Source organism: Ostrinia nubilalis, chromosome 19 (genome assembly GCF_963855985.1).
Source record: "Ostrinia nubilalis chromosome 19, ilOstNubi1.1, whole genome shotgun sequence".
NCBI classification, from domain to species: Eukaryota; Metazoa; Arthropoda; class Insecta; order Lepidoptera; family Crambidae; genus Ostrinia; species Ostrinia nubilalis.
In genome coordinates, this window is record NC_087106.1 from 11,115,338 (window position 1) to 11,187,426 (window position 72,089).

At 36.5% G+C, this 72,089-nt stretch overlaps 2 protein-coding genes and 2 long non-coding RNA genes across 5 annotated transcripts; 1 reads left to right on the plus strand and 3 right to left on the minus strand.

The window, feature by feature from the left end:
• Window positions 1-3,030: 3,030 nt before the first annotated feature.
• LOC135081190 (protein king tubby) lies at window positions 3,031-11,606 on the minus strand. The gene is made up of 7 exons (XM_063975932.1): window positions 11,416-11,606; window positions 11,188-11,311; window positions 10,984-11,073; window positions 8,384-8,568; window positions 6,151-6,334; window positions 4,419-4,618; window positions 3,031-4,050 (listed from the first exon to the last, which is right to left on the minus strand). The coding sequence occupies exons 1-7, from the start codon at window positions 11,455-11,457 to the stop codon at window positions 3,646-3,648; spliced, it is 1,230 nt and encodes a 409-aa protein (XP_063832002.1). The 5' UTR covers window positions 11,458-11,606; the 3' UTR covers window positions 3,031-3,645.
• Window positions 11,607-11,797: 191 nt separating this feature from the next.
• On the plus strand, window positions 11,798-24,355 carry LOC135081191 (protein tumorous imaginal discs, mitochondrial-like). Of its 2 annotated transcripts, none has more exons than XM_063975935.1 (10): window positions 11,798-12,006; window positions 12,178-12,389; window positions 12,569-12,802; window positions 14,257-14,425; window positions 14,596-14,690; window positions 15,166-15,324; window positions 15,917-15,988; window positions 16,098-16,205; window positions 19,951-20,056; window positions 22,854-24,355. In XM_063975935.1, exons 1-10 carry the CDS (start codon window positions 11,811-11,813, stop codon window positions 23,000-23,002), a joined length of 1,500 nt encoding a protein of 499 aa, XP_063832005.1. In that variant the 5' UTR covers window positions 11,798-11,810; the 3' UTR covers window positions 23,003-24,355. The 2 variants fall into 2 exon arrangements, with proteins under 2 accessions (XP_063832005.1, XP_063832003.1); XM_063975933.1 differs by lacking the exon at window positions 22,854-24,355 and adding an exon at window positions 20,792-21,864.
• Window positions 24,356-25,515: 1,160 nt separating this feature from the next.
• On the minus strand, window positions 25,516-33,813 carry LOC135081237 (uncharacterized). Its single transcript, XR_010259153.1, has 3 exons — window positions 33,700-33,813; window positions 26,535-26,614; window positions 25,516-25,553 (listed from the first exon to the last, which is right to left on the minus strand). It is a non-coding gene; the product is annotated as an uncharacterized LOC135081237 (long non-coding RNA).
• Window positions 33,814-34,656: 843 nt separating this feature from the next.
• LOC135080997 (uncharacterized) lies at window positions 34,657-58,070 on the minus strand. Its single transcript, XR_010259092.1, has 3 exons — window positions 57,920-58,070; window positions 57,537-57,619; window positions 34,657-34,743 (listed from the first exon to the last, which is right to left on the minus strand). It is a non-coding gene; the product is annotated as an uncharacterized LOC135080997 (long non-coding RNA).
• Window positions 58,071-72,089: the final 14,019 nt, after the last annotated feature.

A 72,089-nucleotide genomic window follows, 5' to 3' on the forward strand; every position in this document is an offset into this window, starting at 1 on the left:
TTCATTTCATTAAGGGACTCTGATTATCAAATCGCTTAGGTATCTAAAGTCAAACGATTCTGAAATGTCAAGTGGCATAAAGTTGGGACTAATAAATAACCCATTAAGATAGTAGCGCCCTCCTGTCAATGACATACCTGGAACGATAGAGTATTGGACAACTAATAAAAATGCTTAGTCCTAAATGACTGACGGATATCGTAGAGACCTGAAAGTTGGAAGGTGTGTTCTTTGTATGACGTAGGCATCCGATTTTCCGAAATGGGGTCAAGAAATGAAGGGGGTGAAATAAGGGGGCAAAGTTTGTATGGGACAGTGATTCTTTGGTTCAATCTACTTGAAATTTTGCTTAACAATTCCTTAATATTATAATTTATGACAAACGTGTAAAAGGGGTAGAAAGTTATTTTGGGAGTCTTACTGCTTTTGATTTAATTACTTTTTATTTTTACAAGTGTTTGAAAACTCCATGTCAAATTGCAATCAATGTCAAGTGAAATCTCAAATTGAAATGTCTCAATCTCAATGAGGAGGCTCTGCATTTATTCCTAGAATTCCCCTAACACCGTCAAATTACCCTTTCGAATTCAAGACAGTGCAGTTTCCCATCAAAATCTGCTTCGTAATGACTATAAACAAAGCTCAAAGTCAAACTCTAGCGACCTCTGCATAAACTCCCATGAGTGCTCAGAGCGGGTGCCTGCGGCAGGTAACCGCGTGTGATGCTCATAGTGATTTTCAATACAGAGCCCCGTACATACGTTATACATAAATTATGGAAAGAAAACACCCAGACCAATACAAAAAAATATGTATGCAATTTTAGTATGATATTTTTATTTATTAATAAACAAAAAGACTGAACAAAATTGATGCGTGTACTGATTAATGTAATTAACCACATGCAAAGTTTCGTGAATTGCAACAACTATAATTTATTATCCAAGCTCTAAATAATCGCTACTAAGAGTAACTGATCATAAAATGTTTTTCCAATCGCTCAAGCTCCCGAGGACCTAACGATAGGTCGGGTGACGTAATCTTGAAAATTCCAGAAGGTCGGGTGACGCCACGCCTCTTTGAACCGTGTTTACTTTGGCAGTTATATTTTATATTTATTCGATTCTAAAATATATTCCCAAAAATTCTGAAAGTTGTTTTAATTTGTATCACTTGGATATGATTTGTATTAGAAAGTGCTGTGAGTGTGACGCTTGAACGGAAGGAAGTCAACCTAACCTAACCAACTGGTATTTCTATACTGTGTAGCCGCGAGAGCTCTTTGGCGCGCTGTCTTCGGCGAAGTATTGCGCGCGCAGATTTTGACAGCGCGAAATACCTACTTTAGCAGAAATACCAAGCCTTAACATGTATTGTAACATAAATGAAATTAAATAAAATATGAAGAATGTTGCACTGTCCGGCATAGGTAAGTAAATATTAATTCATGATGATTTATAATACAATTCCTACAACATTTAAGATAGAGATATATTTAGGTGTACGAGCACAACGCCCTTTTACTACTGAAGCTCATTAGTATTGACGCGTGTTAGTTACAATATTTATTTTCCCATTTTAGCTATCTAGACACATAACCTATCATAGGCACACATTTATTTATCCATATTATTTAGTTTATCATCTTACAAATAAAACTAGAAGAGGCAGTGTAGAAGGTTACTACAGTAAGTTAGTGGGACAATCAGAGCAAGCCAAGTATGGTGAATCGCAAGAGCTTGAAACTAATGGCATAGTAAAGGAGAACAGTAAAACATCTTCGTAATTAATCTAGTTTCGTGTTAAGACTGGTTAAAGGTACATTCACATTAATACGAGGCGTACGAGTGATTCGTCCGAAGAAAACTGTGGAGCGTTTTGCGTACGTGTGAGCCACTCTTTAGTGACGTATTACATAGTCTGAAATTACGTGAGTACTTTACGTTAGCCCTGGCGTAGCGCCAGTATTCAATGGTTTGGGATGTTTTGCTACTTCTATTTTACTATGGAAATTCTTAAGCCACATTTTTGGATTAACGGCCAGAAATAGCTCTATTTGAAGACGACCATTATTATTTTAGACGATTATTTATCATAGATTATCACCAGTACAAAGATCTTTAGAAAGAATTGTTATTGAGTAAAGTTGGTGCCAAAATGTTAAGCAACCATTAAATTACGATTAGTTACATTATAATACTGATTTGGTTTTGGATTTCATTATGTGCATAACTTAATTAAAGAAACATTAAAACTAAAGTTTAAAAAAGTTCTTACTTGGTTAAGTACATTATAGTAGGATTCAAACTGTTCTTTACAAGCCAAAATAAGTCAGAATCACCATAATATTGAGATTAGGTCACGTTTTTGTTAAAATAATACAATCTCATACATTAAATTTCAATCAACCATTATGTACAAACTAAGTACGAAATGTACATTTTTATTTAATTGTAGTTACGTATAATCAATTAATTCTTAGGATTACTGAAAAAAATCATGAAAATAATTAAACATAATAGACTCAATTCATAATTAATTAAAATACACCTACAATAATGGCAATTTAAATGCAATAAATCGAATATTTACATAAAATGACTAGTTAACTTAATTACTATGCTATGATATTATTTGTACACTTTTGTGACATTGTTTTTATTCACTTTTGTGACAAGTGGCAATTAATTGTAACATTACACACAAAAACGGGTAGGAATTTTTCATAGCAATGCGGCGGTAAAATCAACAAACGTTCGGCATAAAGATCAAAGGTTTAAAAAACATCAGCATCAAAAAAAAAATTAAACCGCCTGTGCGTTACGCCTTACTAACCACGAAAAAGATACGGCCAAGCTTAAAAAAGTGGAGCATAGTGTACATTTACTAAAATATAAATTACGTAATTTATTTTTAGGAACAAAATCGAATACAAAATTTAAAAGGATATAATTTAGGCAGATTCCCTTTTTCGGTAATGATTAACGATATATCGCTAGCTAGTTGATACTGGAATACTGAAATAAATATGTCTTCAGACACTGGGACATTATTTCAAAAATATAAATTATATTACTCCAGCAGTTTATGTTATTACATGGATTATTTCCTACAATCATCTTCATAAAACGGTCCATTTAGGCTGTACATTTGTACAAACCTCGTAATGAGAATCAAAATGAGACTTATGAATACGATCGATGAAAGTCAAAACGCTAACACAACCTACGTCACGACAAGCACCAAACTAAAATGTGCGCATTTGTTTATTAACACATTGCTATCTATATATTTGATAATATCATGGGCAGAAATTAGAAGTATTTCTGATCAGCTCTCTTCTCTGTGGATTATTTATTTGAACGATAAAACCTAATACATAAATTAGATGCCACTTTTTCTAGCAAAAACTGGGATTGTACAGTAGATATCTATAATTTCTACCCATGACGTACGCATAACTAAACTATACATAAATTCGTCAGAGAAAATACAGTTAACTGTCTTGAAATTGTCTGTTAGTAATTTAAATTAGGAACTTACTTGTTTAAATAAGATCATTTGTGACGTTGAGATTTGCTGAAATAAATCTGAATAAAACGAATCTCTCAAACATTTCAAGCCAGTTAACTGTATCAAAACACCTTACTCGCAAGCAAGTTTGCTGTCAAACGAGCTGAGAGCGATGCCAAACGCTTGCAATGCACACAGCGGATACCTGAAGTCCATCGTGAAGACATCTTCCGATATCCTTCCAAACTGCATCACCACATAGTCGGGTTCCGAATCGTGCACTATTTGGAAATTTTTCACACTGGCTTGAGTCACTCTACCGTGGAAGTTTAGCACGTACGACTGGGTTTCGTCGTTCCATACCGGCGTTTTGTTGTGTAGTACTACTATGTCGTCCAGGTTTTGGGCTTTCAATCTTTCAAGGAGCGTTTCGCTGTCGTCTTGGGGTGCGATGGTGACGCGTTGCCGGTCTGGTGTCATGCCCGGTAAAATCACTGTCATTTTGCGAGGTCCTTTGAAGCCTAAGACGTTGGTGTCCTGTAACGTAATATTTGTAAGGTTTAAAAGTGTATTTCAAGTACCTCTAGATTCCTAATTAACAATACAGCGAAGTAAAATCAGATAGCGCCATCTGTTGGTCAATTTCTCACATAATGGTCGCGTGATCATGTTTCTGCCAGGCCTTGCTGTTATCATAACGGCGTTATGGCAATAAAGGTAAAAAAAAAAAGGCTACTGGACCATAGACAGAAGCATAGTAGAGATAGGAGTGCAGAAGTATCAATGACTGATATAAAACACTATGGTTTCGCCTCGCAGCTCGCACTGTGTAGTATTGAAAAGAACGCACGCGCATTAAACCGAACAGCGCCATCTGTTGGTCAACTTCAGAACTAACTACTTACATAAACGACAGCTGCTAGCTCGTGTCTGGTCCGCGCGTGGTCGTGCTTTCTCCAGGCTTTTCCATTATCATACACCGTGAAGGCAGTCCCCAGGAGATTGGAGCGGAGTTTCCCAGCGAAACTGTCAGCAGTACGCGTCAGTTCCGTAGGGTCAGTTGAGATCAGGTAGTTGGAGGTGGCTGACTTCTTGCGCTTGCGAGCTGGGAAATGATAATTATTGTTAATAGTCATAAGAGTCATTTTAATTTGTTAGGAGACCTAATACAATACTTAGCAAATAATTTAAGAATTGGATTCTGTACGCAGAACTGACGGCCGATGGGCCAACAAGGTTCTGGAGTAGAGGCCACGGAAAGCGCAGCGTAGGACGTCCACCTACAAGGTGGACCGACGACCTCATAAAGGTAACAGGAGGGCACTGGATGCAAGCCGCTGCCAACCGGTCATTATAGCAATCATTGGGGGACTTTTTTGAATTATAATGTTATCTGTTGGTACTTTCACCAAACGATCAAACGGAAATCAGAATCGGAAATACACTCATAATTAATCTTAACAAGAAGACAATATTTTTAATCCTACTAATATTTTGTGTGGAATGTCTGGATGTTTGTTACTCTTTCACGCAAAAACTAGTAACAAATTTTGTTGAAACTTTACAGTATTATTGTTTATAACCCAGATTAACAAATAGGCTATAATTTATGACGATGTGATAAAATAAATTTCAATAAATAAAATAAGCCGTGGGTTAAAAAGCGCCATCTATCGTCATTGGTTAAAATCTAAAATATACGCCATATAATAATATCAACATCATTAGTGATTAAACGAGGTCCACGCGTACGAAGTCGCGGGCGAACGCTAGTGGTACATAAATGACAATGAATACCTATGGAGGTAATAGCAAAATTATGATTCACAAATAGAACTAGCAAAATTATGATTCACAAGCTTAACAATGAACTATTTTATTACTATTTAATAACGACCCAATCGTTCACAATAAAGTTCATCAGAAGTACAGTCAGCGTCAATAGTTTGACACCCAAAGTAGCTAAAAAGTTCGCAAGACGTCTTTGTTACATTGGAATAAGGTGTGTTGTCAACTTTTTGCCACTAGGAGTCACGAACTATTTGTCGCTGACTGTACGTGTGATTCATTGTTTACAACTCTCTCAAAACCATGGTGACGCTTATTGGGGTTACTCATTGAGAGTGCGTGAATAATAAATTTATCGGTAATAAGTGCGGTTTAACTTGCTTTACATGCAAATAGGCCGAGTTCAAAGCCTTTGTCAAAATTTTACGGTCGCTGTGCTTTGAGCCTTGACTTTGGTAAATAAATACGATATTATTTAATTACAAAACATTTTTAAGAGATATTTAGCAACTTGATTGACTAGTTTTATCTATGATTAAATTACGAGTACATATTCTAATCATTGGGGGAGGCCTACGTTTAGCAGTGGATGTCCTGTGGCTGATGATAAAACTAAACTAACTACTTGGAATATGTAGCTAAAACTAATCCAGACTATCATTATAAATGTTAAATTACTCTGTATATCATAGTAGACAATTAAGTTTAAACGGCTGCACTAATTTCCACCAATTTCTGTTTAGACTACTTATAAATAAATGACATATTTTGGGAACTACGACTACGATACTATTATACATATCAAAATCAATGCAGACAGAAGAAGCCAGTAATATAAAACCAACTCACCAGCCAATAAGAAAACCTTCTTCCCATAATCCTTCTCCAGGTGCAGAAAGTAGGTAGGATACAGCCCCCTATCCATTCCCTTGCGGTCGCGTGCTATCCGGCACTTATACAGGGTGCCGTGCTTAGCAGGGGTCACTACGAACATCTCCACTGCTCCTTCTACGGAACCCTCGATCTCTGCTGTCTGGAAGACGAATTTACAACTTTCAGGTACTTGTTAAAATTAGATATTATGGTACTTATCGCAATAATATCTATCGAAAGGGTGGCTAACTTGATTAGTCCAAAGATCTACTGTTTACTTTTGAAACCCTGTATTTACCTATTACATACTTCTTAAAGTGTGAAAAAGAGGCTGACCCGAAGTGGTTGTAGGGCTAGCTATATTTGGAACGTCGTTTACAAGTGTCATTGAAAGGGCCTAAGTAATCTATAGGTCACTGACTGACCCACTCATCCTGATATCTCAGACACTAGAAGTGCACTCAGGAGGATTTGATGAGTGCTATTGACAACATTCTTGTGGCGGAGTTTTGGGCTGACACTGTGTAGGTTTGTTGTCGACACGAAAAGAAAGAAAGAAGAAGTGCTAGGAATCTCAAATTTTGCATGGAAGTTCCTTTTAGAAAGTAGGTGTTCATTAAGACAGGATTTTGCTAAATTCAACCCCTGGGGGTAAAACGGGGTTCACGCGTACGAAGTCACGGGCGGCCGCTAGTAGTTTAAATGTTTTAATTTGATTTTGATAGTGTCTGGACCACGCAGGGACTGAAAGGAACTTTTTATTTCAAGGTTTCAAAGTTCAAAGGTTACCATATCAACTAGTGGTTGTCTGCAGTGACCTTGCCACTTATGTGCCCTTTCTACCTTCTATTCTTTATTTTTATGCGGTGTATTATTAGCCTATGTTTTTCTTGCGAGGCATTTACCTGTAAACCTGTGAGAAATCCAGGACCTTATCAAATAAGAGCGGCTCTCAAATAAAATTAAAACTTTCGCGAGTGAAGCTTACGGATTCGTTCGATTTCATATTATTTTAGTGTAAATATACAGTTTGGTTTCATATTAGGGAAATAGCATACGGTTTTATGAAAACAAGGCAAACCACAATGATACCTAAATAAAACATTGCGTGAAAATGCACTTGTAAATACGCTACCTACATGAGGTAGTAAGTAATTAGACAAACAAATTCACGTTATCAAGCAGATTGTTTCGGTCGTACGTCCACAAGTGGGTTAACATTGATAACCGGCTTTTACGTGTGCAAATAATGTTAAATGTTTCTAAAAATAACACTGTTATAAGTCAAGATGTTGCTAAAAGTGCAGTGTTTTTCACGGCTAAACTTTGTCGTCAAGTCTCTTTGGACATTTGCGATTGCTTAATTATTTTTTGATTTGAGGAGATCCTGATCAACTGAATTGAAGCCAGATAGGTGATATAAGCACATAGCTCGCAGAGCTGATAGCCGCTGGGGCAGAAAGTTCTCGAGTGGCGACCACGAGCTGGAAGACGTGTGGGCAGGCCCCCCATTAGGTGGGCCGACGATCTGGTGAAGGTAGCTGGAAGAACTTGGATGCGGGCAGCCCAGGGCCGGTCGCTATGGGAATTTTTGGGGGAGTCTTTTGTCCAGCAGTGGACGTCACTTGGCTGAAACGAACGAAGGTGACAGACAGTGTTGGGAGTGTAGCCCAAACCCTTTTGCCTCTGATAAATTACTGAGAGTCTTTTTCTTACAATCGAGACTAGATGAGCTAATGATGATGACTGTATGACTGACCTGGCTAGGAGTTGGTGGTCAGCATCAGGAAGAGTGTAGCTCAACTCCTTCCTTTTTCTTCTGGTAAATTAAACTAATTCAAGGATCGTGATCCTGCAATGGAGACTAAATGACCTGATGTCGGCCCACGCTGCACACGGGCCCGCTCCGCTCTCCTCTCCGCTCCGTCGCCTCGCTCACCTGGCTAGGAGACAGGTCCCTGCGCACAGTGCACCTCGGCTGAAGGGGAGCGACGGCCGCGTCGGCATACACATCGCGACTCACGCTGCACACGGGCCCGCTCCGCTCTCCTCTCCGCTCCGTCACCTCGCTCACCTGGCTAGGAGACAGGTCCCTGCGCACAGTGCACCTCGGCTGAAGGGGAGCGACGGCCGCGTCGGCATACACATCGCGACTCACGCTGCACACGGGCCCGCTCCGCTCTCCTCTCCGCTCCGTCACCTCGCTCACCTGGCTCGGAGACAGGTCCCTGCGCACAGCGCCCCTCGGCTGAAGGGGAGCGACGGCCGCGTCGGCACATACGTCATCGGCGCTGGCGTCGCGGCCCACGCTGCAAACGGGCACGCTCTCCTCTTCCTCCTCTCCGCTGCCGGAGCCGTCGCCTACCGTCAGCACCTCTATTTGGTTGCCTAGTTCTGGAAGGATGGCTTGTATGATCACAGATGCAGCATTTGTTTGAGTTAGCCTAGGCGCAGACCACCGATTTTTTAGTTGGTCGATAGTATAGACATATACATGTCATGAAGTGCGCAAAAAGTCGGTGATCTGCGCCTAGGCTTACAGTGTATTAGCTCACTCACAAGCAAATAACTTTTTGGCAACGCGTGTTCAATTTTTTGGCAAAGTATCCGACTTTACTGAGATGCACAACGTAACATGTTGCTTATTTTATAATTTATGGCTTTATTTTACAGATTCCGATCAAACATTTTATAATTTCAAGTAGGTTCTACGTAAAAAAATGTAGACGGACAATAAAGCAACCGTCATCAACATGATTATTCGTCTCTATGAAAGAATCTGAGTCTCACCCATTTTAATTTTTCACTGATTAATGATGAATAAAGTTATCCCCTGCAATTCTATTCAAATGACTTATATTCTCACATTATTTAACCAACGATTTTCAGTTCAGAAAGTTTCACATAAATATTCTTTACGCCAGATAAGTTAACTCCGAACTAAAGAGCAGTAATGGAGCCAATAGTTGTTTAAAATCGATTTCAGATAAAAGATAAACATCGTTTCCGTCTTCACGACTATCGCCTATTTTAGTTATCAAAATAATAGATAACAGCACATCATCCTTTACATGTTTGTTTAATTTTAGCCCCTATTACAACCACTTAAGATGCTAGTGTCAAGCTTGACATGCCATCTGTATCTGTTTGGTTGCTATTTACGTAACAAGCAACGGTAATGATAACACACGCCATAAGATTCGTAATACCGATATTTCCATAGGGCTATTCGCGTGAGCGAAGGCAGTAAAGCAGTTTTGAGTTCAAGCGAAAGAAATCACGCAGTTCCAACTAGGGTTACCATTTTAGGAATTTGAAAAGTCCTGACATTTCTTTAAAAGTTCGGGCTTTTTAGTCAAGAAATGGAAACATTACTCAGTTACATTAGAGTGAGCATGGTAGTAGACGCTCGCATTGTTTTATTACTCATAATAAGTATTCTTAATTAAAAAAAAACCGCACAAATTGACGAGTTATGTATAAAAAACAAAAAAAAAGTCCGGATATATTCGGACGAATGGTAACCCTAGTTCCAGCATGAAATGTTCGAAACGTGGAATACCTTTATGCCTGAGCAAATATGCTAAGTCTGGCATACACCGAATAATACTTTAGTTTGTACTATAGTGAGGTATACTGCGGCGCGGAAATATCCGTATAATATTAAAACAAAATTAATTTAATTAGTAATTAGGTACAGACGGTGGCATATCAAGCTATACACTATGGGGTCTTATTTAGTTGAATAAGCACTATTTTGCAATGAAAACATATGATTTGATACCCTGTTGTTTGTCTGCAACATTAGGATGTAAAATAAAGAACACTGGGAAATTGTGCTATTTTATTGGGTAGGTGAATATGCTGTTGATTGTATTTATATTAAAGTTGTTTTTTCATTTATTTTAAAAATTAAATGCTAAAGGCACTTATGACTAATATTATAGTTGTAGTAAATCTTATCTAGATTACATGCATAAAAAAAAAAATATCCTTCCTTTTAAATGCATTGTAGAAGATATTAGATAAATAATTCACAATGTTGCCATGATGTAAAATAGATCAGTAATGGATGGTTGACCTTTATAAGTTTTGTGAACCAATGATATCATGGTCATACAGTCATACATCATTGATTCATTCAAATGAAAATGACTCACAAAATAACAAAAGACTCAGTTTTTCATTGTTTACATGTTCATTGAAACAAAATTAAGGTAGTAGGTATTTTAACTGGGTCAATCATGCAGTAGGTTAATGAGTTTTTTTAAATAATGTTTTGTGGAAGCTTTATGTTTTATGACAAATATTAAATGAATAAATACATTTTATTGAAATTCAAAATGTTTGTTTTTATTTTAAACACATTTAAGGACTTTATTATTTTCGATTTTAAAGTTTCAGGACAACATTGAGCGAGTATAAAAAGAATTAGATAATTTCACATCAGTAATCAAAATCTAAGAGAAAAATGACAATAAGCAATTGAAAAATTAACAAAAAACATGCCAAATGAGTTACTAGAAATTGACATAGAACATTGAAATAATATAAAAATTACACTTGCAAAAAATTTATTATTTAATATGTATTGAATACCATCAAATGTTTAGTAAGTGCGGAGTAAGAATAAAAATAATTTGCTCCTTGTTAATGTATTTTCTAAAAATCATTACCAAACCCTATGTGGCTATGTTTCTTGCAAATCTAATAATATTGTATGATTTAACTGAATATTGAAGTCATTAATAGTAAAAAATGTGTGGTATTGCTACGGTGTAGATTTTCTCCACCGAGCTCTTTACTTACCGTCATACGTTGACATTCTATTTGTTTGAAGCGGAATAACTTGGTCTGGGTTGACTGGCGACATAAGAAATTGCATCGGACCATCATAGCCTGTTATGAAAATAAAATGCGCATAAAAAAATTAAATGCACTGACAACATGAAACATGCATACAAAAAACTAAACATAAAATATGTCCAGGCAAGAATAGATTGAAGAACATACCATGGAGTTCTCTGGAGCGACTACCAGATATCGGACGTTTAGCTGAACCGACCCGCAGATCGTTGGCTTGGACCATTCCTGAATTCTGCCTTTTCTGCTTCATTTTTTGCTCCATCAATTGACGCTACAAAAATTAAGTATCAATGTCAATTATTTATTCAAAAGCTGCCCCAAATGCTGAAACTGTAACGATTTTTCAAGTAAATTAAATTTAAAACGCAAACTCACTTGCTGTTCGATCTTTTGATCGCGAACATTTATTGAAGCCATGGTCACAGAGGTTTCTTCGTGTTACAATATTTACACTACCACTCGATACAAATATTAACTGTTTCATTAAACTTTTATCTCAAAATTTAAATAGAATAATTGGCATTTTGTAAGCTCATTTTTGTTTATAAATCATCTTGCCTACCGTTGCCCCGGAAAATAATGTTGCCACAATCATTACATTACTGAAATATCAATTTAGTAGATTTTGGTAGTTTTTCTATTAAGGCTAGCATACACGATTTCGGTGAATAATTAATATTCAATTGAATTCCAATTGAACTCTTTTATAATCTGTATACAATCGGCTCTTCACTCTATGGTCACGGGGTAATGTGTGACAGCTGTCAGTCATGTCATTTTCTTTCAAGATGGCTCCTACCCGGAGTATTCTGGGATTTTTGAACCCCAAAGCGATTACCGCTGTAATTTCTAGTAATTTATCTAAAACACCCTGCAGATTTGTTCATAAGTGCAGTAATTATTGTGACCAATATTTGGGTGCCCCGGCTTTGTCCGGTGCAGTTTTAGGTCGTAAAGATTTTAGTCGTAAGTTTTACATGCTTTCATTACATCATCCAGGGTTATTTCCTTGAGTAAAACTGTTTTGTTTAAGTCTGTATCACTTCATTTATCTTCTTAATTATGATATCACAGTTTTACAAAACTACTATTAGTGTTTCGCAGTATTATTTGAAACATAACCTCAATCTATTTCAGATGTTTCGGTCAAAAATTATCGGTACATTCATACTACAAACAGTGTAAACGCTCGTGCTGATTACTATAAAGTGCTCGGGGTGGCTAAAAACGCTTCAGCCAAAGACATCAAGAAGGCGTACTATCAGCTGGCCAAAAAGTACCATCCAGATGCAAATAAGTCTGACCCTGAGGCTTCTAAGAAGTTTCAAGAAGTTTCTGAAGCTTATGAAGTAAGTTGGCTGTAACAATGTTATTTACCAGTAATCTAGAAGTTCTCTTAACAATATTTGTAGACTAGTAGATTGAGTTAATTCATTGTACATTTTTAATAATATTTTGTGTGTAAACATAATTAAATTAGAAGCTAAGATAACAGACCAGTATTACAACATTACATATTTATTTACAGATCCTCTCAGATGAAAACAAGCGCAAGCAATATGATACATTCGGCACAACATCAGAACAAATGGGCATGGGTGGAGGTCCAAGTGGCCCTGATGGTTTTACTCACCAATGGCAGTACAAGTCCACCATAGACCCTGAGGAACTGTTCCGGAAGATATTCGGTGATGCTGGGTTCAAGAGTGAGGCATTCAGTGACTTTGCAGAGAGCCAGTTTGGGTTTGGTGCAGCACAAGAGGTAGTTGTTTTAAGCATAACCTTGTCTATTGTTTGTCATAGCTTCAAATTGATTTTAGTCCATGTAAACAGTTTATTAGCAGTAGTTTGCACTGATCTATAGGCACAATGATAGTAACAATGATTACTAATAGAACAGTTTCTTTCAGCTAATAAAACAGCTTATATTTGACTATTCTTAATCTACCAGCACCTTAACCCAGTTGTTACGGATATCCCTTTTTTCTTACGATTCCTGTGATTTTGCATATATCGGCTATTTAATGCATCAAGGCAACAGGAAAAATACAAAAAAAAATATTGGTCTTACGGAAACGCTGGAAAATGGTGTTTGATATACGGAACGCTAGTAATATGTACGGCCACTTGTATGAACTTAGAGATAATACCAACTCTTTGCGACTTGCGTAAGTTATTAAAGTATTTGCATAAAATATGGAATATTCATTAATAAAAATAAATTCAGAGTTAAATTTATTATTTTTTAAATTTAATTCCAGTAGTGTGAACTGTATAGCTATTATGCCCAAAACATTTTCTGGGATAAGTAAAGGGTAATATTGTATTTCTTGCAAAAATCATTGCATTTGTATCAAAGCGTGAGTTTTATAAAAACTGTGTGTTGTGACTGAATAATTCTCTAGTGATTTCTACGTGGTCTCTCATTTGTGATACAGGCAAATCTATGGACACTTTATTTTTATCACCAGAGTTCTCTTTGGTTAAGTCACCATTACAATTTTCCGGATTTTCCGGCGGGAAAATTGTGATTGAGTTAGGGATACACTCATCTTCATTTTTCTCCAGTTCTTCAATGATTTCATTTAAAGGACAGGGCCTCGAAGGCAGGCGCTAAAACAACAAAATACCGCAGTTCATATTACTAGCGTTCCTTATACGGATCACTAAGTTTAACGTTAAATTAGTAACAGTTACTATAAAAATGTTTATAATTATGTTATCGATTTACAAAATGTGGGCTACAAACTTTCATACTTCGGCAAGAAATACTTTAGAATAAATACTTATCATGTTTGTATTCACCTTGAAAAAGTCATCGTAAAATTTACCAAAACAACAAAACGCTTACGATTGAAATGTGACACCCAATGGAGAACAGAACACCTCTGATGGACAAAGGGACCCCACAGCAATCGTTTAACATAAACAATGTTATCAGAAACCACCCTCATTGTTTATAATAATTAAATTTTTATGTTGATCCGTATATCAAACGCTAGTAACAAGTGGGTTAATACAATATTGGTACCTGTAATAATATTAGAATAGAATAGATTTGATTCTTAATTAACTCTAGATAGAATCTTAACATCAGTTATGATTGCAGTCAACCTGCCTTGTCTTGCATAAAAAAAGAATTCTGTAATTGATCAATATTCTTTTTTATGCATTCCAACTATTACACCAGCACCTAAATGACTCCTCTTTCTCCAGGTGATTGTTAATCTCCGGTTCACTGAAGCAGCTCGTGGGGTGAACAAGGATATTAACATCAATGTGGTGGATACCTGCCCAAAGTGCCAGGGCTCCCGCTGTGAGCCAGGCACAAAGGCCATCAAGTGCACTTACTGCAGTGGAACTGGCATGGAAACTTTCTCTAGAGGCAAGTTTTGAAGTTTATGAGTGATGAGAATTTATGTGCCTTGCTTTTACCATGCAGTAATCATGAAAGGAAAGTTGGTGCAATTATGAAGTATGGTACCTAGCCAAATATAAGCAAATGTTGTCCATATAATGATGTACCAATATAATGTTTGTGTACACTTATTTCAGGTCCATTTGTGATGCGTTCTACATGTCGGCACTGTCATGGCACCAGAATGCTGATTAAATTCCCTTGTGTTGAGTGTGAAGGAAAAGGCCAGTCTGTAAGTATTAAAACTGAGTGTAAGAAAAGTAATTATTTCTTTGCACTTTTATACCAGAATGCATTCTTTCCAAGGCATAGACGTTAGTTAGGTCAAGGCATTACAGCATTGACTTGTGGTGTATTGTGATGATGATTTCAAAATAAACTTGTGTTAAGAGATAAATCTCAAAAAATTGTTGTTTAAAAAAAATGCATTGACTTAGTCAAGGCAGTCGTCCGGCAAACGAAGAATCGTGGCTTCAATCAAATTCAGGCCCGGTTTCCACCAAGACAGAGTGGGACAGAGAAGTATTTTGAATAACCAATCGTATTTTATTATTTCTAAATCTTTTCTCCGCTACGCGCCGCGCCGCCGCCGTTGTCAAATTGTATAGAAAAAATTGACGGCCCGACTTCTCCATTATGCTCCGCCTCGATGGAAACCGGGTCTTAAAGCATAACAAAACAATCGTAACTGAATCTTCTTCAACCAGGTCCAACGCAAGAAAGTAACAGTGCCAGTGCCGGCCGGCGTCGAGGATGGACAGACGGTCCGCATGGCGGTCGGAAGCAACGAGATCTTCGTCACCTTCAAGGTCGAGAAGTCGGCTTACTTCAAGAGGGACGGGCCTGATGTCCACACTGATTGTGCTGTAAGTTGTGCTGTGTAATTATTTACTGCAAATTATGAGTGCAAAGTTTTGTGTCTTTGCTGTATAGTATTTTGTGGTTGTTTACCACAAAGTAGTGTAGTGAGCGGAGTTTTTGTAATGGAATGTGAATGAAGGCTTTCGTATTTGGCTCAAATGTTGGGCTACCTAAGTAAATTCCGACTAAAATTACTTCGACATTACGTTACTCTGACACTAGTGAATATCGACATGAGTTTACTTCGACACTACACTACTCAGACAACGGATATTCGCCTTTGTCTGAGTAGTATAGTGTCAGAGTAATGTAATGTCGAAGTGACGTTTGTCGGAGTAGCATTTTAGAGCCCAACTGTTGAAATGAAATTAAATAAATAGATATCTTTTAGGCACTTTTGAACTGTTGTTGGTGCCACTAAGCCACCAAAACAACTACAGTGGCGCCAACTGATTAACATTCATTACGATTAAATTACTTCCGTTTCAAGATCAATCTGTGTGTCTACTTCAAAGCTCGAATAACATTGGCACTTTTTATCCCATATTAAAATGTGCTGTTTCTTAGATAAACAAAAGATATCCTGTTTGCTTTCAGATTTCCGTATCGCAAGCCCTACTAGGTGGTACTGTGAGAATACAAGGGTTATATGAAGACCATACTATCCAGGTTAGTATAAAAATTAAAATGGATTTATTAAAAAAGCAGTTGCCATTCAACAAACGCAAATGTTCTGTATACAGTATAATTTTTATGAACTAATTTATTGTTTTTATAGATAATGCCCGGCACATCGTCCCACACTAGTATCCGCCTGTCCCGCAAAGGCATGAAGAGAGTCAGCCAACACGGCTATGGAGACCATTATGTACACGTCAAAATACAGGTAAATACGATCTTCCACCTGTCAACCAACCAACCAAAAGATTATGGTAGAGAAAAAAAATACAGAGTAATGATGTTATTTCACTTATCATGTCAATAATTCTCTCCCCAATTTACGAGCTGTAAAAACATTGTCACATGGTTTGACGTAACTTTTTCACCAACTCAATTACTGATCTCCTGGACCACACACATCGCGATAACATTCGGGCGACAGCGGAGCGAAGTGCGAATGCTAAGAAGCGCCGAAACATACGCGAATACTTGACTACACATATCGCGAATCTTCGGGTCTTTGCGATGTGTGTGGCCCGGGGTAAGCATATATGATGTGCGCTGTCTCATTTGCACTTTTTATTGCACTATCAGCTAATCTACGTTACAGTAGTACACATTTAATAAGGCTCACCGATGTACCTGCGCAGAAGACGAATTTAAGTAGCGCGGGAAATGCTATTGACCTATCGGGATACTCCACGCACGGCGCGTCTTCTTCCTGTGCCGGTATTGGTCAGCGCCGCGTGTCATGTTTGCGCGCGCTGTGCTGTGATGTGACACATGTTAGTCAGCCGCCATACTCTAGAGTGCGTAGACGCGTTGCTGACAAAAGTACACTTAGTGGCAAAAAAAGTGTTTTATTTTTGTGAGCCTCCAATCTCCGTACATCACATTCACAATTCATTCATAGATTCAGCATTAACCTTCTCACATTCGGAAATTCAAATATTTATTTGCCATTTAGTAGAGTACAGTATATTAAAGATATGATAAATAAAATAAAGTGCATTATCGTAATTCGCTACAATTATTTATGTAGCATGCAAATTATAACATTTCTAAATTATGGATTAAATACATCCCACAAAAATAATCCTACTAATATTATAAATGTGAAAGTTTGGATGTCTGGATGTTTGTTACTCTTTCACGCCAAAACTACTGAACGGATTTTGATGAAACTTATAATTGTTTATAACCCAGAATAACATATCGATACCTCTGGGCTCAAAGGTCGTAAAGGACAAAGTACGACTTTTCAGGAGAAGCAAAAAACGATTTTTTATTTTTTTATTCGACAGTAACTTTTTTGTTTTTCGAGCTATTAAAATATGACCTTAGAAGAAAGTGCTTAGAATTCACAGCATTTTCCGAAGAGGTATTGAAAAATCGGACGAGAGCTGTATTTACTGAGATAGATTTCCTTTACGCCCTCAAAATTACATTAAAAAGACCTTTACGCCCCTCAAATATTCGTCCTAGGCAAGTTGCTCAGGGCGTAAGTCTATTTTTATTTTACAAAACTACAAAACCAAGGTAATAAATGACAATTTTCATAGTTTTATAGGTTTTCATAGGTCGTAAACGGAACATCCAGGTAAGGTTTTATGAAAGGAAAAATTGATAATTTAGCTTAAATATTTAATGTTTTATGGTATTTGATATGTAATATACCATTTCTTCACATATTTAAATGAATTATGTTTGTTTTTAATGAAATAAAATGATTTTTCGTAGCTTCATAATTTAATGCACACAATTTTAGAAACTATTTAAGCAGAAGTTTTGATATCTTCGAACTAGAAGATACCATTTCCGATATAAGAGCGAATTTAGAAAATAAATATTATGACGCTTTTAAATAAAACTTCTTAAATGTCTACTTTTTACGAAAAGCCGAAACCAATTTGATTTTATTTATTTATTTCATCATTATTAATTTTTCGAAAAACTACAAATGGCGGACTTAATTCCATAGGGCAGTCTGTCAACCAGTTGACCTTATGATAATGCAGATAGGATAGAATTATTAAGGACAAAGGAAAACCAAACTAGTTATTCTAAATTCTAAATAGATTAAACATTATTATTCATAGTAGCTAGAAATTATGTTATTGTACTTGGTACAAAAGTAGAAAGGTTAGGTAAGTAAGATTACCTACAAGTAGGAAGTTTTTCATTCTAGTAAAGTACATCCACTTACTTTACTCCTACATAATACCATTTTTAAAAGCCAATTATTTTGTAGTATAAAAATATAACTTCGAAAAAAAGTGCATTCACGCTTTTTAGTAGATTGAAGTCTCAACTGACACTATATTTTCCAATGTTGTGTAAATATTTTTCCTGCTAGTTATATTTTATTAGCTGATCCAAATAACTTTAGAAACTAACTTATTTATTATAATTATTACAGTCAAAACTCAAAAGTGGTTTTGACCGAGGGCGTTAGTCAAAATTACTAGGAAATCATTAAAAACAATTGTAAAATGTAGCATTTTTGTGATTTGTGCATACAAAATAATGACACCTTACGGCCGGTTCACACATGTCTCCGTTTTACTGTTCCGTTTTATGTTATTGTACTTCACGAAAAAAAAACGTACACGATAAAACGAAACAGTAAAACGGAGACATGCGTGAACCGGCTGTTGAGGTACTACAGTAAGGTGACTTTTTTTTCATAATATTCTTAACAAATGTAACTTTTTCATTTTTTCAATTTTTATGATGACTATCCTACCTTAATTAGGTAATATGTTATTTTATAGCATTTGTTTTCATTTTCTTAAATCATCTTTTAAAATTATCTTTTTCCCTGACAAATACCTAGTTTCTTCAAATATGAGAAATAATAAAAAGCAACATTACTTTACCCGATGTGGGTAGATGTTATCATTTTATATGTACAAATCACATAAATGTTACACTCTAAAATAGTTTTATTAAATATTTTTGATGATTTTTTATTTCTTTCGTTTGTTCCAAACGCACATACTTAAATACAATAAGAAACATCTAATAAATTTACCTTTTCAGTTATTTTAATATCCTCTCTTTGTAGATTTTTAAAATATTTGTTTATATAATCTAAGGGCGTAAAGGACAAATTATTTAGACTTTGGTATGAAAATGTTAGGTTATACGCCCAAAAATGTGTGTTTACTTGTTCTTTACTACCATAGTAACTGTACTAAAAAATCAAATGTTATTTACATCCCAATTTTCACGATGAATTCTGTTTAGCTTATCAAAAATGATGGGTCGTAAAGGCACTTTTTTTGGGATTTTCGACAAACTAAATATACAGATCGATAGAGAATGAAATTCTGAGTAAAACTGTATAAATAACTCATTTTCGGTATTTTGTCCTTTACGACCTTTGAGCCCAGAGGTATCGATATAGGCTATAATTTATGACGATCTATGACAAACTAAATTTCACGCGGGTGAAACCGCGGGCAAAAGCAAGTAAATAAATAAATACATATTAGACGCGTACATTGCTCCGATCGATCCTAAAGTATGTAGCAAAAGCACTTGTGTTATGGAAATCGGGAACAACGACGGGTAGCACAAGTGTATTTGTTCTATTTTTTATTTTTTCTTTTTGTGTCAAATAAAGTTTTTCTTATCTTATCTTATTTATTTAAATACTCTATTAAACTTTTTCAAAAAGATAAATATTTTATTCCCCGTACTTGGCCTGCAGTGTAATTATGAAATGGGCGGGGCTTGCGCAAGTGCGACGGGGAACATAATCGGAAAAATTTTGTCCTTGTCTGCGTGGCCGAAGATTCACGACGCGCCTTATTAAATGTGTACTACTGTACGTTATACTGACTTTTATAAAAATCTTACTCGATACAATTATTTGGGTTTTCAGGGCAATTTTGCGTTTTAAGGAAGTTTCGTTAGCTTCAAGTTATCAACAATACGTAATATTTGACCGTACCTTTTATTTCCAGGTACCAAAGTCACTGAGTGACAAACAGAAGGCGCTGGTGTACGCTTACGCGGAATTAGAGGAGGACACGCCCGGACAAATTCACGGCGTCTCGTACGACAGAGACGGTAAGAAATAAACTAAATAACAATAAATGGTGCTGTCTGTGCATTTTCATTTGATTGTTAGGGTATAAACGTTAAGTGAGGACATCAAACATAGTTAATTTATAGGCCAGGCATATTACTAATTGATGTTTTATCTTTAATAGTTAGCACTAATGCGATGTTAACCGCCAAACCGCAAAAATGTTTGAACCAAAGACAATAAAAGAGTTCATCATAGAGAATCTCTTTTCGTTGGTTTGTTTTAATTGAATATATTTTTAACAATAATTAATTTCACTATTGGATCAAAACAACTTTTTAATAATCGAGTAAGGGCCGATTTTTCAATCGTCAGATAACTTTTAACTGAAGAATAAACTTGTCATTTTGACATATTTTCCGTACTTGTGCCAAACTTATTCTTCAGTTAAAAGTTATCCGACGATTGAAAAATCAGCCCTAAGTACAATAATTTAGTTGGATTTATTGCTATTTATACACTACTTTTTGATTGATGTTCTCACTATCTGTTTTATCATTTTAGGAGCCTAGATAATTTTAATGATGTGATTTTGTTCCGATAATGGCGATAATTGCATAGTAACATTGATGATTGCTTTTTCTAAATGGGTTTGAGAGAAAGGAAAGCCGTCTTAGTTAGTCACAGGGGAATACTTTTCTTTTTATTTAAAGTCTATATTGCTTTGCTCTTCCTTTTCCAAAACGTTCGGGGATAAAACCAAATTTGTTTTGCAGACAAGACCAAAAATAGCACTAAAGACGATAACCAAAAAGTACACCCACTGAACAGAGATTCCGAAGAAACAGAGCGAGACAAAACGAAAGCGTGGACATTTCTAGAAAACCTAGTTGACACGTACAATGCGCATCGACCAGCGTTTGTTGTAGGATTTTTGATGTCCGTGGTCATTTATACGATGATAATGCTGCAGGACAATGACCCTGATAATTTTGTGAATAGGTATGCGAGAGAGTATGATAACAGAGTGATAAGAGAGCCAGATAAGCCTTTAGGGTATGAGAGAGCGTTGAAAAGGCAAAAGGAACAGAATCCAGAATTGTATGACGCTTGAGTTGATGAAGGGTTGTGACAGAATGAAGCCTAGGCGCAGACCGCCGACTTTTAGTTGGCCGATGGTTGGGTCGGGCTGTTAATCAGTATGGACATGTATGAAAGTGTATGAAATTCTTCACACAAATTAGAATCGGGCCCAACTATCGGCCAACTAACAGCCGGTGGTCTGCGCTTAGGCCAAAGTAAAGGAGATACGGTTCAGAATGTATTATCAGATAGGAATAAAATGGGTTGAATAGATACTAAATCTTAATTATTGGGTTCAAATACTTATCACATAGCGTGCTTAATTAATTGCGAACACAAATTAAATAAGTTCATATTATAAATCAGTTGATTGTCTGAGATTTTGCATATTTGGAGTTCGCTTTTGACTTATTGTTGTTATGCAAGGCCCAGAACAGACGGTGAAACGCAACTGCAACGAAACTGCAACTGCTAGTTACTTTTGAGTTGCATCCTAAGTTTCTGCCATAGCGTCCGTTGAGAGACCACACATGACGCGACCAGTTTGAAACTTTCAGTTTCAATATCATTCATCAGAATCATCAGAAAGTTGCAGTTTCGTTGCAGTTGCGTTTCACCGTCTGTTCTGGGCCTTAATGTTGTTGTATTTATTTACAGTGAGTGAGAGATGAGTGTATGCCTGTGTATGTAGTTTAGCAAGGGCTATAGTATGATGGTCATACATAATGATGTAAATAATTTAATGAATATACGAAATTCAACGCTATCTGTTGTTTTATTTGTAACCCATTTGGATTCCCTTACACCATCATGCTATAATCCTGAACAATTTTATTCCAAATTATGAAGTTATTTAGAAATTCTAAAATTGCCATTTTGGTGATTCTGTTTACAAAATTTTGAAATTAGCTTAAAACTTTATTTTCAAAGAGAAGGAAACGAGACAGAGATTTCTTGCATTCAAAATAATACTCACATGCCTCGTCTTTTCGTTATATTTCTAAGACTTATCGATGACCGTATCCTCATACTTCTCACTCATATTGAGATCCTGGCATGAGCAATAGTGACAGACATTATTGAAATAAGAGATGACTCGTTAAAAATACCCTCATTGGTTTTTTGAATGCTATACAACCATTTCTGTTCGATAGCAGTGTCTTTACAGTCCCAAAAAAGATTTTAAGCTATAAAATTATAATTAAAACTATTTTTTGCTCGTTTAGGTGATACAATCTAATGATGAGAGCAGTTAAACGTTTTGTGAGTCTATTCCTTTTGGATACACTTTCAAATAAATGGTAGATAGTTCTCAGAAGTAATGTAGTTTGAAATATCAACTGTAGATAGATACATAATTTTATAGCTCGTAACTTGACAATTCGTAAACTGTTAGTTGTTAATAAAGAACATACTTTAGAGGCTTTTTCGAATAGAACCCGTACTTGATATGAAACTATTCACATCTACCAACAATTTGGCGCTATAGCGTGACGTTAGGCTATAACGCTCTAACGCGTGCTAGGTACGCGTTCTATTTGGCGAAGCCTTTATTATAACCCACTTTGACGTTTAGGCGGCTGCTGATAAATTGTTAATTAACAAACGTTAAAGACAGTGAAAGTACCGACAGAGATTCGATTCCTTTGGGTGGTGACGAGTTGTAGAATGACATGTAGTTCTTTAGGGTTTGATGTAAGTCAAGTATCTTTCACAATAAAGTAGAAACCCATAACATCACCCGAACATTTTCAGGTAAGAAAATATCAGTTTCTGATCCCCAAGACTTGGTGGACGCCGTGAAAGAGGCGATCAAGGACAAGAAGACCATCGAGGGTAGTCAAGACACGCCCGAGACTCCGGACGATGACGTCATGAAGGAATCCAAGAGGAGCAAGGGATAGGTTAGGTATTTTATGTAAAGATTTAGTATTAGATTGGCAGTCCACGGAGCGGGTTTTTTTAAATGTGGATTACGTGAAATTGACTGAAAATGGAGTTGGAGAAAACCAAGTAATCACAAGTTTTGGGCAATGATTTGGTGTACCAATCTTTTGGCGGATTTACACTACGCGGAAATTTGCCGAGTCAAGTCAAAAAACCAGGGGAGTGGGGATGAAATTAATTAAGGCGGTTATCATACTGCGCCGCGCTCCGCCGCGGAGCGCGTGATTTTCATATAAAAAATCACGCGTGCGGACGCGTTGTCAGTGTGAAGTGCCGCGCGTGTTTTCTATACAAACTGAGGTACTTGCATACAATGATTAAATCTGTCGCCCCGCGTTCCGCGGCGGAGCGCGGCGCAGTGTGATAACCGCCTAATTTTTCATCCCCACCCCACTGTTTTTTTGACTTGACTTGGCTAATTTCCGCGCAGTGTAAAAGCGCCTTTTTAGCGATGGGACTTTTTTGAATAGTGTTTGTCCGAAATTCGACAACTAATAAGGACTCTTTTAAATAAAAAAGATCTTTGTTTTAGAGCAGTGGTTCTTAACCTTTAAGTCATGAGGGACCATTTTATCAAATTTCTGTCTTGTCAGGGACCACTTTTCAAAATCCTAAAAGGGGAGGTTGATTTCTCGCCCACTGTGCGCCGTTTGCGTTATGTTGACTCGACTCATCACGTCACATCACTTGTTTATTACGATGTCTTCGTGGACCACTTGGAGTGCCTCCAGGGACCACCAGTGGTCCGCGGACCACCGGTTAAGAACCACTGTTTTAGAGAATGGATTAAAAGAATTGCCACTTTTGTCGTGACTTAAAGCTATGTGGCGCCCTCTATCATCGAGTTATTTTTCTTGTTGGATGGATATTTTTAGAAGATGGTTGCACTGTAATTTTGTAGTTTCTTGGACTGCCATTCTAAAGGGAGGATGGTTGAAGAATAGCCAATTCCAATTTTTAGGTCATACATTTTCGATGTTTCGAATTGGATATGTTTATAATTATTTGGGTATTTTTGTTTTACAATTTCGAATGCTGGAACATTGTAACGTTAATATAATACATGTAGGTACACTCTGTGATACATAAGCTAATTCAAAAGATATGTTTTCGTTTTTCGATATTATTTTTTTTGGACTCACTAGATACAATTTAAAACGAATATAACGATTATATTATCTGGTTGATTAAAAAAACATACTCTATCAAAATACCAAATTATAATATGTTGCAAAACATAAAATAATCAAAGAAAGCTGTACATAGCCGTTGACTAGTTTGTAGGAAATTAAAACAATACATTACAATAATATGGCATTTTTATTACAAACCCTAATATTATATTTTATGCTACTTACTTAAAACGTAAGTATTTACACGGACAATGCTTCTAACTCTACGTAATAAATACCTACCACAGCAATAAGTCTATTAAAAACCAGTACCAATACTGGTCCTTGACTTGACTATACCCTCTGAAATAACTTTTTCCGTAACATTATTGTATTATAAAACAACCTTAACCGCACTTGTTACAAAGTTCATAAATATCTATTTCATAGATAAAAAAATCTACTAAACACTAAAAATGGATTCGAGCGGCGCAGGCCCGGTCTTTGTGGAAATCCTTGGGGGAGGCCTTTGTCTAGCAGTGGACGTCTTTCGACTGAAACAAACAAATAAAAAAAAAACTGCTGAACACGATGCTGCATGTCACTTTACCTCCAAGGAGTCTTAGTTTTGTTTGTTAATCGTAAATAGTCTGTATTTGTCGGACATAAAGTTGACAGTCGCGCTGCTGTGCGCACGTAGAGTGGCTAGTGCGCAAGCCAGCAGCGCCATAGCGCCCTCTATGTAGAAGCCGTATAAAATTCGGATGTAGTTCTCTACCTGAAAATAAGACAAAAGTTGACACAACTATACAAGCGTCCCAAGACAAACATAACTGTAGGACGCAAAGATAGACCAACGACCACAAGAACAGCTAGGATGAAAAATCTGGAGATGGTGCATTGTGGCATTGCTTAGGAGAAGCCTACGTCACTATTCGACTGCCATAATTTAACTGCGATGTTTTTTCCAAGGTTTGTTAATCATCATCAACATCAGGTCATTTCCAAGTTCCAATGGCAGGAGCACGACCCTCTTTAATTTAACACAGGCCTAAAATTTTGACTGTTCTCCCCACGCTGGCCAGACGGGAGGACTGATGCCCACTTGATTTTCGATCTGTCACAGGAATACGTTATGTCTAGTCTACGTGTCTACTTTTCAAAAACCGGGATCGAAACTATCTTAGGTGTTTACTCAAGGTGTAAACAGAAAGCCACATTATTACAAATCACTTACATTCTCCAACCCGCCTGTAGTGGTGAACTCCAAAGGGAACATGATGGTTTCCAGCGGCGTGCGTCGGCGCATCGCTCCGAAGCAAACCGCTCCGCCCACGTAGTATAGCACCGCTGCCGCTGGCACGCAGCGGCCTATGCAGAGGGCGTTGAGAAATCGCTGAAAAAGATGGTAGTGATAAAACATTTTTTTTTGTATTGTAAATTTAATTCTAAGATACAATTAGGCTCGAATATAAGCTCTCTAATGATATACCTACTTTTGATATACCTACTTTTGATCCACCTAGACCCAACAGGTAAAAATGGTGTAGCTGCGATAACGTTCCGTAGGTACCTACGAAACGTTGGTAAAATCCGCTTTTTTAATACTGCTGAAACGGTTGAAGGCTCGAATTTAAAATTTCGGGCACATTTATACCTGATAGGGCCCTGATTATTTGCATCATTAGATTTTTGAAAGGAGACAACATTTTGCTGGGATAACGCACACCGTGCTACCTACTTACTACAGTAGTCTAAATAAAACTTGGGAATTAAAATGTGTCGCAGACACTACACTACACAGTACTTAAAATATTGAGGGCTCTATGAAATGACTACTTTAGAAAATAGGAAGTTAAGTCTTCGGGTAAACTTCAATGATACTAAAAGGTAAGCAAGCTCTATACCATTGGTTCCCAAACTATTTGAGACGCCAACTCCTCAAGTCAAGATTATTTATTGGTCGTATCGAGCAGTCTGGATTGCATTCTCTCAGCGGTCGCAGGTTTCTTACAGATGGCCCGCGTCCCCCTTTAAAGGTCTTTGCGCCCTTCCTGGGGGGCGCGCCTCCCACTTTGGGAACCAATGCTCTATACCAGTTTTTCCGAAAGTGGGCGATAACGCCCCCTTGTGGGCGCTGCAGGCTTAAAGGGGGGCGGTATAAGACCCAGAAAAGAAATCGGGACGTTGTGTAGAGGCTTGGGAGGCGTCATCTACTAGAAGGACTCTTAGACATCGACTGAGCTCGAATCTTGACTACAAAAATGGGGGGCGCTAAAAATAATTTATTCTCAAAGTGGGCAGTAGACTAAATAAGTTTGGGAACCAATGCTCTAAACAATCCAGTGTTTGTGGTGTTTCCCTTTAATTAACTAACCAGTATTCTCCGACGCAGAATAAAAGCTTTCCGTTTCTTCACTTTCATTAACTCCGTGTTTCTTCTGCAGTTTGGACTCTCTGAAATAAGTAGAACAGTTTAATGAATATGCTAAGTACTTGTTTACTTAAGTAGCAAGGATTTTTAATTAAATGAAAAAACGCAATTTCGCGTTAAGTATTTATTACTAACATTGAGTGTAAAGGCACTATCTGTCTGTTTACAAATCTTAATTTTATTTACTTACAACCTTAATTTCTTAAGGATAATAGAAAATTTTTGAGAAATAAGTAAACTGCATCGAGACTTTGTTATTAGATATCCCGCGGGCGAATCCACTTGCAAAAGCTAGTTTCATAATATTACTTAAACAAACCTAACACTACTTACGCTCAGAGATAATAGAAACAGCTTTTACCAGCACTCAGCGTTATAAAAATCCTGATATTTTGCTGAGCATTTTTTTACTTTAAGCTGCTTCCAGCGGTTGCTTGCTTTTTTAGGCAATATGTTTTCTTTCCTCAGGGAACAATCTTAACATTGCACATTTTATCGAAAATACTTTGAGACAATATTTAACATCCGTTATCAATCGATTTCCTGATCCTCTCGCTACATCCCTAATTTGGATAAACTGATGTGTGCGTGCGTCTTTCAAGAATGCGAACAGAAATTAATGTTACATTGTCTACTAACAACTATAAACGATGGTACATCAAACTAAACACTGTGGCTTCATGAAATTGCAAATAACTACGTAAAAATTGGCCTGTATGACAAGTAGGACCACACAGCGGGACCATGGTCCAAAATCCTTATTTGCAACCTTAATGTAGTCATGCATAAATCTTTAATTTTATCTATGGTAGAGTCTAATGTCCATTTGAGAACTTTTGAAAACCTTAATCTAAGTATGTACCTAGGTTTCATTACTACAATCAGTCCTGCAAGCTGTTTTACAGTTTCAATGGACGGTGGAACTTAAACAGAAATCAATCATACAACGGCATACAAAAGCCCGTCAATTAACCTGATTAAGAGACGCGCAACGCATGTAGAGTAAACTTTCAGGTGCTGTAATTTACAGAGAGAGAAATCAGATTGATAATTGCAGGTTTCCAGCAGTTCATAGCTAACCCTTTCTTCTTGTAGATTACAATGGTAATAATTATGTAGTTCGTTTTATCCACGAAGACGCGCCCCAATTTTTGGTCGAGGGAAGCGCGGGGTGCGGGGAGTTTGATCCGAGCACTTATGGATGATTTAGCGTGTACTGATAACACTCAAATATTTTGGTGGAAGAATGGTGGGGCGCGTCTTCGTGGATAAAACGATCTATAACAGCCTAACTAAAGTATGATATGTAGAGTTTCTACTTGCGAAGTTTGCAGAAGCTTGATGCGTCAAGCTAAAGACAGGAAGCAAAAGGGAGGTCTATGACAATAGACTCCTGTAGGGTGGTGAAGATGATGAAATCCCTTATTTCAATTTAAAGAACTAGGTATGCCCCCCTAGGCCCCTAGACAAAGATACAAAACGTGACTGTTGTAATGCCAAATAGATTAGCTCTGGCGATTTCAAATTAAGGCTAGCTACTACGATTAACTAGGTGCGACATAACGCCGCGTGTACCGCAGGCCTACGGCGGCCTCGTTTACGATGCTTAATTAGTGAATACGGGACTATTCCCACCTCTCGTTCCCACCACTGCAACTCCTGTGTAGCCAGGATCTACAGCTTGACCGCCACAAAAACCCAACCAATTAATTAATTAGTGAATGAGTGTTTGCTTTGTTTCCATCGAACACTTGTTATTAACGGATACATTTGCGGAGAACGATCGATGGTCTTTGAGTGAATAACTTAGATGTTATTAATTATTATAATGGGTTTTTCGTACACCAACAAAGTGAGCTTGCTCAGCAATTTCCCAGTCTGTAAACACGCTGAACAAGCGTGCTCGGGCGCCTATTACAATCGCTTTCGGTGTTATAATCGCGCTTAAGTAATTTGCTAACGCCGTTAAATCGATGCCGGTGGGGACCGGACGGGATTTGGGAAGCCTCTAGATAAGTGCCTCTCGGAAGACAATGAATTCATTTTAATATAAAGCAAGCGGGTTTTATAGGTCACCTGGTAGCTTGGACGAATATTCGTCCAAGATGTAACTAGTGATGATGGAGATGGTGACTAAGGTGGTTTTCGTAATTCAGTCTGGTTCACAGGACGATTTAGGTATGTTTATTTAGTAGGTACATTTTAATTACTTACGGAATCTAGTCAATATATTTTTTTTTATGCATAACAAGGCAGGTACTGTACTAATACTGTAATAAATAGTGATAGAGCCTATAATAATTTCATTCAAACTGAAACCTGAAAGGTAAAACTTAACTTAAACGCATTATGTAAACGTTTTGTAGTGTACATTTCGTTTTGTATACCTAGTAACATTCTCAATTTGAGAATGTTACTAGGTATACAAAATCACTTGAAACCTATGTTACAGTTAAGCTTTTACATTTACAAATACACTAGTTTTTATTTCATTCAAAAATACCCAGTAGTTATGATTTTATAGGCATTCAAAGTTCGCTTAAATATTGAGTCCCGCCGACGGTCACGTGACCCCGCGTGACGTACATTCACAGTGTCCGCTCACTAGAAAACGGATATAAACATACTTAAATACATTTTTTTTTGTAAATACAAACTTATCATACATATTAACACCCAGACCCATCACAGAAATTAAAATTGAACCAAACCCAAACTTGACGCGATTGTGTCGTTTTATTGCGAATTACCTTCCAGCTTCATCATTAGACCCCGATTACTATATACAGTGTGAGTCACGTTAAAGTGTACATATGAAAATAGATGAAACTAGACCTATTTTTATCGACAAAAAAGAGGTCAAAAATTTTTTGAGACTTTTTTTAAATTTTTTATAGAATTTTTTTTCTTCCAATTACTTATTGTAAAGAAAACGTAATAACTTTTAAACTAAGCGGTATATCCTGATAAAATAAAAACAGTAATAATGCTAAATAACAGGCTATACTAAAAAAATACATAAAATATACAAAAAAGGCCAACAAATAATAAAAAATGATATTTTTTTAAAAATATCTGCTTCAAAATTCGTGTTTTTTTGGTTATTTGATAAATTTCTCCAAAAAATGCCCCTATAACAGGTGGTTTTTATTACTTTGTATTATTCTCTATCGTAATATCTTTTTAAAACAAAAAATCGCATGTCTCTATCCCTATCACAACATTTGCTATGATCGTTTGAACAAAGGCCTGCCACAACATTATTCTCCGCTACAGTTAGAGACAATTTTAATTTTAACTAAAATGATTATTTTACTTCGAAATCTTTTGTTTTTATTTGAAATCTAACTTGTCTTTATCAAAATAACAAATCTAGAGGCATTTTCAGTTTCGTTGTTAACGAAGCGTTGAATGGCGCGCCCGGAGAGGCTTAGTTCAAACGATCATTGCAAACGTTGTGATAGGGATAAAGACATGCGATTTTTGGTTTTACGAAGGTAATACGATAGAGAATAATACAAAGTAATAAAAACTACCGGTTATAAGGGCATTTTTTGGAGAAATTTATCAAATAACCAAAAAAACAGGAATTTAAAAGCAGATTTTTTTCAAAAAGTATCATTTTTTATTATTTGTTGGCCTTTTTTATGCATTTTATGTATTTTTTTAGTATTGCCTGTTATTTAGCATTATCACTGTTTTTATTTTATCAGGATATACCGCTTAGTTTAAAAGTTATTACGTTTTCTTTACAATAAGTAATTGGAAGGAAAAAAATTTTATAAAAAATAAAAAAAAAAACTCAAAATTTTTTGACCTCTTTTTTGTCGATAAAAATAGGTCTAGTTTCATCTATTTTCATATGTACACTTTAACGTGACTCACACTGTATAATTAAAATACTCATCAATACAAAACGAACGAGCCCAAACTCGATGCATTTAAGTCGTTTTATTATAGAGTTCCTATGGCCACCTTCCAGCTCCATCATCAGATCAGCTCCATGTCATCATAATATTGCATGGTCATCCAAATCACATGTGTTTGCGAAATTTCAGCTTAATTGGTTGCCTGGAAGTTGGTCTTAATTCAGCTTGCAAGATTCCACCCATACAAATATGAGCCAGTCACTGTAATATGACGTCACGCGCATAAAATGGCGGGCCGGCCGCCGCCCGCACTTTTAAAATTCAATATCTTGGAAACTAATTGACGTATCGAAATAATTCTTTCACGTGTATTTTTTATTTTTAACCGAGAATACAGAAAGCTAAAAAGCAAAATTAGTGAACATTCTTCGTGTCTAACTTTTTTTAATCAAATGTGAAATGCACACGTTTAGGATGGAATGAAACCACTTTTATTCTACATTTCTAATTACCTAAGTAAAGACACAAATTCAAAGTGCTCTAAGCACTTTTATTTTAAGTCGAGCGTAAAATACCAAAGAAGAAACCGAACAAAAGAAAGCTCTAGTCGGGGCAATAAACATTTCCAATTAATTCCACAATAGTTCAGCTTAACCGACCAGAGCTAACAATACGTGTAATAATGGTACGTTTACCACAGCTATTCCTGCAATGCGAGTTAAGGTCAAATCACACTATGAGCTAACTAACGCCCGTATTCACAAATGATGCTAAGTATTTTTTATCCACAACGTGGAAGCTCTTGGCCTGTATCTCACCTGATGGTAAGTGACGATCAGGCCGAAGGTGGAAGCGAGCTTCACCCGGAATCCTTAACCACGGAGGAACTGGCTATCTTATACCTCAAACTGCCGGAACACAACAATGCTGTTAACATTGTTGTTATGGCGACAGACTTAGGTAAGATGGTGGTAGCTAGCCAGGCGTACTTAGAACAAGCCCTACCACCAACCAGCCTGCTTCACTTAAGCTTGCTTAAGTGATGCAGCAAATCGAATGCACAGCGTTGAATAGAGCTCTGCGATTGGTAATGTCACCCTGTGCGGCCACGCGCACTGTAAGACATAGTAATAGTAATGTTTGTAAATACGGGCCCACTTACATAACAAGTGGGTGCACGTAAGCTTAAAATATAAGCTTGGTTAAACTATCGTAGCTGAAATGTAGCGACAATAGCGGTAGGCATCGAGGGTCGGTAGTTTGATCCTCTTCGACGGCTAAGTAGATTATTTTAGTAAATTACAAAATTACCTACACGAACATTTATTTAGCTCAGTTGGAGGGGTTAACAAGATTACTTGTAATGTGTATACTTTTAATACTTTAAATTACGTAGGTACCTAATTGTGACGGTAAGTTACGAGTAAAATTCATTTTCGGATTGTCGTTGAAAACACCCCGTAAATTGCAAAATCGCTCAACTATTATCATGCTACTAAGTAGGTAGGTAGTGGGATAAAAAAATATAATTAGTAAGTTAGTATAATATACAGGCAGGAGTGCGACAAAGCTCACTTATCTTGGCTAGGTCCATCTTTAAGGGTAGGTATACCCAACATTGATGAAACAAACGCTGGCCGTAACAGCGTATTACACTTGAAAATTTCGACGGGTTCATCCAGTGTCTAAGTAGCTCAGTTGGAAGAGCATTCGCCCGGCAAGCGGAAGGTCGTGAGTTCAATTCCCGCCTTAGGTAGTTCGATTTTTTAGGTTATTTATAATTTTCAAATTAGGTCCATCTGTTTACTGTTGGCAAGTATAGACATTGTTTAATTAGCTCATATTCAGCTCTTTTAGCTTCTGTATAAAGATACACAGCAACTTACGAGAGCTAAGCTAAGATAAATTAGCTTGCGGTGTGTTATGTGCATTGTTTGTACCTATTCCTAGGCGTAGGGCTGTCGACTCCTAGTTACCTAGATATTTTTCTTTAAATATTATTAGCAATTTGTATTGCCCAAATTACTAATAGTCCTATTAGCCCCGTGTTAAGCTAAATAAGCTTGTGTTACGAGTGGGATCACCACAATAGTCGAGGTGGGATTCGAACCCGCGTTCTTCGGATCTCGAGTCGGCCACTCCGACCCCTTCACCGTTCGGCTATGGTGGCTATAAATTATTTTATTAAAAAGCTATACAAGAAACAAAGGACTGTAATGTTAATTGTTATCAGCATGCATTGGTGATGGAATACTTTTAAATTTTTCATCTCCTATTGGGAGGTAAATGTATAATATATCTGGACCCACCTACAAGGCCATGTAATGTGCTCTACCAAATAATATTAAGAGATTTCATTGGTTTGTCCTGATCTGCTCCCGAACGAATAAATATTAGTTGCTTGATTCAAGACATAATGTAAGTAAGTAGGTAAATAAATCTGATAAGCACCTCCAACTAATTTCATCAAAGATTTCCTACAGTCTCATCACTGAATCGAATCCTGTACATTTACGAGCAAACTAATCATGGAGATATTTTATTATTTTGGTTATTGACAATTTATACGAGTACAACCTTTTCACAAACACTCGAATTTCATAAATTCGTCGTGATGTGCTGAAACTTGGAGTTGGCAACCCCGAGCGTTTGGCTAGCTCCACTTCTTTACTGCTTTCCGATTCTTATGGTTCTTTTATTTGAGTATCGGAAAACGCTATTGGTATGCCAAAATATAATAGAATGAAAGAAAGGTTGGACTCGTGAAAAAGCTTCCTACAACTTCTTAGTTTGCATAATTTATGATCCTTTAGTTATTGTTGACCTTTTAGCGTTCTTATTTTAAGTAGTTTGTATTTCCATGAGCAAATTCTTAAGTAGGTAATACTTGTACCTCGTAATAAGTCTAAAAATATATGATTATCTTTAGATTTGGGAGACCTATTAAATGTAACTAGTCTGTCTGTAGGGGATTGTTACGAGTAGATACTCGTACTTGTCTAAAGAAAATTCTACATAAAGTATTGATAACCTTCAGATTTAGGAAAGTAATGATGAGCTAAATTATGTTTACTTACTCTCAGAAAGCTTTCTCCCTAAACTCTTAGGCTGGGTTGCACCATCTTACTTTAACAGTGACAAACGTCAAAAATCTGTCAAACTCCATACAAAAAACACCGGTTATCGTAATAGTTACCGTCAAAGTTAGGTGGTGCAACTCAGCCTTAAATAATAATTACCTCTATTAAGGCCTGCAGTTGTTCCATTATCTGCACTATGTCTTCTTTTTTCAAGTCGAGTTCTTAGTTTTTCAACCCACGAGCCAACCTTTGCTACCACGCATGTGCTTGCGTTGACCACTGTAAATAAACATGGACTTACTTCGCTATTAAAATTCGCTAATGTCACTTAATTAAGATAGGAAACAGTTGATTAACTTACTGAGGTAAATGTGTATAGGAACAGCTAGTAATGCGTATATTAAAGCTGAAGTTCTGCCCCACATCGTTTGCGGTACTGGAGCTCCGAAGCCTGGAACAAACATAAATGTAAGTAGGTAATTATCTTTTGCCTGCAATTTCACCCGAGCTTCTATGATCTGAGCCCGAGAGGCATGTTAGATTTAACAGACGTAGACACTGAACAGGAACGTCCCGCTGAGGTCCCAGAACTGGCCGGGGTGCAGCTTGGCTCCGCGTGCCATCGCAAGCATCGTCAGCTGACTTCATGCAAAATACACTCTTAATAGCACAAGGAGAAGACTCAAGATGCTTACCCAGAGCCGTCATGACGTAGACACTGAACAGGAAGGTCCCGCTGAGGTCCCAGAATTGACCGGGGTGCAGCTTGGCTCCGCGCGCCATCGCCAGCATCGTCAGCTGGCACTACTAGGGGTTTTATGCAAAATACAGTCTTAACAGTAGAAGCAGAACACTGAAGATCGTACCTAAAGCAGTCATGACGTAGACACTGAACAGGAAGGTCCCGCTGAGGTCCCAGAACTGGCCGGGGTGCAGCTTGGCTCCGCGAACCATAGCCAGCATGGTCAGCTGGCACTACTAGGGGTTTTATGCAAAATACAGTCTTAACAGTAGAAACAGAAGACTGAAAATCGTACCTAAAGCAGTCATGACGTAGACACTGAACAGGAAGGTTCCGCTGAGGTCCCAGAACTGTCCAGGGTGCAGTTTGGCTCCGCGCGCCATCGCCAGCATCGTTAGCTGGCGTTCGTCTTCGATCCGCTTCTCTATGGCGTGCTTCCATTTTGGGGATAAGGGGGTGATCTGAAACAATTTTAATATGCTCTAAGTCTAGACTATAGCGAAATCATAAACAAAAAAACTGTAGGTAGGAAGGTATGTCATCTACATAGAGTTACTAACTACCTAACCCCCTTACTAATAAAAATTATTCACTCGTTGAAGACATAGTGACGTTTAGTATGGAAATGTCAAATTAAACTACTGTTCAACGAGTGCGTAACGTTTTATTAGTAGGTAAGGGGGTAGGCGCTAAATCCAAGAATGCCTGCATAAGAACACTCACAAACCGAAAAACTAAATTATAAGGTTTGGGTACCATTGTGTCATAACATACCTAATGAGGTGTTATGAAAAACACACCCACTTAACATCAGGTGCGATTGTGGTCAAATACCTGCCTTGTTATGCATAAAAAAAACACGAATTTTTAAATTTCCATAAAGTTACCAACACGTAGGTACACTATTGTCAGGTAGGTGTGATTTTACGTGTTCCTCACTACCTACCAAAACAAAAAATGGCTACTTTTTAAACAAGGAATGTTAATAAGCTTGTTCATGCAGTGGCGGCGTAGCATGGGTTGGCACCCGGGGCGATCACCCCCCCCCCCCCCCCGTCACAAGTCCTATGGCACCCCCTGGTACCCCCCAGGATTTTTGGGGTGTTACCTCCCGATTCGAAGATTGAAAGACAATCTCACCCCCCACCCCCCTCGTATCATGACATAGACCGCAGATTTGCCATGCAGATGTGCCAGTGAATCTGCGCGACTTGTGTCACCCCCTGATGCTTGGCACCCGGGGCGGACCGCCCCCACCGCCCCCCCCTTACGCCGCTACTGTGTTCATGTTATAAAAGCCTAAAGTTTATTAAAAGGGGTCGCCCAAAAAACAAAACCAATTAAAATTCGGGCAGCGCCTACAAAAAGGTAGAAGCTCACTGTTCAAGGGTTAGATAAATTTTTCACGGTTGGCAAGATAAGTTTTATTTTTAAACCGATCTTGCTTTTCAAGATAATATTTTGGAATATTAGGTACCTAAAAACGGTATTGTATTTTATTAATACAAACAACTTTACCCTTACTTGGTAAAGTTGTTTGTATTAATAAAACAATAATGCAATGTGAGCAAAACAAAAATTTAATACAAATTAAATCTTAGTTTTAGATCTAGCCAAACTTTCATAACGTAAGTAACAAAAAACATGTGGTCCTTTCGCAGAAACATTATAAGTACTTTATGTCATTTATGAAAAACTACTTTCATTTGTTAAACTTAATGGACCACTTGGTTTGGTAAACCATAGTTTACAGAATAATTTAGACTTTTATAGTTCTATACAAATAAATGTTTAGACTTAGTCAAAGTAGGACCGTGTAATTTCACAGGCAAATGAATAAGGTTCCAACATGATTATACACTGAGTAATTCCTTTACGTTCCAAATCCGGATCCGTTTATAAACACGAGCCTCCAAGCTTACAGGAACTAAGCCTCTAATGCCGGTACTTCCGGTGCAGCCCCGACCAGAGACAATCCCAATTGGGTCTAACTACGCGGTGGGAAAATCAAAAGGGAATCTCCCCTGTAATTAGTTTGCAAAGAAAACGCGGGTTAATTTGGTTACCTAACTTTGATTTATTTAAGAAATTTTAATTTATGAGAATATTTTAGTTAATTTTCACAAGCTGTAGCTGTTTTAGGTAGTATTTGAGATATAGTAATTGGTCTTTAAGTGACACTCGCACATGATGGTATTTCTAGCAATGACATGATTAACGCCCGTATTCACAATCTATGCTTGATTAAGTGAAGCAGAAAATCGAACTCACAGCGTTGAATAGAGCTCTGTGATTGGTTCATGTGTCACCCTGTGCGTCCACGCGCACTGTGAGACCTCATAGTAATGTTTATAAAAACGGGCGTAAATGAGAACTGTATTTTTATAACGTTCTATTAATTGTTTCTTTTGTGATCGTGACTCAAGGCTGTCAACTTATAAATGACTATGTCAATCTTGATCCACAATAAACGTAGGTACACGAGCACGCGCCGTTCTCGGCAGTTTGATTGTAACTATATTATTAACATAACTGAAGAAATATAGACGCTAGGTAAAAAAGTTAAAGTTTTATTTATGCCAGCGTCCTATCTCTAAAGTGCGCATAAATAAGCAATCCGGTATCGGCGCAATAAATCCTTATAAGGCATTGTGGGTCGGATGGTTCCGGTGATTATTCGACCCTGAGCTGAATTTAATTCGCCTAAGTACCGTTGTTTTCTGGACCATTGGCTTCAGTTGCTCTGTTAAAGCCTGGCCTCCACCAAAGCGGAAACGAGACTAGCGGAGCGACTCACATTAAATAACCAATATAATTTCGTATTTTATATTATGTTATTCACACTTATTGTCGCAGAACTTCGAAGTTACCCAAAACGGACGGCCGATCGGGCAGCAAGGTTCTGGAGTGGAGGCCCTGTACCGGCAAGCGCAGCGTATGACGTCCACCCACAAGGTGAACCGACGACCTCTTCCATCCAGAAGGCGCTGGATGCAGGCCACTACTAACCGGTCTTAAGGAAATCATTGGGCGGCCTATGTTCAGCATTCAACAGAGGACGTCCTATGGCTGAAATGATGATGATGATGATGACACTTATTGTCGCCGCTCAGCTTTATTGTGGATGCTGGGATGTGTCATATTTTCATGGAAGCGGAGATGTGCCCTGTTCCTTGCTAAGATTAGGCCGGGCGGCGGATACAAAGCGAAGCGAAAAAAAAAAGATGTCAGCTGTGCCCGAAAACTTACAAAAGCTAAAAAGTGACCAGTGTCCGATCGCCAGATCACATTCTCTAGCCAGCACATATAGCTCAGCTTGTCTCTTCTCGTCTCCGCTTCGGCCATCTCCGCACATCTCCGCTTTAGTGGAGTCTGGGCCTAAGGGAGTAAGAGGACGATTTTCTGTGAGAGTGCACGCGACCTTACACTCCAGGCCACGAGTGGAGATAAAGTTTTAATTGAGTACAAATTAGCTGTCTTTATGCTTTAGTGTTGTGGGTTTACAGGTGTTCGATATCTACGTAAGTATGATGGATGAACTGATTGTTCATGTGTGATGAACTATTAAAGCTGCATATTTTAAAGAAAAGCTAATAAAGCTATGGAACAATTCTACTAAAAACGTAAAAAGGGGAAGGTAATACATTTATAAAATAACTTAAAAAATTCGAACTGCCTAAGGTGGAAATCGAACCCAAGACAACAAAATATTTAGATCGAGAGGTGACTCTTAACGCCAGAAAAATTTTAATAACTAATCGTAGGTAATGTCTCTTAACGCCATGGGATTTTAGGAACCCAACGAAGTCTAAATGAAAGTAAGCCAATGTGAATATGTTCACTTTTTTAATATCTACGTAATTTATAGTTTTCATCGATAAACAGTGACGATAGCACATCATTAACTATTCTCTGATGACAATTATGTTCGAGTTCGGGCGTGAAATTAGTAAAGACGAGATTACTCGCAAACAACTTCTAAATTCGATTCCACATGAAACGTTATCATAGCAACTTTAATTAGTGGCATTTTCCCCAGCAAGAATAATTAGAATACACTTTCATAATTTAAGACGGATTATGATTTATATTCTGTGGTAGAGCTACGAACCACAGACAAATTCAAACTATTTTGGTTGACATAAGACATAAACATCAACATTCGTAAGGTGTCTAAGGCCCAGAACAGACGGTGAAACGCAACTGCAACAAAACTGCAACTGCTAGTTACTTTTGAGTTGCATCTAAGTTACTGCCATAGCGTCCGTTGAGAGACCACACATGACGCGACCAGTTTGAAAGTTTGCAGTTTCGTTGCAGTTGCGTTTCACTGTCTGTTCTGGGCCTAAGTCTTTGCATTAATTCCGTTTGATAACTTTGTGTTTTATTGACGGTCAAGCTTTAGATCGTTTACACTGAAGTTACACACGTATGAGTAGTCCCACCACGTATAGGTACTTCTAGTGAGTGACGCTATATGCTTATACCTACAGTCTGCTGTCAAAACGTACACAAGTACTTGTTTCCTTGTCCGTCAGTGTACTCTTGTATTAAGTTATGCAAATCTTTATTTTACCAGTTTGACACTCGGATTCCATGCTCGGATTTCAGACTTATCTCTTCAAACTGACGTTTTAGGATGTCCATATTGTCCATCCCTCTCTATTGAACAATCCTTTAAGTACATACCAACGAATCGAGACTATAGAAATCAGTTGTTACCGCGGTCTCATGCGACCACTTAGGTTCCACGAGATAAGACTAATCTACGAGTATAATACATAAGTTAATACCTACATATTTGCATATAAATTTTGAAACAAAAGAATACATACTATAAATCGAATTGAAGGCATGTCATCGGAAAACAAGAATTTAATTAATTTCATGCACGTTAGTTTCATGAAAGCGTTAATCGTGCCGTGATGGAGTTGCATGAAGCTTGCATGGACGCCTAATGGCTTCCTAATACCTATTTCATTGCGCTTAAGTGTACGTAGGGATGTGCGATGTTCGTTCGTATTTCTGCTCTATCCGATATTACGTGGTTACGTCATAATGACGTATGTTATGTGAAAAAAATATTTATAAATCTATGACGTTGATTCAAGGTGCTTATAAAAACGTATGCTGCGGAGAAAATGAACGAATGTTATTGTACTTATTAGTTAAAACCTTGCTCTATCAAACATCTTATTATAAATAAGTAACATCTTATTGTAAAGTCAACGGTAAGTATTTTGCATTCCAAATAATATTCCTTTCATAAGAAAAACCTTGCACGAACTTTAAATATAGAGCTACAACCAAAGTAACAGTGTCTATTTAGATAACTGATCCTAATTCTCTGATTCGATAAAAACGTGTGGCTTTTGATTTGTAATATCACCGGTTTTTGATTCTGTCGTGCTCGTGAAACGTATATGGTACGTATGTTATCTTACATCCCTAGTGGGTAGACGTATGCTCCATTAGGCAGGTATGTCAAATGCAGGGACTGTTGACCCTGTCACTGCTATGTATTGGTTTCCGCTTCTCCCCTCAGGGTCAGAATTAGGTTAAGTAGGAACGATGACGTAATATTGACGATGTGGATATATTAGGCACTTAACAGGTTAACAAGTTTTAAACATAGGTAATTAATTAGTTGCTCGTGGTAATAATTGCTGAATTCATTATTGTATTGTAATATGTTTTGTTGCTTTCCAGTAGTTGGTTTAGGTATTTTTCTTGGATTAAGTGAGTGGCAAATATCAAAAAATTCGCTACGATAGAAGTTCTCTCTTTCAGTGAGTCTCTATCTCCACACTATCAATTTTCCGCAAATTATGTTCTATCGACAAAGCATGAAAATATTTACATACGATTTTATTATGTGCAGTATTTAGATATTAAACCATACCCCATTGTGCAGATAGCATATAATTTTTAAAAGCTACGATCATAAAAAAATCTCTAGCTCTTTTCCTGACCTCAAAAATGCCTCCTGTGTTCTTCCTTAGTGAACACTGTAGTAACGGCTTACTACAAAACAAATAAATTACCTACCCTTTTCGTAGGTACGTAATTAATTAAATAGTACAAATACGTTTGATTCAAATGGAATTCTAGAGCACTATTTATTTTCTCTTACACTTTAGAACGAGACGTTGTTAGTAATGTAGCAAGAATTTAGATTAAATTCGTTCCAGGATTCAAATTGTAGAATTCTAATCGGAGCTTGGGAGTTAGTACAAAAGGACAACTTGAATCGCTTTCTCCAATGATGTCCAACATAGTATTTTATCTATCTCCAAAGGCTGCTTGCTTCTAGATATTTAATACTAGCCAGGCTGTACTATACTCATGCGCCCCCCCCCCCTGAAAAAGAACCCTAGATACGCCAATACACCATATAAAGCTACACAAATACAGATGCTCATTTCTAGCACGAAAGCATGCCACTGTTGATCAATAGTTACTTTGTAGCATGTGTTTATAAATTATAAGCATGCTTATAATTAAAAAAAAAAAATAAGCAGGCTCATTTCGAGTCATTCTAGCACGCTTGTTTTAAGCATGACATTTTACTGTAAGATGTATGTTTGTCAGTCTTTCGCGCAAATAAACTTTTATAACAATTTTGATGAACCTTTACATTACTGTTATTTCTATAAGTCTTTGAGTTCACGCGGACTATAGCTACTATAAAAACAAAGCTTTTACCTTGCATTTAAAATAGTAAAGCAGTTTATTTTCCAATTACCACTAGTTTGCTAAAAAATTCGCAAAAGAGAAACAACGTGAAACCTAACATTTCGAAGCGAGAATTTGCTCGATTGTGCAAACTATTAAAAAGTAGGTTGTACAACTTGTTTTGTCACGTTTTATTTCACACGGGAAATTGAATTTCGGGGAAATTTTTGCGGCGGATCGTATGTGTATTTTCCAGTTATTTGCGAAGTGAAATTATTTATTATTTAATACTAGCTTTCCGCCCGCGGCTTCGCCCGCGTGGAATTTTGTCTGTCACAGAAAAACTTTATCGCGCGCGTCCCTGTTTTAAAAACCGGGATAAAAACTATCCTATGTTCTTTCCCGGGACTCAAACTATCTCTATGCCAAATTTCATCAAAATCGGTTGCGAGGTTTAAGCGGGAAAGCGTAACAGACAGACAGACAGACAGACAGACAGACAGACAGACAGACAGAGTTACTTTCGCATTTATAATATTAGTTGGGATAGGAAATGAAGTTGAAAATATCTACTTTTAGTCATTCTGCGAGCCTTCGGGATATTGAGTGAAAGTTGATCTTTCGGGGGTTCTCTCTTTGATGCCAAAATGAAAAATTAAGTAAGGTACCTTGTGTAACATGTTTAGGACATTACGTGCTAGAATCACTTCTTCATCGGACTTTAAGAGGGCACGATAAGTTGTTGGTGAGGGCACAGTAAGCGGGTCTAATAAAACCATGCCATGACAAAAGTGACGGCTCATATTAAATAAATAAAAAAAATACCGTTGTTGTTTCAGTTGGGACAACACTTGTGATAGAAAACGAAAAAGAGATACACAAAGCTAATAAGTGTTGGTATTTATCTTCGATAATATTGATAAAAACTAGCCAACACATTCCCTAAACGGTCTTTTATTTACTTAAGCACAAAACAAACACGCTACTTATTTGGCAAGCTTTATTTTGTCGATTTTCCATTTCATTATATTTCCGGTTATTTGTTTAGGGATGGCCATCTCGAAGCTAAAAATGTATGTTGATGTAACTGATTAAGTAAATAAGGATCATAAAGGGGATAATGTTTTTAAGATAGATAAAAAAATAATGTTTCTGTGTACATATCTGTCGCAGAATAAGGTGGACTAAGGGTTATTGAATGGAGAACACGTGTAGAATACCTTGTTGATTGATGGACAGACGACCTTAAGACGATGACTGGATGTCAAAAAGCGGATAACTTGACTTGTAGTACTCTGTACCTACAGTTCAGCGTTGCCAGTTTTTTTTTTTTGCCAAGTCGGGACTTTGGTACTTTTTGAGTGAAAATAGCGGGAATAGAAATTCTTCCGTCAGAAGCGGGACATAGTAAAAAAACGTATTATAATCAAAGGTTTTCAAATATTTATCTTTTTATTTGACTTAAAATTACGTTTACGTGACAATAGATAGCAAAAGTATAGTAGCCATACAAAATGTATTTTAACAAAAAAAAATATTTTAAATCAGGTTTAGTACGTACGCCACGTACGGTCGAGTTCTCTCCGAAAAGCGGGACCGAGCCTGTCCCGCGCGGGACATTTAAAATTTGATTTAAATATCGGGACGTCCTGCCAAAATCGGGACGTCTGGCAACGCTGGTACAGTTGTAGACTATCAATGGCCGAAATGATGACTCACTGTCAATGGCTCTAATCATACGAAAACCATTCGTCTCCAGGATTTAAACCTGATTAAGCTTTTAGGTAGGTATCGTGTTTTATTTAAATCAAACCTTAAACTTTCAATGGTAGAGTTGATATCAATTCAGACTATACATTTTTATTGCAAAATAGCACCTTTTACGTCTACATAAGATACTGCAATGTTTATCTTGACATGCTGGAGTTTGTCCCCACGTGCAAAAACCGAGGACTAAAAACGAACAAGCGTTGATCAACCCCGAAATTCGTTTTGCCAATATTTGATTAAACATTCCACTCAATTTCCACCCTTTGATAAAACCAGCCATGTCCTGCATACCGGTTTTACATTCATGTAGGTACGTGTTTGTTAACATTTAAGAAATGTGAAACCGAATTTCTGATTTCGAACCTTTAAATTGAGAGCTCGACGCAGTTAAAGTCTAGTAGCTACTCGAAGTATTACTTATGTAACTTAGTTGTAAGTTATTTGAATGCCAGTCGTGGTGATTTATGTGCGAACTATTTCACTAGTTGTCACCTTCTGTACCGTTAACAAATGGATTTTGATTTGATTTGTTTTTGTTTTTCATCTTTGCCTGTACCTACTATAGAATATCATTAAATCTCGAAGGAATTTTTGAAATGTTCGAAAATATATTTGGTTGGTTGGTGGCTTACTATTCAAAACTGATACGTATCTATAGACAGTCACTTTTAGATTAACCACTTCTACAAATAGCAGATAAAATCTTTGATTTAACGGTCAATATTGTGTGGGCTTCAAATGCAATACATCATCCGGGTAAATATAGAAAACCGACGAAAAGCTAAAACCTGAATCAACAGGATAGGTCCAGTGAGTGAAGGATGTGCCTAAGTAAAGTTTGGTTTGAATTAACTTGACATCTTTCACCAATCTGAAAGTTATCTTAACCTCTTTACCAAGATCATTTTTTTAAATTGGGTTCTGCCTCCTTCTTGTAGATTTTTATATGGAATACAAACAGCAACCAATACTACTTGCAAATATGTCAAGGATTCACATCATTCTAGACAGCTTCTAGCTACTACGGGTATATTTTTAGTAACAATTTAATATGAGTAATATACAAAATAAATCAACCGAATTTGCAAGACAGTAGATTAAGTTTGTTTTCAGCATTGGAGTTTTAGAGGTTTCATGATACTATCATCAGTAGAGTTTGACGATAAAAAGTTAGAAAAATTTTGTAATTAAGTTTTGTAACGAATTGTTCCTGAAAGAAAATTACTATGTAATTTAAATTCATAATTTTCCCGAGCAGAATGTAATAACATTTTGAATATCATGTCTTTTACAATAATTTTAAAAGATAACATTTTGGATTCATAGCGGTATGCAAAATTAATCCGGCAACAGTTTTTCTGTCTGTAGTTCTGTACACTGTTTTTTTAATATCAATTTCAACTGCAATATGAAACCTGAACGCGTTCATTTCATAACTTTTTCGCGTATCATCCTTTATGAAACTTTTTGTGCATGGTACAGTTTTTAAAATAAAATAAAAACCATCAAGTGAGAGTTATAGTGGCGTACAGAAGATCCAATATGTTTTCATGGCACTATATTATTTTTACATGTCTCTTACATAATTATATAGATTGAATGAAGCTTTGAGCGATGAACGCTTTAAATAAAAACCTTCCTCTTTACTTCTCTACATCTTGTAGATCACTTTGAAATCTACTACCTAGTTCTTTTATCTGGAAATTGGCTGTAACAGCCGACTAGATTAACATCTTAAAAATCATAAAAAGCTCATAAAACTCATTTAATATTTGCGAATAGGCTTTTAAGAAGCAGCGCAATCTTGTACTCGTATTTAATTTGTATATTCATGAGTACTAATGAGTAGGTACTTGGGTCCCTAGGGCGTTTTGAAAAAACTATATTTTAGTTAGAGCGGTACCCTAAAATATCCGCTGCAGCGTTATTTAAAGCGTAACAAAATTTCCACTGTGGCAATATTGCTGCTGAATTCTTAGCCTAAAATCAGAGGGCGGTATTCCGCGGGGAATCCCAGGAATTCGGGAGTGTCGCCGCTGTGCCGGGATTCCCTTTGTCATGTTAAACTTCTACAGATTTAGCGGGACATTAAAAATGCGGTGTTTTATATTCTGGCTCGTTGGAATGCACTTTATATGTAAAACAAATACTGATGGAAATATTTGGACTTTCTTTGAACTTTGGTCGTGGTTTTTACCGTTAAAATTGGTAAATAGCAAGGAATTGCTAGAAAGCTTCGCCGATTCATTTTTAGTAGCAATAAAGAATAGATAAAATCATACGATTAACATAAACCTAATGATAGTCTGTGATAATTGTGTATTTTTAATTAAAAAAAAGGCGAACTTAATGCCATATCCCATTTATGCCATTCTTTTCCAGTTAACCTTTGCGCCAAGCAGTAGTTAGAGAAGGTTTATATGCTAAAATACTCGTAATTCCTACATTAAAGGGAGTGAATCAGGTAAATCCACTGATCCTGCTAAAGCCTTGAGCGGGCGTTGAAGCGACCTTAATTATCCCACTTCACATCAACTGCCGATGCATTTGACAGGACCAACTGGGGCAGAAGGGTTGGGGGACCATGAAATAGTCAATATTGGGTTTGGGTGTTATTGATGAATAATATTAATATTAATATTCATTCATCTATAAAAAGCGAAAGGTCACTGACTGACTCACGAAATCTCAGAAACTGGTGATCCATCCGACCGATTTCGGCCATGGCGACCACTCCGACTCCTAGTAGTCTTGGCGGCGCTGGTGTGCCCGAAGATGGCTTACGTAGCCTATTTTCGCGGTAAAATCCCTCGCGCATTGAGGGCATCTGAGCACGCCGCCAACATAGTTATAGTGAATGTGGAATAGGGTGTGGACATCCGCTAAGAACGGATTTTACGAAACTCCACCCCTAAGGGGCTAAAACGGGGTCCACGCAAACAAAGTCGCGGGCGGCCGCTAGTACATAAGCATACAATAAGGTCCATTTCCGAAGAAGTCATCCTTCTATCTATCTATCTACCTATATCAGCCTTTGGGTTCGCCTTCGAACATAGGCCTCCTCTTCAACCCTCCACCGACTTCTGTCCCTGGCCACACGCATCCAGTTCACCCCAGCCTGCTGCCGGATATCGTCTGTCCATCGTTGAGGCGGTCTTTCCCTCCTGACGTCTCCCTACAAGATCACAAAAGGAACTAGTGGATCAGAGAAAAGACGAGGATCAGCGACGTGGTGAGATTGAGAGCCGTAAATGGAGATGGGCAGGGCACATTGCACGGATGAACCAGGATCGCTGGGCCAGAAAGACCCTGGAGTGGAGACCCCGCAACAACACCCGCGGCAGGGGAAGTCATCCTTATTAAGGAATAAGTCATCTTTGGAAATAAGGAAAATGACAAGTTGGAAAAGAAAATAAGTTACACACATCCGATTAAACGGGTTCATAAATGATAGAGGTATGTAAATGCAAAAGTAACTCCGTTTTTCTGATACCTTTTCACACTGAAAATAAAACTTGAAAGAGGTAAAATATCTAGGGGATGAAAGTTTGTGTGGGGAAATTAATCATTTATGAAAACTCATTACCTCATTGAGTTTAGGAACGGAGTAATCGCGCGATGAAGAAACTGAAATTCACGCGCCTGAAGCCTACTTAGTACCTACTATTTATTTTAAATATTTAACAACTAAACAACAGACATAATCATCATCATTATCATCATTTCAGTCACAGGACGTCCACTGCTGAACATAGGCCTTCCCCAATGACTTCCACATCGCACGGGTGGTAGCGGCCTACATCCAGCGCCTTCCTTTATCAGGTCGTCGTTCCACCTTGTGGGTAGACGTCCCACGCTGCGTTTTCCGGTACGGTCACTGACATAGCCCGACGGATTAGCAAGCTGAAGTGGCAATGGGCAGGGCACATAGTACGCAGAACTGATGGCCGATGGGGCAAGGTATGGAGTGGAGGCAACAGACCACTGAACCCTATTTTATTCCAAAATAAAATTTAGCCTATGTTACTCGTGGATAATGTAGCTTTCGAATGGTGAAAGAATTTTTAAAAACGGTCCAGTAGTTTTTGAGAATATTCATTACAAACAAACAAAGTTTTCCTTTTTATAATATTAGTATATAGATACAAAATAAATATTGCATTTTCTCTTCAGTTCAGAACTTTATCAAGGACACAGGCGATTGTCTCCGCATCAATCCTTGCGCTTCATTTAACGAGAGCGTCTTGGAAAATCCCGGTAAAGGATGTGATTGCATAGCGGTGAAAATATCGATTCAAAGATATCGATATCAATCCATTGTTTGATTGTTGGTATCGACTATCGACCGATACTAAAATAGAACCAAGTTTGCATCGTAAAGATTGGGAATTTACGAGGCTATGTCACGGTTGTTTTTGCTTTCCATCCCTGGCGTTTCAAACACAGACTCATGTACATGGATAGATTAGCCGAATGAGATTTTTCGATCTGATTCATCTAAAAACTGGGTGTATCGGAAACATTGGTAAAAACTTGGCATTTATTCTTTAAGTTCTTTTTGTTGAACTTTGTTTATTCTTTTTTTTTCTACATTGCACATAGGTAGGTAGTACTTTTTCCATAACGGCTTGGAAAGTTTAATGACTTTGGCAAATGGCAAATTACTATATTTATATCGTATTTATTTCTAAATGGGGGTGAAAAGACTCTTGATGTGCTAACACTACACAAAACTTAATTGCCTTAGAAGTAAGGCTTTAATTCAATAAATACAAACACTGCATAACCTATATATCGATATTGCATAATAAACACTGCATTTTAATCGATATATCGATATTGCTCGACCGATACATCGTCGCAGCGCTAGCCGGGATTGCGCCCTTTTCCCGCATCCCGGTTCCGATATTGTGAGTTATTGCGCCCATCCCGTTCCAGAGTTTATCGAGCACGTGTTCGAGATTTGAATTTATAATGCAACACATGCCTGTAATCCGGGACTTAACGTCGTTATGGAATATCGAATGTTCGTTCTTCTTGTGATGCGCTTGGATAACAAAGAGGTATAAAGTATCTACCTTTTTTTGGGAACTTTTTGATGGAGAAGTAAAGCTCCCATCGTGCATTAGGATTAAAAGATACCATAGGCTTTGTGCTTGTAAGTAGATAGGTAAGTATCGGTAAGTAAAGAATTGTGGAAACTTTATTTAGATGATGGTCACGATTCACAACAGTGAAGATTCAGAACAGTTTTAGAAATGGAGCAGCTTTTTAAGTGTCTTGTAATTGTGGTAGTCTGAAATAATTATGATGTTAGTGCTTCTACCAGGCACTGGACACTGAACATAAGAACTAAAGAAAATAAAAATCCCAATTGAGAATCCCAAACGAAATTTTACTTTATCTCAAACACGGGAAGAATTTTCCCAATTATTTCATTTGGCAGCTTTTCTGTAACTTCATTAATTGCCTACCCAGTTAACTAGACAGTTATCAACACTAGTACCAGATTCCACAGATTTCAGCACCAAGTTATGCCAAGTATTTAGTCAAAGGAGCTCGTCAGGTACGACCAATGGCATGCAGCAGGACGAATCCCGCGACATCCCGAGACTATCTGAGGAATGTTCCAGAATGTTCCAAGTTTCGGAGGCAGATTGCGATCGACGCAAATGCTTTTGCAACCACCTTGGATGACCTCGATAGCGTGGTTGTGGCTGGACGAAGCAAAGGAGTATTTACGTAACTATTTTCAGTGTATGGGCATCCAATATAAATATACATATATAACTCAAAGGTGAGTGACTGATTGACTGACTGACATAGTAATCTATCAACGCAGATCAACGCACAGCCCAAACCACTGGACGGATCGGGCTGAAAGGCATGCAGGTAGATGTTATGACGTAGGCATCCGCTAAAAAAGGATTTTACGAAACTCCACCCCTAAGGGAGTAAAACGGGATCCACGCGTACGAAGTCGCGGGTAGCCGCTAGTTTTGTATAAGACCGCGAAATCTGCTGGCGGTATAGATCATGCCATCGACGAAGGCGCGCCCCACCAATTTTTGGTCGAGGGAAGCGCGGAGTGCGGGGAGTTTGATCCGAGCAATCCGAGCGTCATTATTGTATTGTGCGTGTGCACTCATGGATAATTTAGCGTGTACCGATAACACTCAAACATTAGCGGAAGAATGGTGAGGCACTATCTATAGATACATTTCTGGGAATGTTACCTTCCTAGTTCCCTAATCCAAATGTTTTTTCTGGAATATCTTCAAAGTAGAGACTCGTCTTCTTGAAGCACACTACACACGAAGTATGGATTATTTATAAAGTATTTTTCCACGTATTTAACCTTTCTGGGGCCTAAGAAATGTATCATATTTATAACAAATTCGTTTTGGGATCGCTTCGCTGCGTATAAAAGACGATAAGTTTGTGACTTTACCCGTTCTTTACATTTCTTTTTATATGTTGTGTACAGAAAATGTAATAGAAACCTAAGTAAAATGATGGAAAACTTAAAAGGTCTATTTACTAAATAAAAAAGCATTTTATAAGCAAAAGAGCTTTTTATATACGAGTACAATTAGTTAGAAAGCCTTTGGAGAGATCGTCTCAAGTGTCATTGGAATTGATAGCGCCTTTCATACAACTAGGTACTTGAGCTATTCTATATTATAATTTATTCTAGTAAATTATTTTTTTATCAACGAGTATCATTGTCCATTATACAGTGTGTTAATATTATACTAGATCAAACGAAAAGGTTTGATTCTACTGCTCATTCGTAACAACTTTTCGCAAAAGACCGAGTTCAAGTAGAATAGAAAAAAAACCTTTACATACAAATTACCATCAGCAATCAAATCATTTACCTATTATGAACTTTTTTGTACTTATATCGGTCCTCCATAAAAAGTTGTTGCATTTCAGCAGTAGAACCAACCCTTTTTAACCGACTTCGTCGTTAATCAAGTATAAAACACCTTGTATAAATTAAAAGCAAATTACCATAGACTAATTAGAAATCAGATGGGCCAGTGGTCAAAGCGGGCGTTGATCTGTTCAATGCAATTTAGAGCCAAACGGGATATAATCGCTGTAATGGGACGCTAAGGCCGAGTTTCACCACCTAACTTTGACCGTAACTATAACATTAACCGGCGTTTTTGTATGGAGTTTGACAGATTTTTGACGTTTGTCAAAGTTAAAGTAAGATGGTGCAACCCAGCCTAATAGTTTATATTGACAGGATTGGATTAGGTTGCATAATTATAAGGTAAGTATATTAATGCATTAGGAGACGAGATATCTATGGTTACCGATTAATATAACAATTTATATCATGTACTTATTCTATGTTTAAGGATGACAATAATTCCAACTAGTACAAAAAAATAACTTGAGATAGGAGTAGCGCACATATTTTGAAACGACTTCAAAAAAGTGGCGACTTTAAATTAGCTTGATTACCTATTATTTTATTAAAAAATAACTATAATTATTTCCCAAAATCTATTCAAGACAAAAACCCAAAAAAATCCGACTTCAGCTGCCCGGAGAAAATGAGAAGATTGTTAACCCATTAGTCCAATTACATCCCAAATTAAACAATGTCATTTTTATACCTAGTAGGTACGTCTATGTCTACGTCATAGTAGCATATTTCAGTTCTCTACTGCCCAAGTTTTCCGAGATATTATTACAAGCAGAACCGGTTTACATATTGTAATTGTTCAGGGAGCGCTTGTGTCGATTATTCCCAAGGAACATCCCGTTTTAACCCGCATTCTCCTATGTTAGCAAGTGGTTTATGTAAATTCATTCGTGGTACTACAGCACGGCAAGGGTTAAGTGTTGAAACTGCAACTTTTAGCTTTAAGTGCACCTGAAATAAGAGCGATTTTTGCAGTGCATGTAGGTTTGGTTTTTTGGCACAGGCGAAGACAAGCAAAAGAGTTTCAATGCATAATCTCATAACTGGTGCATACATGCAGCTTTACATGAAAAATGTTATATTTTATTAAAGGAGAAGATAAATACGAAATGCTGGTGTCAAATACACATATCGCAATACTTATTTAGTCATAGATGAAAATGAAGTCAGCATTGACAGCATTTATTGCGTAATCCCTCACGTGATTTGTATAGAATTCCATTTTTATTTGGAAATAAAAATATACACAGTAAAAGAGGAAAGTACAGCCTAATAATTATGGTTTCTGATTTTCCCGATAGTAAGCACTTTATAGAGAAAAAGAAAAGAAAATGGAGCATGTAAGAGTCACAATCTAACGCGTTATGTAACTTTATACATATTAGCTGCTTATAAAAACCAAACAGCTGAAGGGATAGAAAAATAAATAGCTTTTGATTTCCAGTTCAATGCAACTCTTCTCTCATAATCCATGTACCTAGAGTACACAATTAATGTATTTTGACAGTGTGTATCGTATTAGGTACTAAAGACAAAAGAGTCAAGAACGTAGGTCCACTATTGATTCTGACGTACTTTATACATATACCTAGTTGTGTTAAATTCTAAAACTATCAAATGGTTTGGCATGCTTCCATTCGGCGTGCCAACGCTATGGTACTTCCAACACCACTCAAGCGAATAAAGGAAAATGTAGTTGAGTTGCAAATATCATGAGCATAGTAAATATTATAGAACGGGAATAAAAATATTCCTTTGGGTAAAGAAAGTAGAATTTTAGATAGAGAGAGTCTCGCTGGAATAGTATGTGAGGCTGAAATATAGAGGCAATGGGGTTTTCATTTTATATGCATTGTGAGCAATCATTTACTCGTAAGTAACATACATAACATTGTTATTATACCGACGTATAACGGCAGTTGGAGGTAAGATAGCCAGTTGCTTTGTACTTGTTTAGGATTCCAGTTGGATCTCGCTTCCATCTTTGACCTGAAAATCATTTTCCATCAGGTGTGATGCAGACCTAGTTTTCCCGTTCCAGCTTTGATTTAATTAGTTTTTTCCTTGCCGTATGATGCTATCATCAAGTTTTTAAAGAAAACACCTAAAATGCGCTTAAAAGACCATTGAAGTTTCATCTAACTAAATCACCGTTAAAATTGCATCCGCATTCTAGCACTATAATGCTTAGTCCACACCATTTAAAACGCAATTTTCGTTGCACAAACGACACCCGAAATCCAACATTCCCCGGTGAAAGCGCATTCAAGGAACGCCGGCAAATCTCTGATTAACAACAGCATTTATATTGCGCTCAGCTCACTTAGCTCGGTACGAGCTGGTATTTCTTGCAATGTCCGGACTGCAAGCTATTTGGGCAATTAATTCGAATTGCGGTGATGTGGTAGTAATGGTTAGGGACCAAGAGACAAAGACCGCAGATTCGTTTGAGTAGTTTACGTTAAATCAGCAATAGTGTACGCCCATCTTAAAATTAAGCACTGTGATCAAGTACCTAACTATTTCATTAGGTAATCTGTGACTGTGTAAGCAAAATAATTATTTGTTTTGTCTAATGTTAAGAGGTCGTCCGTCCACCTCGTCGCTACTAACCGGTCATTATGTAAATTATTAGAGGAAGCCTATGTGGACGTCCTATTGCTGAAATGATAATGATGATGAATGTTATTCTGTGTTACAGATTTTTAACGTTTTGGAAACACTATCAGTTTTAAATAACGTTATCCGTTTGAAATCAGACAGTTCATATTCTTTTCATTTATTATTATAACCCCTGCGGTTTGGAGTATGGATTATGGAACATCAATAGACACCAGCCTAATATAATACGCACATTTATTCATACCGATACCCCATACGGGGGAATACCCGAAATACGTTACGCACCAATTTGCACATCTCGCGAAAATGAAATTTGAATATTCTAGCAAAATCCAGATGTTTCGGGATAAGAGACGCTATCATAAGGGACCGTTTTTGCGGTAGCTCGGTTCGGAATAACGTTGTTGTAATGTTATGTAATACATGACAATGTGATTGAGTAAAATTCAATGTAGCGTAAGATGTGGCTTATTGGCAGGGATCACGCAAAGTAGTGGTCGTTTTTATAGAGGAAAGAGGACTTGCGCAGCTTTTATTGGTATACTTGGATGTCTATTATTTAGCCGATAGTGTTGTCACTCCTAAGGACTCCTGACTTAGTGCTGTCCTCCCGATATTTATGCGTAAAGAAGTTTCATCCGCATCAATTAACATTAAGAGCCATTTCACAAAAATATTCCGCGCGAATTTAGGTAAAAGCTGTCAACGCAACGTCAAAAGAGTAAAAAGAACGCTGAAATGGACAAAAAAATCTTGAGCCGTGACCGTATTAAGACTTGATTTAAGTTATTAATTTTAAGGTAGAATGAGGTATTCAAACTTGATAAATTAATTTAAATTTTTAATAGAGTTTATTAAGTCTTTTATATTTCGATTCATAATGAAACACGAATAGGTATAATATGTAAAATATATATCAAGTACAAAATAAAGACAGTCACATAGTGAAAAAAAAATCTGCCCCCTTACAGCTCCATCATCGGACCCTGGATACGAAATATTCGTCAAGGCAAATCACACAAGCCCAAACTCCATAGGGTTCTATTGTTTTGTTACGGAGGTGGCCATTGCATCTCTTCCAGATCCATTATCAGACAGAGCTAAGAAATAAATAAATAAATATTATTATAAGTAAACAAATAACTAAAATCATTCATCTTACTATCTTACTTCTTACTAGTCTTACTAATATTATAAATACGAAAGTTTGTGTGGATGTCTGGATGTTTGTTACACTTTCACGCAAAAACTACTGAACAGATTTTGATGAAACTTTACAGTACAGTACAGCAGTACTAGGCAGTCTGTGTTCAACTATCACTCGGGTCGGAAGTTCCTATCGCAAGACCTTTGGTTCACTCAGTTCCGATACGACTCTAGTGCTGTGTGTAATTATTTTCGTGAATACACTGAGTTTATTAATTTCTACGAGTGGATTCGACGTGTTCGTGGATGGCGACGCTCATCCAGCCCTGGCGTCGACCAGAATAACAATGTATAGGCTATAAATTTATGACGATCTGTGACAAACTAAATTTCAAGCGGGTAAAGCCGCGGGCAATACTACATATTTCATACTAGCTTTTTGCGCGCGACTTCTTCTACGATGAAGTGGAAAATGGTTCTAATAGAATTAAAATATTCTAAGAAAATTAATTTTGTTAAATGATTATTATATTTTTTGATATAAAATCTACAAATTATTATGTTTAAATATTTGAATACTTACAAAATTATGAGATCTTTCTAAAACAAAATTAAAACACTACACCTGCCGCAGATTTCTTTGTAAACAATGTTTTTTTGTTTTTCCTTCAGGTGCTAAAATCACCAGGCTATTGTGTGCGCATACTCTGGAGTATTCCACATACAACTGGTCGTCGGAGAAGCATAGATTTCCATTAAGTCTACTCCCGCTACCATATGGAACTCCGCTAAAACTCGTGAGGGCGCCAACACTTGCTTTTGTATTGAACATTAGTATGAGCAGCTGCGCACGCGGTTGCCCGTTGCAGGCTCTATGCAACCACACTATTTTAAACCGTGGTCCCTAAGCATGAGATGGGAAACTGCACTCTCTTGAATTCTCTTGAATTTGATGGTGTTAGGGGAATCCTAGGAATGAATACATACTTTCCAATGGAATCTCCTCATCAATATTGCGAAATTGCGAGTTGCAATGCAATGTTACGTTTTCACTTGTTATTTTATTGTAATCTGACCTTGATTTTTCAAACACGTGTCAAAATAAAAAAAATAATTTAAATCAAAAGTACTAAGGAATATTTCATTGATATCAACTTAGAAACAAGCACAGATCACAGAAACTAAAGGGAAATGTGACAAGGGACAAATTGGAACATATTGCTTGTGAAAGCAATGATGACAGTAGCGACGTCATTATGTAAACAGTTTATATTGCTTGCATAGTACTAAAGATTATTCGAACGTTGAATACTGATATCACAGTGGGTAATGAGCACATAATTTGATTTCTTTGTGTTTGTGAATTTCTAATACGACACTGAGTTTCGAACTCAGCGCATTACTTAGCATCGCTCTATATTTCTATGGAACCAAGTTATCTCCAAAATAACATTCCACACCTTTTTAACCTAGTCAGGTAATAATTTTAATAAAATACGAAGCACGTCATCTATCAATAGGATATATGTATATTTTAGAAGTTAATAAATTATGCATAAAATATAAACACTTTAGAAGTTTAGTTAAATCGTAGAATTTCTGAAAAACAAGTACTAAAATCGTACTGAAAAAAAGTATTAATATGTTATTTAATTTATTTATTAAACGTCGAATTTTATCAAAGATTTTGGACTAATGTTTTTGAAAATATTTTATAGCCTACATAGAAAAAAATTAGGATTCTAAATCGTGAAAGAATTTTTTTTCGGAGCCTATTGCCTCCAAACAAACAAACAAACAATAAATCTTTCCTCTTTTATTAGTATAGATTTAACAACAAAGCTTCCCTCTCGAAACAAAATGCTTCTTTTTCTTCTTCACGAAACAAAACTCAAAGCGGATAAATAAATAAACAAATCTTTGAACAATTTCACAGCGCCATCTAGTCCAAAAGTAGGCAACCAATATGCTTGTGTTAAGGGTGCTAGCATAATGGATATACTTTTTTATAATTTATTTATTAAATTAAATACATGGTACCTACATATTATACATAGTTTCACCCAGATCCGTCAAAGAAATTAAAATTCATCATTTCAATTTCTGCTCGGCCGGCCGACTCGAAACAGCCTCTCGGCATAGTATCAAATGTATTTGGTCGCCGTACAAATCACCGCTTTACGACACGAACGCACGTAAACGTCACGGCGGGAAAAATGACACAGGTCCTGCCTTGACGGGCGCTCGCGCCATACTAATCGATGTCGGCTTGCGCATTGTAATTTATACTGATATTCACATCAATATTTTGACAAAGTGGTTACTAATATTTAAACAATAACTGTAGAAATCAATTCTACAATGAATATTCTTTATTTTGGGATACTTTTATTGCAGTTATTGCTGTGTTTTTAAACCAAAAACCACGATCAAAATGTTAACGTCTTCAAATATGCCAAATTATTTTTAGATTTTACTCAATAATGGTAATGAAATTCAAGAATCTATTTCATTAATGGACTACAAGAATATATGTCCGATGATTACTATATATATTTAAGCTTATTATATGAGCATAAATAATAGATACAGGACTTTGAAAATGAGTCTGCGGCAATTTTTCCGTAAAATGGTTGTGGGAGATGGGGCACTGTGAATTAAGCAAAAGAGTTTTAGTAAATCCGTTTCATTAATGGTCAACACCAAGGATTGACCTATCTTTCGCAGTTATTAAATAATCTCTGGGTGTTGCTTAAGATAGTAATTCATGCTTCCAAAATCTTAGAAATTCGCACGAAAATGTAAAATGGCTCTTAACGCCCGTATTCACAAAATTTACGCGTGCGCGTGGACGCACAGGGTGTCATACGAACCAATCACAGAGCTCTATTCAACGCTGTGCGTTCGATTTGCTGCTTCACAAGCAAGCATCGTTTGTGAATACGGGCGTAAGTTTACTAGATGTCAGTCTTGAAAGCCCCACCACTTACGACTTTCGAAACAAGTTCTAATGTGAGCAAAAATCTAGAGTGAAAAATAACAATTATGAGTAACGATATTATAGGTCGACGAAAAAAGAAAAAAGTTTCGTGGTGGCCAGTATGGCCGCTACAGTAATAAAATGAAATACAGCTCTGTGATCTCTGGAGGAAAATTCTTTTTGAATGTGTACGAGGGTGTTTCACAACGAAAAAAGACATTGTTTTTACAAACTCTCGCAAATTAAATATTCATCAATCAAAAGTTTACTTACACGTGGAGGAAAGGGAAAAGGTGTAGCACGCTTAAGTTAGAAATAATGTCTGTAATCTGCCAAACCTGAGAGGGAGAATAATGTTACGAGAATTCCCATGTTTTGGGATGCGTAATGTAGCTAAAAGCCGAGGATTGACAATGAAATCAGATTGTCGATATCCAAATATTGATTACTAACTGACATAGGAAATGTATCATAAGACGAAATATTGGCATAAGCTATTTAGTTTAGCTTATGCCAATATTTCGTCTTATGATACATTTCCTTCTTCTCTTCTCTTTCTCCTAAGATTTTTATCTTAAGTCTTTTTAAATGCTTTAATTTCCTAGACTGCATCCCACTTAACATCAGGTGCGATTGTGGTCAAATACCTGCCTTGAATGCATAAAAAATAATTAACTTTTTTAAAAAATAAAACCCACTTCAAATGCGTGAACACAAAAAAAAACTAAAAATAAAAAATATTGCGTATAAAAAAGTTCATCCCCAATTTTCCACCCTTGGGGGTGAAATATTTTCTTCAAATTCGCATGAAACCACCCTTTTGATAATACCTATTCAACAAAAAAATAATCGTTCAAATTGATTTATAATCGGCGGAGATATTGCGTATAAAAAAGTTCATCCCCAATTTTCCACCCTTGGGGGTTGTTTTTTCTATTATTAAATTTAAATGGGACCACCCTTGAGGTATTACCTATACGCCGAAAAAAGATTTGTTCAAATCGGTTCGTAATTGGCGGAGTTATCGCGTAACAAACATAGAAAAAAAAAAAACATACGGGTCGAATTGAGAACCTCCTCCTTTTTTGAAGTCGGTTGAAAATTAATTAATCACTTACCTGTCTCAACTCCGTAGCAAGGTCAATAACGAGTTGATTTTGTTCCTTCTCGAATAGTATGGACACTTCAGTTTCGTAGGGCCCTGATAGATAACAGTATCATTATTTTTATTTCGTAAAAAATACGTAAGACACTTTTTTAATTTTTATTTGTCTAGGGAAATATTTTTTTTTTAACATACGATACAGATTTACACAGTCATCATGTTTAATATTGTGATATGATATAAAATATGATGTGCTTAGTAATAATCGTGATATGCAATGTTGAACCAAAGTATTTTTTGTAAAACTTTGATATTATTTATCTTTCGCAAATTGCAAAACTCTCATAATAATAAATGTCAAGTGGACTGTGCATAAGTGTGCATAACTGTATTTACCTTCAAAATTGTGTATGACAAACACCCACAAAATGTTCCATAGGACGAGAAAGGAGGCCAGTCCGAGTTGACAAACGATGCATCTGAAGATGACAGAACACGTCGGCTCGTGAGCGACCTGGGGGGCAGGGTACACGCGTAACCAGGTTTCTGGGACCTGTAAAAGAAATAAGAATGTCAGGAAAAAGCTTGGTTATTGATACTTTACAATAGATCAACAAGTTATTTTACTATCTGGTCTAATAGCCACTTTTCTCTCAAGCAGAAGGAGTTGTGGTATTTGAACAACCAATCAGATTTCATTGTTTCCACATCACCTCTCCGCTCAGATTCTGTTCGGAAATCAGCTTGGTTATTCAAACACATTTATTTTCCTTTCCGCTTTGGTCTTTAGCATCTTATTATTACACAGTTATTTAGATATGTTGACATTACATAGCTTCAACCTTAAAACTACCTTAATATTTTTGAATTAAGTACAGATTCAGATCATTTGTGCCCATAAAAATGCTTTTACCTTTTCTATCAATATTGAACTATTTTTGGCTTGAATAGATTTATCGTCTCTATTATATCGCTTTTCATCATCCATTTTCTCATAATTTCTTTCTTTTAAACTGTACGTTGTAAATGGCGCATTTTTCCTTACTTTAAAATCGAGTTTAGGTTTATTAATTTTGAATCTTGAATAATAATCTCGGAGTCTCTTATCACAGGTTCCAGGTAAGGTATTATTGTCACTATTTTCACTGTTAACTTCAACAACATTATAATCAACACTGTTATTTGTAACGAACTTTCTTTTGACATGCAATCCATCGCCACATGGTTTTGTGTCAACAGATACAAACATTTTTTTCATAGGCCTAACCCTGTTTCCGAACTTCACTTTTCTGTAAAGGGGTTTTACAAAATTGTCGTTTTGTTTGAATTTCGCGTGCATGGACTTCATGTTGCCGAGTGTTCAGAAAGGGTTTTACGAAGGGACTGGTAACCGAATATGGTCTAGCGTGCTAAAACTTGAAGACTGGAGTAGGGTAGCTTGCCGATCGTAATTGCTCATCAATTTCCAAACTTTCACAGTAGGTTTTGGAATTTTGGTCGGTTCTTGAATGAATTGGCACGAAGACGATGTAATCGCAATATTGTTTTCGTGCCAGGCTTGAGAATGTGGAGTAATTAACCCTATTTACTTGAGAATTCTTTCGGTAGAGAATCTGTTTTCCAAATTGCATTTACTTACATTGAGTATGATCAAATCAAAGGTACAGCTGTTCTAAAAAGTACTTGGAGCTTAATGTTGACGTAGAATAAACTCATCAAATCTAATTTGGAACAAGTCCGTTGGAAGTACGTTCGTATGCGCTGTGATAAGATTGTCATCTTGAATCTTTATATCAAGAAATGAGTACAAGGTTAAGTTATTCTTACACAATTGGTGCGCAGCTGTTTTGATGTGATCAATTTATTCGCACTTCGATATTGATTATGCTCGTGCTTTGTCCTCGAGATTAGAAATAAGAACTATGTAGTATCACGTACGGTGATGCCAGTTTACGCACTGTTAGTTGAGGATATATTTTTTTTTTTTTTTTTTTTTTGTGGGTATCTCACTTTACATCTTATTTGACATTGGTATCCGTCGTCAGTTAGTTTGGAGTAGTAATTTGTATTTTTTATCATTTCACTAATATGGGGGTTTGTGTTTTTAATAATATACATATATGATTGTTAAAGACGGGTGGGAGGGTTTCTAATCTCTTCGGACAAAGCCCTCGCATAATTATGATAGAACTTCACTTTTTAAGTTCGTTTAATCATTAATTATGCTCGTGCTTTGTCCTCGAGATTAGAAATAAGAACTATGTAGATTTTGAGAGAACTGATGTGAAATGATAATAAAAACAAAGCTGTTTATTACTTTGCAAAAATAATAAATCATTAGTAAGAATACAATGCTTGTTTTATAATTACTATTAAGTGTGACATAACTGTCGTAGTTACCCGAGTGAATACTTTCGTATAATTAACGGCCGTTAACTATTAGCCATAATGTAAGTGGGAAAGTTAATTATTGTTTCCCAAATCAATTGTCAGTATTAGGTTCTTCTGGCAATTAAATGTTGATTGATTGTTGTGAACTTGGGCGCGATGTCGTGATTAAATTGAATATTTGTATGCATAATATTTGAATGCTTATAAGGAAGGTTTGAACAATGTGTGTAATAATTACACTAACAAATGACAGTAAAATGGCTAATTTCTCAATAATTTAAATTTTTTGGAAACCATAATATCTGATTATGTTTCCAATATGACAGCCAAATTAAAAGACAAGCTTATTACAGCTATCGAAATTCACAATTTTTTATTAAAATAGTGGAATCTAATACCTCAATGAATGATAGTTATGGTAAAAGTAAAACAATTTCCTTGAACAATTATTGTACTGCTTGATCATCAGACAATGATGAAGATATAATATCCATAGATAGATGAAGATGTAATCTTCGTTTTATATGAGACATTTAGACACATGTAGCGTTTTTATTTTTATCCAATTAAAGAAACAAAGCTAGACTACATTATAAGGGTACTGCTAGTATACCCGTCGCTTGATCACATGTGATTTTTGCAATGTATGTGTAATACAAAAAAGGAAGGAAACCGCAGAAATAAGCTTGACCTTGTTGTCTTAAAGTTTTAATTGTGTATGCATCAGGGTACCTATCTAATTTAGGGTATAGGTATAACGATAACGAATTTAGCAAAATTAACGATGCCACGTTCTCCAAATGCAAAAATAATAAAATGGTGAATTTGGTAATGTCGAGTCCATACTAATATTGAATGGACTCTTCAAGATTCGGTATCTACCATGCTATTATCTAGATAAGATAGATCATTAGATAGGACACATCATTGTGTATTGATGATTATAATGATTTTTCTAGTTTCGCATCATTGCCACAATTATTTTTATTTGTGTTAAGTGGGGGGAAACTGCACGCCACCTATGCGGTGTACAAAACTGAATTTCATTCTGAGAAACTGAAAATTTTGAAGATCCTTAGTAAATACTTTTAGGCCAAGAAAGGTCAATGTTTGGAATCTTTGCAGATTAATTCTTATATTATGTTTTTAATATTAGATAATATTAATAAAATAAAATAGATGTTGGACCATGGGTCCCCAGAAGTTTCCCCGTAACACGCCGCCCCCCATCCCGTAGTTGAGACATCGGAGTACTATATTTCATGACACTTAATATAAGTTTATGAATAGCCTGATATAATTGCAATTTTTCTATGTCCGAATATAATCATGTATTATGTGATTTATACTGACATTTATTATTGGTTGTGAGATTGAAATCACATAACTCTATCCTAGTACAACAGAGTCACTTATTACTAGTGACCACTGATGGTAAAAATTTAAAAGCCAACCGACATAATGCGAACAACCATCCCGGGTTGTCTCTTTATGCCAGTTGTGTTTTTTGTCTGAGGGTTTGCGGTTTAACGTTTGAGTTCTACTCCTACCCCTAATTCAGACAGTTGGAAAAATCGCAAGTTCATCGCCTTCAACCAAAAGAAGAAGAAGAAGAACATCATCATTACACATTACCATAATGCGAACAACCATCCCGGGTTGTCTCTTTATGCCAGTTGTGTTTTTTGTCTGAGGGTTTGCGGTTTAACGTTTGAGTTCTACTCCTACCTCTAATTCAGACAATTAGAAAAAACGCAAGTTCATCGCCTTCAACCAAACGAAGAAGAAAACAGATGCAGTAAGTTCTATCCATTATTACACATACTACCATGGCACGGGCAACCATACCGGGTTGTCTCCTTATGCTAGTTGTGTTTTTTGTCTGAGGGTTTGCGGTTTAACGTTCGAGTTCTACTCCTACCTCTAATTCAGACGAATACAGTAAATTCTATTTACTTAATACAATATTATCATTACACATACTACCATATTGCGGGCAACCATACCAGGTTGTCACGTTATGCTAATTGTGGTTTTTGTCTGACGATTTGCGTTTTTAACGTTTGAGTTATTACCTACCTCTAATTCAGACGAATACAGTAAATTCTATTTACTTAATACAATATTATCATTACACATACTACCATATTGCGGGCAACCATACCAGGTTGTCACGTTATGCTAGTTGTGGTTTTTTGTCTGACGAATTGCGTTTTAACGTTTGAGTTATTACCTACCTCTAATTCAGACGAATACAGTAAATTCTATTTACTTAATACAATATTATCATTACACATACTACCATATTGCGGGCAACCGTACACGGGTTGTCACGTTATTTAATTTGTGTGGTTATTTTTGTCTGACAGTTTGCGATATTAATATATACTTGCCTCCAAATCAGACGTTCGTAATGTAATGATTTATCTATATCTAAGGGTTTGCGGCACTAAAAACTTTGCATTAATAACCTACTTCTAAATCAGATGCTCGAAGTTAATTATTTTTTTAAATAATAATTACCCATACTACCATACTGCGGAGCTGTGTGATTTTTATAATATGATGGTTTGCGGTATTATCAACAATACCTACCCTCTAAATCAGACGCAGAATCCTAAAAATATTACGATACTTACGGTATTGCGGGCAACTACAACGGGTTGTAATTTTACTGTCTTACCTACTTACTTCTTCAAGTCAAGTAAGCTCAAGTCTAAGTTTTTCGGTGATAACAATTTGGCGATAATATTTAATTTTAAATTGATATAAACGTTAATATTACTAAGCATTCAGAAAATTCGTGTTAAGTTGTTACCTACCCGCTACATATTTTAGCAGGCAGTCAAAAGGGCTGTTCCATACTTGTAAAAGTACATTATCACATTAAAAAAAAAAAAAAAAAAAAATGCAATAATGCATACCTACTTGTTTAGAAATTGGGAGTTGTCTTAATAAGACATGATTTGATGGGTTCATATCCACACTACGGGGCGGTGATATGATACACGCCAAATCGTTAGCAGGTGAAAAACCATTAGTAGCTATCGAAACATTGGACTCAGAACCCTTAGCCTCGAACCCTGCCGCCGCCGACGCTGCTGCTCTCGTTGCCATCTGCGCCGCTTCCGCTGCTGCTGAAACTAGAAATCAATTAGATTCGACACCTGCAACGCTGTTGGTCTGAAACAGCTGCGCCCCTTCATGATGAGATTGTAATATTGGTGATGATCCTGTGTAGGACAAGCCTCAACACAATTACCTTAATATGAATTTCTTATCGATGCCAATCGCATTTTTTCGACTGTCTACTAAGAATTCCTTATCAGAAAAAACGTAATTCTACTTAGACTCATTAAAGATAAGATCAATTATTACCTACTTTGGGGCCAGCTGGCGCTGTGTGAAATTGTTCAAAGAATTATCTATTCTCTAAAGACTTATCTATTTATTTATTTATTACAAACACCGAAGATTGACTCCATGTCTTTTGATAAAAACTTTCCAAAACACTAAAAACTGCCTAGCGAACTTCAAAGTTTGGGGCTGATCTGAAATTGAATCCCAAATTCAAATCAGCAGCCACCAAAAAAGTCCTTTCTTATACGAATTTAACCTTGAAGGGACTTCCCCGAAAGGCAGACAACCGATGAAAACAGAGGACTTGACCTCCTGACTTTCAAAACAGTCATCACGTGTCATGCTCGTGAGCGCACCAGCCGCATCCAGCTCAGAACCGCAACAGTTGAATCTCGTAAAATATGTCGGTTGGCTTTTAAATTTTTACCATCAGTGGTCACTAGTAATAAGTGACTCTGTTGTACTAGGATAGAGTTATGTGATTTCAATCTCACAACCAATAATAAATGTCAGTATATTCGGACATAGAAAAATTGCAATTATATCAGGCTATTCATAAACTTATATTAAGTGTCATGAAATATAGTACTCCGATGTCTCAACTACGGGATGGGGGGCGGCGTGTTACGGGGAAACTTCTGGGGACCCATGGTCCAACATCTATTTTATTTTATTAATATTATCTAATATTAAAAACATAATATAAGAATTAATCTGCAAAGATTCCAAACATTGACCTTTCTTGGCCTTAAAAAGTATTTACTAAGGATCTTCAAAATTCTCAGTTTCTCAGAATGAAATTCAGTTTTGTACACCGCATAGGTGGCGTGCAGTTTCCCCCCACTTAACACAAATAAAAATAATTGTGGCAATGATGTGAAACTAGAAAAATCATTATAATCATCAATACACAATGATGTGTCCTATCTAATGATCTATCTTATCTAGATAATAGCATGGTAGATACCGAATCTTGAAGAGTCCATTCAATATTAGTATGGACTCGACATTACCAAATTCACCATTTTATCATTTTTACATTTGGAGAACGTGGCATCGTTAATTTTGCTAAATTCGTTATCGTTATATACCCCAAATTAGATAGGTACCCCGATGCATACGCAATTAAAAAATTTAAGACAACAAGGTCAAGCTTATTTCTGCGGTTTCCTTCCTTTTTTGTATTACACATACATTGCGAAAAATCACATGTGATCAAGCGACGGGTATACTAGCAGTACCCTTATAACGTAGTCTAGCTTTGTTTCTTTAATTGAATAAAAATAAAAACGCTACACGTGTCTAAATGTCTCATATAAAACGAAGATTACATCTTCATCTATCTATGGATATTATATCTTCATCATTGTCTGATGATCAAGCAGTACAAAACAATTTCCTTAAACAATTTCAAGGAAATTGTTTTACTTTTGCCATAACTATCATTCATTGAGGTATTAGATTCCACTATTTTAATAAAAAAAATGTGAATTTCGATAGCTGTAATAAGCTTGTCTTTTAATTTGGCTTTCATATTGGAAACATAATCAGATATTATGGTTTCCGAAAAATTTAAAATATTTAGAAATTAGCCATTTTACTGTCATTAGTTAGTGTAATTATTACACACATTGTTCAAACCTTCCTTAGAAGCATTCAAATATTATGCATACAAATATTCAATCTAATCACGACATCGCGCCCAAGTGCACAACAATCAATCTTGGTATTGTCTTGACAATTTATGTCATGTACAAGCATTTTGTGCAAAGTGTTGCTTACGACATTTTTTACCGCTCTAACAAAGAGCACTTAGTTTAGTCACAAGTTTAGTTCAATTAACATTGCAGGCTTGTGATATTGACACCTTGATATTCACCACTCACAGCACAAGGCATGCTGCCTCGTCTAGAGCATATACATTAGGAATTAATCTTGATTATCAGAATTACCCCCGGTTGGAGCGTTATTTCAAATAGGTACTTTGGGCAAATTCTTTAACAGAATGCCTATTGCGTCCAGAAATAACAATCAACATTTAATTGACAGAAGAACCTAATACTGACAATTGATTTGGGAAACAATAATTAACTTTCCCACTTACATTATGGCTAATATAACAGCTAATTATACTTGCCTTTAATTACTTACCCTTAATTATCAATTATACGAAAGTATTCACTCGGGTAACTATGACAGTTATGTCACACTTAATAGTAATTATAAAACAAGCATTGTATTCTTACCAATGATTTATTATTTTTGCAAAGTAATAAACAGCTTTGTTTTTATTATCATTTCACATCAGTTCTCTCAAAATCTACATAGTTCTTATTTCTAATCTCGAGGACAAAGCACGAGCATAATTAATGATTAAACGAACTTAAAAAGTGAAGTTCTATCATAATTATGCGAGGGCTTTGTCCGAAGAGATTAGAAACCCTCCCACCCGTCTTTAACAATCATATGTAGGTATATTATTAAAAACACAAACCCCCATATTAGTGAAATGATAAAAAATACAAATTACTACTCCAAACTAACTGACGACGGATACCAATGTCAAATGGGATATAAACTGAGATACCCACAAAAAAAAAAAAAAAAAAAAAAAAAAAAAATATCCTCAACTAACAGTGCGTAAACTGGCATCACCGTACGTGATACTACATAGTTCTTATTTCTAATCTCTTCGGACAAAGCCCTCGCATAATTATGATAGAACTTCACTTTTTAAGTTCGTTTAATCATTAATTATGCTCGTGCTTTGTCCTCGAGATTAGAAATAAGAACTATGTAGATTTTGAGAGAACTGATGTGAAATGATAATAAAAACAAAGCTGTTTATTACTTTGCAAAAATAATAAATCATTAGTAAGAATACAATGCTTGTTTTATAATTACTATTAAGTGTGACATAACTGTCGTAGTTACCCGAGTGAATACTTTCGTATAATTGATAATTATTATTAAGGGTAAGTAATTAAAGGCAAGTATAATTAGCTGTTATATTAGCCATAATGTAAGTGGGAAAGTTAATTATTGTTTCCCAAATCAATTGTCAGTATTAGGTTTTTCTGGCAATTAAATGTTGATTGTTATTTCTGGTCGCAATAGGCATTCTATTAAAGAATTTGCCCAAAGTAGCTATTTGAAATAACGCTCCAACCGGGGGTAATTCTGATAATCAAGATTAATTCCTAATGTATGTGCTCTAGACGAGGCAGCATGCCTCGTGCTGTGAGTGGTGAATATCAAGGTGTCAATATCACAAGCCTGCAATGTTAATTGAACTAAACTTGTGACTAAACTAAGTGCTCGGTGTTAGAGCGGTAAACAAATTCGTAAGCAACACTTTGCACAAAATGCTTGTACATGACATAAATTGTCAAAACAATACCAAGATTGATTGTTGTGAACTTGGGCGCGATGTCGTGATTAAATTGAATATTTGTATGCATAATATTTGAATGCTTATAAGGAAGGTTTGAACAATGTGTGTAATAATTACACTAACTAATGACAGTAAAATGGCTAATTTCTCAATATTTTAAATTTTTCGGAAACCATAATATCTGATTATGTTTCCAATATGACAGCCAAATTAAAAGACAAGCTTATTACAGCTATCGAAATTCACAATTTTTATTAAAATAGTGGAATCTAATACCTCAATGAATGATAGTTATGGTAAAAGTAAAACAATTTCCTTGAACAATTATTGTACTGCTTGATCATCAGACAATGATGAAGATATAATATCCATAGATAGATGAAGATGTAATCTTCGTTTTATATGAGACATTTAGACACATGTAGCGTTTTTATTTTTATCCAATTAAAGAAACAAAGCTAGACTACATTATAAGGGTACTGCCAGTATACCCGTCGCTTGATCACGTCATGTGATTTTTCGCAATGTATGTGTAATACAAAAAAGGAAGGAAACCGCAGAAATAAGCTTGACCTTGTTGTCTTAAAATTTTAATTGCGTATGCATCAGGGTACCTATCTAATTTAGGGTATATAACGATAACGAATTTAGCAAAATTAACGATGCCACGTTCTCCAAATGTAAAAATGATAAAATGGTGAATTTGGTAATGTCGAGTCCATACTAATATTGAATGGACTCTTCAAGATTCGGTATCTACCATGCTATTATCTAGATAAGATAGATCATTAGATAGGACACATCATTGTGTATTGATGATTATAATGATTTTTCTAGTTTCGCATCATTGCCACAATTATTTTTATTTGTGTTAAGTGGGGGGAAACTGCACGCCACCTATGCGGTGTACAAAACTGAATTTCATTCTGAGAAACTGAAAATTTTGAAGATCCTTAGTAAATACTTTTAGGCCAAGAAAGGTCAATGTTTGGAATCTTTGCAGATTAATTCTTATATTATGTTTTTAATATTAGATAATATTAATAAAATAAAATAGATGTTGGACCATGGGTCCCCAGAAGCTTCCCCGTAACACGCCGCCCCCCATCCCGTAGTTGAGACATCGGAGTACTATATTTCATGACACTTAATATAAGTTTATGAATAGCCTGATATAATTGCAATTTTTCTATGTCCGAATATAATCATGTATTATGTGATTTATACTGACATTTATTATTGGTTGTGAGATTGAAATCACATAACTCTATCCTAGTACAACAGAGTCACTTATTACTAGTGACCACTGATGGTAAAAATTTAAAAGCCAACCGACATATTTTACGAGATTCAACTGTTGCGGTTCTGAGCTGGATGCGGCTGGTGCGCTCACGAGCATGACACGTGATGACTGTTTTGAAAGTCAGGAGGTCAAGTCCTCTGTTTTCATCGGTTGTTTTGGTGGCTGCTGATTTGATTTTGGGATTCAATTCCAGATCAGCCCCAAACTTTGAAGTTCGCTAGGCAGTTTTTAGTGTTTTGGAAAGTTTTTATCAAAAGACATGGCGTCAATCTTCGGTGTTTGTAATAAATAAATAAATAGATAAGTCTTTTAACAATTTCACACAGCGCCAGCTGGCCCCAAAGTAGGTAATAATTGATATTATCTTTAATGAGTGTCTAAGTAGAATTAAGTTTTTTCTGATAATGAATTCTTAGTAGACAGTCGAAAAAATGCGATTGGCATCGATAAGAAATTCATATTAAGGTAATTGTGTTGAGGCTTGTCCTACACAGGATCATCACCAATATTACAATCTCATCATGAAGGGGCGCAGCTGTTTCAGACCAACAGCGTTGCAGGTGTCGAATCTAATTGATTTCTAGTTTCAGCAGCAGCGGAAGCGGCGCAGATGGCAACGAGAGCAGCAGCGTCGGCGGCGGCAGGGTTCGAGGCTAAGGGTTCTGAGTCCAATGTTTCGATAGCCACTAATGGTTTTTCACCTGCTAACGATTTGGCGTGTATCATATCACCGCCCGGTAGTGTGGATATAAACCCATCAAATTATGTCTTATTAAGACAACTCCCAATTTTTAAACAAGTAGGTATGCATTATTGCATTTTTTTTTTTTTTAATGTGATTTATGTACTTTTACAAGTATGGAACAGCCCTTTTGACTGCCTGCTAAAATATGTAGCGGGTAGGTAACAACTTAACACGAATTATCTGCATGCCTAGTAATATTAACGTTTATATCAATTTAAAATTAAATATCGCCAAATTGTTATCACCGAAAAACTTAGACTTGAACTTACTTGACTTGAAGAATTAAGTAGGTCAGTAAAATTACAACCCGTTGTAGTTGCCCGCAATACCGTAAGTATCGTAATATTTTTAGGATTCTGCGTCTGATTTAGAGGGTAGGTATTGTTGATAATACCGCAAACCATCATATTATAAAAATCACACAGCTCCGCAGTATGGTAGTATGGGTAACTATTATTTAAAAAAATAATTAACTTCCAACATCTGATTTAGAAGTAGGTTATTAATGCAAAGTTTTTAGTGCCGCAAACCCTTAGATATAGATAAATCATTACATTACGAACGTCTGATTTGGAGGCAAGTATATATTAATATCGCAAACTGTCAGACAAAAATAACCACACAAATTAAATAACGTGACAACCCGTGTACGGTTGCCCGCAATATGGTAGTATGTGTAATGATAATATTGTATTAAGTAAATATGATTTACTGTATTCGTCTGAATTAGAGGTAGGTAATAACTCAAACGTTAAAACGCAAATCGTCAGACAAAAACCACAACTAGCATAACGTGACAACCTGGTATGGTTGCCCGCAATATGGTAGTATGTGTAATGATAATTTATTGTATTAAGTAAATAGAATTTACTGTATTCGTCTGAATTAGAGGTAGGTAATAACTCAAACGTTAAAACGCAAATCGTCAGACAAAAAACCACAACTAGCATAACGTGACAACCTGGTATGGTTGCCCGCAATATGGTAGTATGTGTAATGATAATATTATAATAAAAATAATTTACTGTATTCGTCTGAATTAGAGGTAGGAGTAGAACTCGAACGTTAAACCGCAAACCCTCAGACAAAAAACACAACTAGCATAAGAAGACAACCCGGTATGGTTGCCCGCACCATGGTAGTATGTGTAATAATGGATAGAACTTACGGCATCACCGTACGTGATACTACATAGTTCTTATTTCTAATCTCTTCGGACAAAGCCCTCGCATAATTATGATAGAACTTCACTTTTTAAGTTCGTTTAATCATTAAATATACCATATGAAGAAAATCACCCAAAAGTTGCAAAAAGTTAACCATCGACAGATTCAATCATTGGGTCGTCAATCAACTTGGAAAAGTCAGTCGCACACACAAAGGCATCCCGATTCCAGAGCGCGAAAGAAACAAAGTTTAAATTGAGTTGGTGTCATGTGGCTTGTCACTCACTGGAAGGAGTGTTACAAGCCGAACCCGCGTGGACAAATTAGTTTTTCACACAGACGAGGGTCCATATGCATCTTTTATGTATCCACGTACGGTCTTACCCTACATTGCTTAGGACCGCTGAATGTGGAACAGGCGAAACTTTTTTCATAATGGAGATCCCTTTGCCGTTTTGTGTTGAGAGTTTAACGATATGATCGGTTTTTTAAAGTTTACTAGAGGTTTTTAAAAGTGGGACTGTTCTCACCTCTTCTACTCCTGTGAGCCCGGATCAATATTCCTGTATAGCTAGAGTAGAATTATTTAACGCTGAGATTTTGTATTAATATGTAGCCAAATACGCAAATATATTCTGGTAGTCCTAAGTTTGTTAATCAGCTTGCGATGGTGTCATCATCATCATCATTTCAGCCACAGGACGTCCACCACTGAACATAGGCCCAATGATTTCCAGATTGGACGGTTGGTAGTGGCCTGCATTCAGCGCCTTTGTTACGGTTAAAGACATTTATTTTCTCAAAAGAACTTACGAATCTCTCCACCTTATGATGGAGTAGAAACCAACTACTACTTACTAGATTATTTTAGATGTTGCTTTGACCTTTCAGACATTCATCAATCTTATTTTATCACATGAAGCCTTTTCAATGTTTGTTTGAGTATAAAATTGGGTTATCCTTGACTAATTATGTTAATGCGCGTCGTTAGAGGCTTATTTTGCAGATAATTATACCAAGACTCTCGTATGTTCCTCTTATAAAGGCATTAATAAGTCTGAAACTTGATCTCTAATTAGCATGCGAGCCTACACGTCGGAATTACGTTGGGCTAAGGAGGTAGGGTTACCATGACAAACGGCTTCTCGAAGAAGGTATTTTTGTCACAAAAAATCCGTTCGTGGAACTCCTTTTACGAATATTTATATCAAGTTACACCAAGACCACGTTGCTTACTCATCCTAGCGAACATAATACACCGTGTCGCTTAGATTATTTTCAGGCAAAAACATCTCTTATTTTTTTATAAAAATTTGCTAACAATACTGAAGTAAGGTATTAGACGTTTCGTGACTATTATAGGAAAAATAACATGAATTTAGTTTATGAAATCTGTACCCAATCAAGGGGACTAGCGTTATAGTGACCTTATAAAGTCAATAAGTTGTATTAGTACAATATCGTTTATGATATTTTAACTCACAAGCGATGCTTGTTTAAGTGAAGCAGCAAATCGAACGCACAGCGTTGAATAGAGCTCTGTGATTGGCTCATGTGTCACCCTGTGCGTTCACGCGCACTGTGAGACTTCATAGTAATGTTTATTAATACGGGCGTTAGTCTTTTACACAGGGAGATAAACTGAATGAAAAGATGTTGGTTTCTAGGAATTCATTCCGTAAAAATATTATTTTATTCTGTACCTCTAAGACTTCGTTTTGATGATTTGTCTTGATTTTCCGTCTTTGTTGAATAATGAAATAGCCATCGGACCGGTAAGATTTCATTATATATTTTATGGAGTAGAATTAACTTTATTAGGAGCATTATGGTAATATCTTTACAGTTATTGCTTTACTTTATTAACTGTTTATTACGTTTTTGTTTATGTAAAAAGTTTGGGACAAAAATTCTGAGATTTGTTTTTTTTTTGTTCCTTACAATTTGTTATTATACCAAAATTGAATCATCTTTCATATTTTGTGAAAAAAATCTGATATTATTAATGCAAAAACAAAACAGACAAAGGACTTCCTTCTTACCTTTTCACGCTTAGACCCTCTTAAGCCACTCAATAAATTAATTTTGGTATAGAGAAATACAGATTTTTTTAAGGAGGACACAGCATTCGCGATAAAGTTATTTTTAATAGATCGTTACACACACAGGTGTAGCTACGGGCAAAAGCCAGTGTTTAATGTTGCAGA

What these genes read in the sequence shown, in the direction of transcription:
- LOC135081190 (XM_063975932.1), bottom strand. Translation starts at nt 11,457, where the DNA reads ATGGCTTCAATAAATGTTCGCGATCAAAAGATCGAACAGCAA. An exon ending in TCGCTCCAGAGAACTCCATG is followed by an intron (nt 11,074 to 11,187) that starts GTATGTTCTTCA and finishes TTTTCATAACAG; the next exon opens with GCTATGATGGTCCGATGCAA. An exon ending in TAGAATGTCAACGTATGACG is followed by an intron (nt 8,569 to 10,983) that starts GTAAGTAAAGAG and finishes CCATCCTTCCAG; the next exon opens with AACTAGGCAACCAAATAGAG.
- LOC135081191 (XM_063975933.1), top strand. Translation starts at nt 11,811, where the DNA reads ATGTCATTTTCTTTCAAGATGGCTCCTACCCGGAGTATTCTGGGATTT. An exon ending in AGGTCGTAAAGATTTTAGTC is followed by an intron (nt 12,007 to 12,177) that starts GTAAGTTTTACA and finishes AATCTATTTCAG; the next exon opens with ATGTTTCGGTCAAAAATTAT. An exon ending in ATGTCCACACTGATTGTGCT is followed by an intron (nt 15,325 to 15,916) that starts GTAAGTTGTGCT and finishes GTTTGCTTTCAG; the next exon opens with ATTTCCGTATCGCAAGCCCT.